The sequence below is a fragment of the Nicotiana tabacum genome, chromosome 6, assembly GCF_000715075.1.
Source record: "Nicotiana tabacum cultivar K326 chromosome 6, ASM71507v2, whole genome shotgun sequence".
Classification (NCBI taxonomy): domain Eukaryota; kingdom Viridiplantae; phylum Streptophyta; class Magnoliopsida; order Solanales; family Solanaceae; genus Nicotiana; species Nicotiana tabacum.
Window position 1 is genome coordinate 182,824,096 of NC_134085.1, and position 72,089 is coordinate 182,896,184.

Here is a 72,089-nt window from a genome sequence, read left to right on the forward strand (position 1 = left end):
TGAGTTTCCTGAGGTATTTCCTTTAGACCTGCCGGGTATGCCACTCGATAAGGATATTGACTTCTGCATTGATTTGGCTCCAGGCACCCAGCCCATCAATAATAAGTATCCATTGCCGAGGATTGATGATTTGTTTGATCAGCTTCAGGGTGCCAAGGTATTTTCGAAGATTGACTTGAGATTTGGCTACCATCAGTTGAGCATTAGGGCATCCAATGTCCCTAAGATAGCTTTCCGCACTCGGTACGGGCATTATGAGTTCTTGGTGATGTCATTTGGGTTGACAAATGCCCCATCAGCTTTTATGGATTTGATGAACCGAGTGTTTAGGCCTTACTTGGATTCGTTCGTGATAGTTTTCATTGATGATATTTTGATCTATTCCCACAGCCGGGAGGAGCATGAGCAGTATCTGAGAGTGGTCCTCCAGACTTTGAGAGGTAGTCAGTTGTATGCGAAGTTTTTGAAGTGTTAGTTCTGGTTGAGTTTAGTTGCATTCTTAGGTCATGTTGTATCAGCAAAGGGTATTCAGGTAGATCCAAAGAAGATAGAGGCAGTCAAGAACTGGCCTAGACCAGCATCAGCTACAAAGATCGGAGTTTCTGGGATTGGCAGGCTATTATTGTCGGTTTGTGGAGAGGTTTTCATCTTTTAGCTAATCTCTAGGATTTACTTTGTGAACATATGCAAAAGTATGTCAATCTGTCCCTCTAGGGAATCATTGGCTTTACTATATCTATGTAGGCCATACTATACCATAATTCTTACTTCGATTTATCATTATTGAGTTCTGCTACCAACTCCAGGTTACTCTTGTTGCTTATCCTTAAGACTGATGGTCTAATCTCATCTTATACTTTGTAACTTTTATCCATCCCTTGTTAATTCTGAAAGTACAGGGGGGTGAATTGTATATTTTTAAACTTAATCTCTGTTAGTTGACTAGTTTTTCAATTAGGAGACTAGATGCAATAAACTAACAGTTGTAATAACAGAATACAAGATGCTGAAAGTAAATGCAAGACTTAAGGACACCAGAATTTTTATATTGGTTCGGATTCAATGTGAATCCTAGTACAATCCCCTTGGGTTGCAAGGGAGCTCTCTTTAGTGAATGTGTTTCTTCGAGTACAGTGGAAATGACGTGATAGCTTAGTTCCTATATCACTCGTCTCTTTTGATATAATGCCTCACCAGTGTTATTCTCTCTTTCTTATCTAACTTGTTACATAGAAGGTCTTAGAGAGCTACAATGTTTGTTTGCAGTAGAACAAAGAGAGGGTGTTTGGTTCGATCAAAGTATATTTGTCTAAGGTTTGATGCTGAGTATAAATACTTTGGTGAAGGCCGTTTGCTGAAGAAATTTGACAACCTAAGATATTTGATCCTTGGAAAGAGATTGATTCTTTCCAAGAATAAGGTTACTTGTCGTTGCTCTTCCTTGATGAGAGGGTATTGATAGCTTTCCTTCTGCAGATCTTGATGATACGGGTTTACTCCTTGATTGTTGGTCCTTCCGAAAATAACAGCTCGATCAATCATCTTACAAGATCTTCGATGCTTCTTGTCCGCTTCAATCTTCCGGATTGACTGTGCTGGGGTTGACTGATGCCTTAAGTTTAGGCTTGATTGATTCTTTCCATCGTAGGTGTCCATTGATTTTGTGATCTTTGCTAATTGATTTCTTTCCTTAAGCTTCCTGATTGATTTCTTCAATCTTGTAGTAACTCCTTGATCTTCTCTAATTGATTCCTTCAATCTTTGAATGGTCATCCATGACTTCCTACACAGATATATTATTTGCATCATTAAAATCAGATCTAATAATGTCCCCCTTTTTTATGATGACAAAATAATATATATGTATAAACAACAATTGGCTTCCCTGTGTTTTAATCCCCTTCAATGTATATGGTTGTCTGGTTCATGGTAATCCCCCTTAGTGCATGAAGTTGACTAGTCCATGGTTATAGATGTTGTAGTCGACTCTTGCCGTAGAGGAGGTTAGCGTATATTTACCCTTCAGTCGACTATACTTGCATACAAATACTTATACTCCCCCCTTTTTGGCATCAACAAAGAGGGAATAGACAGAACAAACCACGAACTAAAACAGAACATATAGCATTATGCGGCAGAGTTTATAGTCCAAAAACAACCAAAACAAAACAAAAACAGAAATTGTCCAATGGCTGAGTTAATAGCCCAAAAACAGCATAGTAAAAAAAATTATCTTAAGCAACCACATTAACGACGCAGAAAATAGGTAAGAGTGTTGCAGATGGCCTCCTTCAGTTGTTCAAAGCTAGCATTTGCATAGATGCTCACTCCATCCAACCTGTCATGAATCTCCCTGAAAGCCTTGACAACGTTCTCCCTTACTCTGAGAACAATAACTCTTATCTTGGACACATCAAACCTTGTTTCTTTAGAGATGGCATGAATTTCACCAACAGTTGACTGAGTGGCTGTGAGGAGATGTCAATGGCATGAAGCTTCTCATCAAGATCAGGATCACCAGGGCTGGGATAAGAGCCAGAGGGTTTAGGTTTGGGATCTATAGGAGCATGCTTTACATCACCTTCATTCTTCTTAACGTAGGAGCCCTTCACACTCACATATCTCATACTTCCAAAAGCTTTAGAATTTTAAGATTTTGAAACAATGATAAAGGGATAAACAGACAAGGAAATTTGGTGAGCTTCCAGAATGTGAGTGATGGCCATGCCATAGGATAGACTGGTGGGATCTTCTGCACTTTCAATCATGAAATTAATGACCCAGGAGGATAACTTGACTTTGAGTTTGGTCACAAGGCAGTATATTAAGAAGGTGTCTCTTTGAGAGAATGTGGAAAAGGAACCGATGCGGGGAAGCAGAGTAGTTGCTACAATGTAAGCCAGGACTCGAGTTTTGAAACTAACATCACTAGGGCCTAATTGGTTGGGAAGGGATTTAGAGGGACATTCAGCAATACACCGTTTAGCTTGATCAAAGGAAATTTCAAAATCATCGGGCCAGGTATTTTTGAAAAGCATAGGAAAACCAGAACATTTACACTGAAAGAGTGAATCAAACATGGCACAATCAAGAACAATACACTTACCTAACACTAAGGATTCCAACTTATCAGGTTTACTAGAGCGAAGATTAGCATAAAACATCTTTACCAGAGGTTCATAGACCTTAGGCGGAGGAATAAAGAGGAACTTATACCACCCTTCATGAACAAAAAGATTTTTTACCTTACAATTTAGGGCTTCCATGTCGTCAAGGTCGACTACCCTTCCATGAGCAATGATCTTGTCTTTCAAGGCAATGAAGAGATCCCTGTTTGGAGAATTCCAGAAATTCAGGTCAGATTCTAGAGAGCCAGAAAGATCTATTTTGGATTTCTTTGGAGTAGAGGAAACAAGGGGGGGGTCTTCCATAGGTCATTTTCCTAGGGCTTTTTCTCCTAAGATTTGAGAATGATTAGACAAATCTCCCTACGAAGAAGCGAAACTCTCAGAGTGGTCAGACCCTAGGTCTACTTGTTCTGGGGGCCTAGAAGGGGTTTTTGCTTTGGAGCGGGTACTTTTTGTGGTGGAGGCGGATGTGTTCTTGGGTTGTATGGCCATTGAAGGATAGGGGTTTGAGCAGAGCTTTGGAGAAGGGTTTTCTAGATGATAGGAATGAAAGTGATTGAAAAGAGATCTATGCCTTAAGAAGAGACCCTTCTGACGGTTGAGTACAGAAAAGGAAAAGGCGTCAGTTGAATAGACGTGATGATTGGCTTTCCAACTTTGAGCGATAAAACTGATGTGAAAGAAGAGGAAAAGAGAGGGAAAATGGAGGCGTAATTAATGCAAGAGTAAAAGACAATTGTTAAACCTACAAAAGTAAGCACGTTACACAAAGGTCCTACAGGTTATTGTTCAAGCAAGTAATGCCAAGTAGTTTTCTTAAAGCACAAAATTTATCCTCTAATAACGGCTTAGTAAAAATATCTGCCAATTGATCAGTTGTTCCAACAAAAGATATTTCTATGTCTCCTTTAAGAACATAATCTCTAATAAAATGATGCTTGATATCTATATGCTTTGCTCTAGAATGATGCACAGGATTTTTTGAAAGACAAATAGCACTTGAATTATCACAAAAAATTTGTATAGGTTTAAAGGAAAGTTCATAGTCACCCAGTTGATGGGACATCCACAGTAATTGTGCACAACATTATCCAATAGCAATATATTCAGCTTCAGTGGTAGATAATGCAACTGATGCTTGTTTTTTTCTGTTCCAGGATATCAATGCCTTTCCAAGTAATTGACATGTACCACTTGTGCTCTTTCTATCTTTCTTGTCACCTGCAAGGTCAACATCTGAAAAACCTTCTAATTCAAAAGAGTTAGAACGAGGATACCATAGTCCATGGGAGACATTCCCAATGAGATATCGAATGATTCTCTTTACTACAGTCAGATGAGATTCCTTAGGAGATGACTGAAACCTGGCACATTTACACACACTAAACATAATATCTGGTTGACTTGCAGTCAGATACAATAATGAGCCAATCATTCCACGATACTTAGTTTCATCAACAGGGATTCCCTGTTCATCTTTGTCTAGACTTATTGAAGGACTCATTGGTGTGCCAATGGATTTTGCATTGCTCATGCCAAATTTTTGAATCAGTTCCTTCATGTATTTGGTCTGACATATAAAGGTTCCTTCTTCAGATTATTGAATTTGAAATCCAAGGAAGAATGTTAGCTCTCCCATCATGCTCATTTCGAATTCACTTTGCATAAGATTTGAAATTTCTTACACATAAGAGGGTTAGCACTACCAAATATAATATAATCAACATAAATCTGAATAATGAGATTACCTTTTGATGATCTTTTAATATATAAGGTAATGTCTACTTTACCTCTTGTGAAGCCATGATCAATAAGAAAGAACTAAGTCTATCATACCATGCACGTGGATCTTGCTTTAGTCCATATAGTGCCTTAGTAAGCTTATATACATGGTAGGGAAACTTTGAATCTACAAACGCAGGTGGCTGTTTCACGTATACTTCTTCCTCAATAAATCCGTTCAAGAAGGAACTTTGGATGTCCATCTGAAACAACCTAAATCCCTTAAACGATGCATATGCCAGAAGGATTCGTATAGACTCCAAGCGAGTTACTGGAGCGAAAGTTTCGTCATAGTCGACTCCTTCCTGTTGTGAATATCCCTGAGCAACTAATCTAGCTTTATTCCTTACGACCTTTCCATCCTCATTCAATTTATTTCTGAAGACCCACTCTGTTCCGATTACAGAAACATTTTTAGGTTTGGGTATCAGTTCCCACACTTGATTTTTACCAAACTGATCTAACTCTTCCTGCATTGCTCGTACCCAAGTTGAATCTTTTAGAGCTTCCTCTATCTTGTTTAGTTCAACTTCAGAGATTAAATTTAAATTTGATTTCCTTTTTAGAGCTCCCTTGGTTTTCATTCCTTCATTTGGATCCCCTATGATGAATTTTTGAGGATATTTAGGTTCGCTCCTCCATTCATTTGGACGTACTACATTAGTAGTCGACTCGATCGGATGATCTGGTACACTGCTACTAATTTCATTAGTTGACTCTATCGTAGCAGATTTATCAGTTGACTCTTGAGATTTGCTTGTCTCCTGAGTTTCTTGAGCTTGATCTTCATCACTTGCAGTAATTCCTTTCTCAACCAAGGGGTTATTTTCGTCGAATATAACATGTATAGATTTTTCCACACATAATGTGCATTTATTATAGACTCTAAAAGATCTATTATTTAATGAGTAGCCCAGAAAAATACCTTCATCACTTCTTGGATCGAATTTTCCAAGGTTGTCCTTATTGTTATTGTGAATAAACACTTACTTCCGAAGGGATGAAAATAGTTGTTATTAGGACATTTACCTTTCCATAGTTCATAAGGAGTCTTCTTTAGAATGGGCCTTATGAGACATCGGTTGAGAATGTGACATGTTGTACTTAGCCTTCTGCCCAAAGTGATTTGTCAGTGAATGATCTAGTAACATAGTTCTTGCCATGTCTTGGAGGGTTCCTCTCAACAACCCCATTTTGCTGTGGTGATCGTGGTGCAGAGAAATTATGAGTGTATCGGTCACGCCTCGAACCTGGGCCTGGATGTAACACGACACTTGGTGCCTGACTACATGTGACCGAGCAAACCAACTGGCTGGATGAATCAACATGTGATATCATAACATACTAAATGCGGAAGATAAACTAACATATGCTGATATACTGAAAGTCTGGATGATATAAATCAAAGTGCGGAAATACTAATACAATTCTGAAACATATTTGTAGCCAACATAGCTTAATATGAAAAGTCTAAGACTCTGTCTAACTGTTACTCTAGTCTATGAAGCCTCTATTGAAGTACTGAAAGACTGCCTATAAATATTGAAAGACCGTAAAGTAATGATAATGCCCCGAAAGAACGGGGGATCACCAAATAGCTGGCACGAGAATCCTTGCGCTCTGCGTCGTCGACCTATAAATCATTACCTGTATTGTGAGATGCATGCCCCAGGAAAAAAGGGATGTCAGTATATTTGATTGTACTGGTATGTAAGGCAACTGAAAGAAAGAATTATAAATGCTGAAACTGAAACTAAGCTGATAACTAAGAATTGATAATTGATAACTGAAATGATAACTATTGAAACTAAAACCGAAATGATAACTGATAGCTGATAACTGAAATGATAACTAATAAATGATAACTGGACTGATAACTGAACTGATAACTGATAACTAAACTGATAACTGGTAACTAATATGATAACTGATAACTGAACGGTAACTAATAATTGAACTGAAAGGAAGTAAAGATATGAATACTCCCTCTTCTGAATGATGAACAACCCGTTTATCTGAATATTAAACTGCAGCCTCAGACCCAATATATATATGTGCACAAACTGCAGCCTCGGGCCCAAGTATACGTATATATAACTGCGACCTCAGGTCCAAAATGCATAAAGCATAAACTGCGGCCTCAGGCCCAAATACAAGTGTTCAACATTTAGGGATTTAAAATCAGGAACTGAGAATCATACTGCAATATATGATAGTAAAATACTGAATCACATTGAGTTACATAATACTGGAATATTGGATCACACTGAGTTACATAATACTGGAATACTGAATAGGACTAGACTGGGACATGTATTCTTGAACTGATTATGAACACTGAAACTTCAACTGTTTATGGCATACTGAGTAATCTATACTAAGACTCGGGGGCATCAAACCCAAGTCTATATTGAATACGCACTGAGCTCACAACGTTTAGAATGAAAGTCATGAACGAGTTATGAAGCTAGAGAATAGAAGCTCTACAACTATTCAAGGAACTAGGCTTAACTATATTTTTGAGGCAATTGATACGTAGTAAAAGAGATGTAGTTTAAGGAGAATCATTAATATTCCCAAACATAGAGAGTTAGTCTCACATACCTTAACTTCCTGCTCTTGAGCGTAATACAACATTCGCTAACCCTTTCAACTTTAATCTATATCAATACAAGTCAAAGGAATTCCATATTAGCAATAATACTCATGTTTTGGTTACTTAGGCATTTTCTCAAACACTTGGTGAGAATAAAGCTTCATAGTCCTTATTAATGGTGTCTCTACACCCAATAAGCCATTCTCTTGTTCCTAGATAAATTCTAAAGTCTCAAATGATTATAATCAACATTATTCTTCATCGTCCATAAGGTAAACAACACCTTTAACCAATAATCAACAATCAACAAGCCAAACCTATAATTGTTTATGCTTTTCTATCAAACCCATCAACTCATATCTCATGAACTTGAGTCAATAATCATTAATCCAATGCTAGAATCAATTAGAGGGTGAAGACATTACCTTTTTGACATTCATTCTTCTTGAATTCGAGTTCTAGGGTTTCTTCTCTCAACAATGATGCCCCAAACGAATATCTAATGATATTGAGGGTTTACCCATGTTAATAAGATATTGGGATATTGAAATTAACTTAGAATCACCATTAGAACTTACCTTGGGTGGTGGAAGCACCCTTAGGGAGTTAGGTTTTTGAGAGTTCTCCTTTCTAGAGCAAGTTTTTATGTTTTGGGGCTGTGGGGGACAAAATATAGCTTTAAAACGACCCCCCACTAGCGTTCCCGTGCATTTGGAGGACTGCCCGCGCTACTGACCGTGCTAAATGGTAGTAACACTGCCTCAAAATTAGCGCGACCGCGCTACCGGCACTCATATCATATACTGTTCTATAAAATGCGCATAACTTTTTGCACAGAGATCCGTTCGGGCTTCATAATATATCTTTAGAAGGATATTTCAAAGGCCTGCAACTTTTATGCTTTGATTTTTCCCAAATTCCTTACTCATTTTCACTAAAACCTGATGGAATACGAACCTTCTGCAAACTTAGTCGATTTTGTCAAATCTTATGCACCTCACATTCCATCTTGATTTTGAAATAACTATTTTTACCCATAATCATCCCGATGGAACTTTACATGCCCATAATATAACCTTACTACTCCTTTAACTCATTTATACCTGAGCCGAATTTACGGGGTGTTACAGTATCCCTGATCATTACAGAAGTCTTCAAATGCTCGACTTTCAAATTCTCCTCCATGATCACTCTGAATTGTTGAGATTAGATATCCCTTTTCTCTTTCAACCTTTTTTGCAGAAAATCTTGAAATTTTTTAATGCTTCATCTTTATGAGATAAGAAAATTACCCAAGTGAAACGTGAATATTTATCAGCAATAACAAAAGCATATCTTTTTCCTCCTATTCTAGCAGTTCTAGTAGGTCCAAATAAGTCCATATGAAGCAATTGCAAAGGTTTAGAAGTAGATACAATATCTTTATTTTTGAAAAAATTTCTGGTTTGCTTACCTATTTGACATGCATCACAGATATGAGTTCTAGAAAAATTCAGTTTGGGTAGACCAATAACTAACTCATGTTTGGACAATTTTTCTATCAAATGCATGCTTGCATGACCAAGTTTCCTATGCCATAACCATGGATCATCAGACATGGATTTTAAGCAAATATGACCATCTATCTTTTCAAAACCATCAAGGATATAAACATTTCCATACCTTTTTTCTGGGAGGACTGTTTTACCTGTCTCGTCTTCAATAGCACAACCTGTTTTCTTAAAATTTACCTCATATACTAAGTTACATAGTTGGCTTATGCTCAGGAGATTGTAGTTGAGTCCATCGACGAGATAAACTTCAGTGATGTCACAGTTGTTATTGAAGGGAATTATTCCAGTACCAATTATCTTTCTCTTTGAGTCATCCCCAAATTTAACGCTTCCTCCATCAATTTTTAACTACTTTGAACAGGTTTTTATCACCTGTCATGTTACTAGAACACGCACTGTCTAAGTACCATTTTCCTTTGTGGCTTATTTTGTGGTGTTTCTGCAAAGCATAGTGATTACTTTCTTTTAGGTACCCAAGCTTGCTTGGGTCCTGAAGGATTAGTATTACTAGATTCAGAATTGTTTTTCAGTTTCCAAACCCATCCTGAAACATTTGCTTTGCAAAAGAGACAAAAAGAATATTTATGTCCACTTTTGTTACAGTAGTGACACGTAACTCCTGACCCACCTTTAGGTTTTTCATTAGTGTTAGTACTAGTGGACTTTGTTCTAGCTGGTCCTTTTCTAGTTGACTTGTAAGTTGCCTGGTTTGACCTGATAGAACTGTGACTAGTGGATTTGTGCATGCCATTGAGTTGCATTTGCAATTCCTCAAATTCTTCTTGAAGTACTTCTTTTTAAATTTCACATACTTCATGTTTGAGTTTCCAGTCCTTAACTTCTACATTGAGTCTCTTAAGCTCATTCATCATTTTTTGAGACTCTTTCAAAGTTAAATCAAGAATATCCTGCAATTCATTGCATCTTTCACAGTTATAAGATCTTACCTCACTTGTTTCACCTCGTGCCATGAAACAGTTCTCATTTTCATCTTTGCATTCGTCATCTGAGGTGTCCTCATCCGTCCAACATCCTGAGGATTTGTTCATCTCATTTTTCAGAATCGTCATGAAGCAAAGATTTGCTATCTCTTCGTGTTCTGAACTGTCTTCATCGCTCCAACTTCCAAAAGATTTGTTCTTGTTAAATCCTCTGGAAATTTTTCTTTTTAGATCTGGGCACTTAGCTTGAATGTGTCCAAATCTTCCACACTCATAGCATTTTCCATCATTTTTGTCCTGTTCGTTGTATTGTCTGGATCGCCTAGGTGGAATTCTACCTTTCCTCGTATTCCTGAATCTTCTCATTAAGCCATCCATGTTTCTTGATAGCATAGCAATCTCTTCTTGTAGAGCTTCAGGATCATCATCGATTTCATTTTCATCTATTTCAGTTGAGGCCTTGAATGCGACTGTTTTCCATTTTTCTTCTTGACTAGTCTTCTTGAAATATGTCTTTTCAAAGGCTATGAGTTCTCCTCGTAGTTCATCATAGGATAACTTATTTAGATCCTGAGATTCAAGTGTGACTACTTTGGTCTTCCAAGTGGTTGGTAGGCTTCTGAGAATTTTTCTGACTTGATCACCACTTATATATGGTTTGCCAAATACTTTTAGATTGATAATTATTTTGCTAAATCTGACAAACATCTCTTCAATAGAATCTCCTTCTTTCATTGAAAAGAGTTCGTAATCATGAACCAACATGTTGATATGTGTTTCCTTTACTTTGCTGGTTCCTTCGTATGTAACCTCAAGCTTGTCCCACATTTCTTTGGCTGTGTCACAGCTAGAGATTTTCTCATACTCTTCACCACTTATGGCATTATAAAGCAAGTTTCTCGTTTTATTGTTAACTTGTACCACTTCCATTTTCTCTTTTGTATACGAGTTATATCTTCAGGATCAGCAAGTGGTGGAGTGACAGCTGGCAAAGGATAGTTCTCCTTTTTGATGACTCTCCAAACTTTAACATCATATGCCTTGGCATATATCTCCATACGCACTTTCCAGTGAGAGAAATGTTGTCCATTGAAGTATGGTGGTATAACTTGTGAAGTTCCTTCCTGGAAGAGAGCTCCTATGATAACTTGATTTGCCATGATCTTTTCTCACAAGCTGTTAAGTAAAAGAAAATTGTGAGCCGAGGGTGAATTGTATATTTTTAAACTTAATCTCTGTTAGTTGACTGATTTTTCAATTAGTCGATTAGATGCAATAAACTAATAGTTGTAATAACAAAATATAAGATGCTAAAATTAAATACAGGAATTAAAGATACCGAAATTTTTATACTGGTTCGGATTCAATGTGAATCCTAGTCCAGTCCCCTTGGGTTGTAAGGGAGCTCTCTTTAGTGAATTCGTTTCTTTGAGTACAATGGAAATGGCATAATAGCTTAGTTCGTATATCACTCGTCTTTATTGATGCAATGCCTCACCAGTGTTGTTCTTTCTTTCTTCTCTAACTTGTTACACAACAGGTCTTGGAGAGCTACAATGTTTGTTTGTAGTAGAACAAAGAGAGGGTGTTTGGTTCGATCAAAGTATATCTGTCTAAGGTTTGATGCTGAGTATAAATACTTTGGTGAAGGCCGTTTGCTGAAGAGATTTGACAACCCAGGAGATTTGATCCTTGGAAAGAGATTGATTCTTTCCAAGAATAAGGTTACTTGCCGTTGCTCTTCCTTGATGAGAGGGCATTGATAGCTTTCCTTCTACAAATTTTGATGACGCGGGTTTACTCCTTGATTGTTGGTCCTTCCGAAAATAACAGCTCGATCAATCATCTTACAAGATCTTCGATGCTTCTTGTCCGCTTCAATCTTCCGGATTGAACGTGCTGGGCTTGATTGATGCCTTAAGTTTAGGCTTGATTGATTCTTTCCATCGTAGCTATCCATTAATTTCATGATCTTTACTGATTGATTTCTTTCCTTAATCTTCCTGATTGATTTCTTCAATATCGTAGTAACTCCTTGATTCCTTGATCTTCTCTAATTGATTCCTTCAATCTTTTAATGGTCATCCATGATTTCCTGCACAGATATATTATTTGTATCATTAAAATCGGATCTAATAGATTCACCTCAATATTGATCTACGAGCCACCATTGATAACTTGAACTCTTATATAACACGGCCGCTGGGGCTCACGTCTTATCGAGGAACATTTGAAATGATTAGACTGATCCACCTGGGGGCGATACCATGTTTCCATAACCGTATTTCATAGTATCCCAATGTGATTCACCTTATGTGGCTATTTTAATCTTGTCCAATTCATGAGATCCCTTTCTTTTCTTCGTCAGATCATTACTCAATCGAAGGTCTAAACGTCATCCTTTATCTAACACAATTACACCCTCATTCTATTACCAGAGCAACATTCTATCTCTTCTAAATACTACTAGTCTTAGACTCCTTTGAGTTCATTTAGGCTGTAGTGAGCTTTGTATAACTTAGAAAAGCCATCTGCTCATTTTGTTTTTATGGGCTTAATCCTGATGACTTATCCATTTTCGTTAACTTCTCACTCGCCCTTTCTTATCCTTACTCCTATCTTCTAGAACTTTGTCGCTTCACTATACAATAGCTTGCGACCTACGCATATCTATTTATATTACTTGCAACTTTTCAACTTGCTTGCATCATAGATTTTCTTATATTATTTGGAACATCAAATGAGACATCACATCGTCTCTAACTCTTATTTACTCTCTTATTCAGGTTTTTCGATACCTAGACCATCAACTGGAAGATATTCTACTGACGATGCCACTATTATTCATAGATCTTGAATCCCCATGCTTCTAGCCTTTTATCCGAAGAATGGACTATTCACGATCTTTTGCCTTTGAGTATCTCGTACGTTGTTCACCTTTACCTTGCTTACCATAAAATTTCGCATTATATCTTCTATCTCTTTCATGAGCTCCCTTCCACCTAGGTATAATTCATGTCCATACCTTGAAGCTCTATTATAATACTTGCACCTCTGGTGCATACACAATCCGGTGGTAGCTTTATATTGACTTCTTATGAGGTTGGTACTCTTCTCACAAGCTTTATCATAGAGCCATTATAAACTATGGCTGTTGTACTATCCCTTTTATACCTTTGATATTAAGAGTAATTCCACAATGTTCTCAATCATGATGTCTATAATTTTTCTAGGTCCAATAATCAAACTCCTAATTTTCTTAGTTGATGTAACTCTTTAATTTCCTCTTCCTTCTGATCAACTTTTATGTAGGCTTAAGCTATCTTTCGATCTATGGCTCATGGCATTAGTTATTACTTTAGCCTTTCATGGACGCTATGGAATATCCATGATACCATCTTCTAACAATTCAATCCTTTGTCTATGACCTGGACTCAATTCTTTCTTTAACTTATATCGGAGTATTCTACAGATGTATGATTGTCAACATATATGCTGCATGGATTATATCCCAAAATCTTGAGTGCATTCATAACGTAACTAACTCTGGACCATCGATCGAATAATTCCTTTCGTTTCTTCTCAACTTTCTTTGAACGTAAGCTTTTACTTTTCCCGGTATTTCTTCCCTCTTTCTTGTGCATATTTAGCTTATCTTAGTGCCCACACATATTGGAATTCCATACAACTCATATGATCTTGGATCTCACTTTTGATTTTACTTCCCCTTCATTAGCCACGGTAGGTGCCATTTTCTTATGTAGTGGATACCATATTATTGTGAGACTGTTGTTATAAGACCATTCCCTTCTTAGGTCACTGAGCTTAGGTTGAAGCCTTTTTCCTTCAGCTAGTTTTTCATTGTAGTATTTAGGGAGGACCCTCTGACTCTTGTAAAGCTGTGAGCTTATTACAGACCCATTTGATGTCCTTCCTTGCCTATAATTATTCGTAGTTACTTATCTCCACGCCCTTGTGCTTGTAGGGTTGCCTCTGAACTAATATTTTGACTGTCTTCCCAGTGACACTCTCTTTTATTCCCATAACATTCGTATGGTACCTTTAACTACCCCGACCCCTATCTAAATATATCTTAAGTATTACAATGACATTACTGCGGGGCTGAATTCACTATATTGGTTTTACTATGCTTATCTTGCACGATCTGTTGATTCATCTGTAACCCCCGTCTAGCCATAACTAGGCTCTTACTATATTAACTGCTAACTAGTCGTTGGCCCATTCTCATATCAATATTCCACGTAATCTTTCTTGAGTTATTTCCTTTGTCTTAACTTACCTCTTGCACTGGCTCCTTATCTATCGGAACCCTTACTTTCTCTCCTTGACATCATGTTTGCATAATGTTCTGGAATCATAGCATATATGTAGGATTTGGATAAGTGCAATCTCATTTTTATCGCATTCTTCATTTACCATTCCATAATTACTAGAATCACTTAATTCTGACTTAACGCCACATCACTCCATATTCCCCCCTTTAGGGGAGTACTAAGAGTTAGAGCTACGATGACCTACCTATAGATGTTTTACCTCTTCATATTCGTCGTCCTTTCATATCATCAATGACCCTTACTTGCCTTGCGGTAATCCTTCTGTACCAAGGATAACAAAATTCCTCACTCGCAATGGTGGAACTTAGTGTAACTGGCATATATAGTCCCTTAAGCTTAAACTTTTCTTACATTGCTCGCTTTGGGGAAGTGTCTTCCTGAATGACTATTCTCTGAATTTCTCATGAATCTTCTTTTGTTGTCTATTCTATTATTGCCTGTATGAAATCTGAAATTCATGATACCGACTATTATCAATCACTCAGTCCCTAATTCATGTTTAATTTTTCTTGTTCACCAATCCATACTGGTTCTATTACTCTGGGGTCTAACTTTTCCTTTTTGGTAATCGTGTTAGAGTTGCGAACTTATTTCTTGAAATAAGGACATGACTGTATGGCCTATACACTTTTGTTGTCCTAAGGCCTGTCACCTCTCGTCTCTTCCTTCACTTGACTTATAGATTATGTAATACTGTCATCTTTTGATCTACTGTTGTCATCCATGTATCACATCTTACTCATAATGCTTTATAAACTCTCTTACTATGGGGTTAACAGTTATGTCTATCGCTTTATTCTGAAAACTCCAACCAAACATTCTTTTGCTTTTAGTTCCTCTTGATCCATCCAGTGGCTCTTCGAGTTGCTTAACGTTATCGCTCTACTAGGGACGCGAGCCACACTAAGGTAATATTTATCCCTTCAAGGTTTTCAGTTCCTATCTTTGTAGCACTCATGTCTAGCTGTACTATTTTCGAGTGCACCATCTGGGTGTCTCACAAGGAGATCTATTAGCACATTTGCAATATCCTTCGGCAATGACAACCAATGCAAACAATCAATTCACCATTTTGGGTTACTCTACCCCCAGCCGGATCCTGATATCCCATCCTTTACTTAATCTACACCTGTTAGCCCCCAATAGGGTATAACTGAGATTGTCAATTATACATACCTCTATTACTGTTGAGGGTAACTCACAAGGCTTATATTCCTCTGCTTGAGTTGTAAATACTGTTAACATTCATTAACTGAGCGTCTCGTACCCTTCTTCATCTTGCTTCTTTTGCATCTTGAAACTTGTATTTATCTTCTGAATCTCTCATTGTCTTTCACCATAAAGGTGGATAGATATTCTTGCCTTAAGTCTCTTTATCAAGAGGCTTATACGTCTTAGTACACCCATGATCCACTGAACACCTTATATTTACTCATCATAAACAAGATGCAAAATTGAGTTCCTCTAACTCAAAACTTCCACAATTTACATCTCTTATCGACCGTCTTTCTGAATGTAGGCATTGTCTTATTACGAATAAAATAGAGTTCGGAATTTGAATTCTTATAAGTGAACTCTACCACACGATCTAGAGTAAGAAGAAAGAATGACAGTCCCAAATGCCCTATAGCCTCTTGCTTATAAGTGTGGTGCATGACACACCCATGAACAAGACTCTACTAGACACAACTTGTAGACTCCCTAGGACAGAACTGCTCTGATACCACTTTTGTCACGATCCAAACCGATGGACCGTGACGGGCACCCAGTACCTTACTCAATCGAGTACTAACACAACATATTTTTCATATCATTCTATCATAGGTAAATGAACCGGAGTAAAACATGAGGGAATAAGAACTTATACTTATGAAGTACGGGCCTATAAGACCGACATGATTCTTTATATACTCGAAACATAGGCCGACAAGGCCATACAAGTATCCGTATATATGGCATATGTTTACAAGCCTCTAAGAGTACATACTTATCGTAAAGGTCGGGACAGGGCCTCGCCATACCAAACAATACGCGTCTAAATCATACTGACCAATAAGCAACTCCGGAGCAAATGGAGCGCACCAACATCTTCCGCTGAGCTGATAGCCTACTCGGAGGACTCTCGACCTGTCTATTAGGACATGCGGGCATGAAACACAGCGTCTCCAAGCAAAAGGGACGTCATTACAAATAATGTACCGAGTATGTAAGGAACAAAAATCAGTAAATAATAGACATTAGAGAAACATGGAGTAAAAGACTCGACATGTACGTTTGCATAGCTCTGTGAATAATTTAATTTTTTATAATGTTATGCATATGCGTATAAATGTCATACCATGCATAGGTATATGTGTTCATAACATCAGCAAGCCTCTGAGGGCATCCCATCATATCATTTTAGCCACTGTGGGCAAATCATCAACGTATACCAGCTGATCAGGTGGTGGTGTATATATAACGCCGTAACCGTTTCTCATATCCCATATACATATATTTATATATATACACATATATAACGCCATCTGGTAATGGGTCAGTGTAAATAAATGCAATGCATGATAAGTATGTCAATAAAATCTTTCGGAGTGTCATAAGACCATTTTGCTTCTGATTAATATCATGAAATAGACTTTATCCACTTACGTATTTTTGATACCCATGAATAGATGATAGAGTAATATGACACATGGAGAATCAAGAACACAAGTATCTCTAGTATTTCTATGAATAGAGTCATTTATGAAAATTGTGCATTTGCTCGTTGCGTTTATATTGTATAGATCATGCCAAAAGAAAAAAGGGATATCCTTAACATACCTGAGTCGATTCTCTTGAAAATCCCTCTAATACACGTTAATTGCGATAAAACATGGAACAAGTCGTATGAAGAGCTCAAAGCAATCACGTTGCTCAAAGAAAATTTGGCCGAAACATTTCCATCCCCAAAATGCCGTTTCTAATGTGATTTGGATAAAAACTCTTGCATAACTTTTCTATTCCTATGGATGAAAATTCTTATAAATCTCACGTTATTATTAGTAAAGAGGCCAAAAATGGCTTAGCCTAGTTTCTAGTCCAAGAATTTGTACTTGTTAGAGATGAAAACGTTAGGTGGTCTTTCTAAACATGAAGTGTTGTCTTTTAATTATAAATGTTGCCACCTAAATCATATGAATCATGAGTCATTTTATTGGTTTTCTATTGGCTGCCACGTTATGGATTTTTATCATTATCCAAAGGTTATTAATCAATCAATCACTAATTAATAATTAACTTGCTAATTCTCCCATTATCCAAACAATTAGGAATTATCTCAAATTACTTAAAATACTATTCACTTTTAACACACCTTATACACCTTACTATTATGGCCATGTGGTACCTTGTATGGTACTAGTTCATAAATATAGGGTATTATAGCTCAGACCGTATTTATCCCAATATGTCAACTTGGCCGAAAATTCATTTTCTGTGACTTTCTTCCCCTTTCACCTTCACGAATTTACTCATCACTTGATTGAAATAGCATAATACTTAAAATTCCAAAATAATTTCATTCCCGAGCTTACATCGATTAACTTACGACGAAACATCAACGTACAAAAAATGCGGGACGTAACATCTTATTTTTGATTTCATATCAATTTACTTATGATGTACTTCCATGTATGAAAATATGGGGTGTAACAATCGATCACTTGTCACCTGCAACATAAAGTAGAGTAAACTTCAACAGAGGATGGAAATGAGTCATTCTCTTAAAAATCATTTATGCATATGTATATGTATATTTTAAAGCGTAGCTGGGTTTTGTTCATTGGATGATATATTGTAGCTGGAATATTTGGCGGTAAAACAAACAAAATTAGACCAAGGGACGAACTAAAAAAAAAATTTATCTGGCCAGGTTCTAATCTGTCGTGTTCAGCAATATCAAGTCCAGTTCCTTCTCTCCAACCATACTTTTTCAACAACTTAAAACCAAGGTATGGAGGAATGAATAGGAATTGAGGTCACATGTTACGGCATTACTCGCAGACATTCCCAAACTGGGCGGACTCATATTCTACTCATATCTTTGGATTCACTTTCCTATTTCTCCCTCCTACGAGCAGAAACCAGAATCGAATAAAATATAGAAGCAAAAAATTCCTTCTAAACAATAACAGATGGAAGAAATCTACGGTAAACCGCCTCTTTTAACCACAAAAATTGCCTCTGCAAATAGTATCAATGAATTTGAAGGATTGAAATACCGCGAAAAATAATTTAGGCATAAGCAAAAAAACTCAACTAAGGCTATATAGACGAAATTTATCCAACTAGAGATAATGTGATAGGAGGCTTTTTCAGAACTCAAAAACTCTTGAATTTTTCTACAAGAAAATAAGTACTAGCATCCATATTTATAATACTACAAATTAAATTTGACTAGACTAATAAAATCTATTCCAATATGAACTTGGTAAACAAATCTAACTAGACATGAACTAAATAAACTATGAAATACCAAATCCTAGACACAACTTTAAAATGCTAATTAATTTTGATTTAATTTTCGACATACATTAAAAATATTAAATGCCCAACTCAAGTAATCAGATTTCTAAAGTCAAATTGCATTGATTAAGATATTGTCATCGTATCCTTAAGTCAAATCTCCATCTTTATTTGATTTGGTATTGGTTAATCCAATTTCAACAAATCGCATAAAATTTGGTGGGTGTATAATATTTTCCATCAATCAATCATATAACCTTCTGTTTAAATTTTGAAACACCAACAGCTTTATGATTGATAGATGCATAATCCTACTTATATTCCATCTCTATTTTTCTGCCTTATGTACTAATTAATCGTAAGGAAACTTCTGAATTAGGCTTATTGGAAATTTAGAAAATGACAACAAAAAATGATGAAGCAAAGATATTAATTTAAATGGAGAATCCATGCTACATTAAACGTCATCCATGTGCGTCACCTTTTTTTTTTCCCACTCGGTGTTTGCTAGTGTTGGCGTCCGATTAAATTCGATTAAGCACATTAAGAGGCCGTTTGGCATGAGGTATAAGAATAGTGTTGAATAGGGCGTATTAGCAATGCTGATATTAATAATATTGGGATTTGTTATGTTATTCGTTATACTGAGGTTATTTCTTATCACTATTTAGTTTGATGTATTAAAGCGTGACATAATTTCTAAAGAAATTAGTTGTTTTACAAAAAATACCCTCCACATTCTTTAACGTTATATACTCTAAGGAATTTGAGGGGCTTTATGTCTTTAACCATGCTTATGCAAGTATTAAAAATCCTTGAGTTGCTAATACCATGGTTTGCTATGTATTAGTTATGCATAAAATGATACCAAATAAGATATATAAACTAATACAAATATATATTAGTTATACATAGTTTGAAAAAATTGACCAAATAAGGGATTAATAATGCATTTTTTTAATGCCTCCTACCAAACGAGCCGTGAGGGATAAAATATTCCCGGACAAAGATGATCACATACTTAAAACTCGAACTCAAAATCATTGATTAATAATAAATAAATACTTACCAATCCACTAACAAATTAAAGGCGCCGTCAACTTGGGTTATAAACAAAATGCATACTCCACAAATTAACCTCCAAAAAATATCATTTCCCTACTTGGTGCTATAAAGCTTTACACCAGTAAAGGAAGACACATCGAATAAGGATAAAAGAGAGAAAAAAAAAAAAAAAAAAAAAAAGAAGAAAAGAAGCATTCACGTTATTCGCCAATGTAAACAATAGAATCCAAAAATAAGAAACCATTTATCTTTCCAGCGAGACTTACATCAAATGTGGCGAAATAAATATTGAAGAAGTTATCCATGTGTTTAACCAACAAAAAAATAATGCGGTGCACTAAGCTCCCGTTGTGTATGAAATTCGGGAAAAGAACGAAATCGCCGGACCACAAGAGTTTATTGAACAATGAAAAAAAAGAAGAAGCTAAACCAGCATTTGTGATTGTACCTTCTTTTCCTGGGCAAAGGGGGTTGGGTATAAGCTAATTGATGTTACTATGAAAGTGACAAATTAAAGTGCAAATACACAGAGACAAATAATTTGAATTCATTTGCTTAGTGTAAATATTAAGCAAATAAATTTTGTCCATTCACATATGACGTGTGAGCGGGTTCAGACCGACTTTAATTAAGAAATTATTTATAGTAGTTGAATATATATTTTAAGAATATAAAGCTTTACCCATTTCAACCCAATTATTTACTACTTAAGTACAATGACATTTGATGTGCTCTGGCTTATATTTTGAATTCATTTAGATAAGTAAATTATGTACTTTAGTAGGTACATAAATCAATAATGTTGGTTGAGACAAAATCAGTTTGTTAGAATATCTATATTATATTAAAAACACGAAGGCCTTTAGTGAAATATTATTTGCCTTTTTTTACCCTTTAAAAATAGGGTTCACACTAGATAAAATAGTCAATTAAGCATTTCCTAATATTTAGGACATGAAAATTAAATTGGTTATTAAATCTTTCCTTGTTTAAATTAGATACTTAAAATTTAGGACTTTAAAATTTATTAAAATTTTACCTTAACTAAATGTTTAAAAAGTATTTGGTATGTTAGTACAAAAGTTGTAGAAATTCATAGTTTCCGTAATTACGTGACATCCTAATGGCATTCTAATTGTATTCCTGACGAACAAAACAATTTTTAACATCAAATAAGAAATTTCTTTTAAGAACTATTTTACTTCATTTAGTATTTACAACAACTTAATTCTAATTATATGGTAAATAATGAGAGACTAAAATTAAAAATTATTTAATATATAAAAAAATAGCATTTCACTTTTTTTTTTTTTTTTTGTCTTCTCCAATTACTTTAAACTATTATAAAAGCATGAAACTTCAATGCAAAATTGATCGACCTTTGTATTATTTGTTAATAAATTTTACATTGGACAAAATTATTATTTAATTGTTAGTAATTACTTTCTAATATTTAGGACGTTGAAATTAACTAAAGTTTTGACTACTAAATCTTTTCTATTTAAACTATATAGGAAATACTAATATGTAGGAATAATCACAGTAAGATAAATTATATAAGTTGAGTAAGTTAATTTTCACAAGAATATATAATTTTAAAAATTATTATTTCACCTGAAATAATAATAATCCAAGTGACATTAGAAGTCTTCCACTTCAAAATACCAAGAGACGGAACCTTAAAGCAAATTGTAAAGAAGTCATACTTAAGAGCTCAAGATTATTTTCATATTGTTAAAATTTTAAGATTTAGGGTTGGTAATATTGAAAATGCTAGCTATTTAAGCTTTTCTTTAAAAGAAAATGTTAATAAAATATCTCCAAAAGTATTGTCATAGAGTTTCTTAGTTTCTTATAGTGTCGATAAATCTATCTAGCGGACAGATATTGCATGTAATCATGAACAAATATCAAATTAGGAATGTGTGGCTAACTGATATACCAATTACTATCGAGTTAAAGGGATTGATAACATATATTAGCAAGTATCATATCTTATCATGATAATTGTAACGACCGGACCAGTCATTTTACTTTCTAGAATTTCGTTCCCCTAAATTAGACTTTTCGTACTTGCTTTAACTAATTTATGACTTGCAGGGATGGTTGATGTTGCTCCCAAATGCACACGCAAGTATACGCGGTCGTCAAGTAATAAAGTGACTCGAAAGTAGGATGTCGAACCCACAAGAACTTGTGATTAACTATTAAATAAATTAGACTATCCTAACTATCTAAACGAGAATTAAAACTAGAAGTATTTGATTCTAAGCTAATTAAAATAAAGAAAAACAAATAATGAACTTTGAATAGAGGAAGAGTAGATTTTTATATTATCAATATGATGAAAACAATCTAGGGTTATGGGCTATCTAACATTCATATTGTATTCTTCAATTGAATTGACTAACTAATTTATTTGGTTTATTGGTTGGCAGGGTTAATATTGCTCATAAGAATCTGTCGAGTTCTTACTTGCTTATTCAAGCTAACCTAACGCCTATATGTCTATGGAATTAGAACTAGCAAGAACGCATTTGTAATTCCTGTAAATCAACCAAGCAAGGCAATTAGGTATATGTCTATCCTAACCGCGAATCCGTACCCCGATACCTAGGTTCAACAACTTGCTCTACTCAATCCTATATGCAATCTAGAATTCCCACTTTCGAGTTCAACTCTAGATTCGTAGATCAAACAATAAAATAATTAAGTGCAGGATTGAATAAATAAACCAATATGATAAACTAAGAAATCAAAAACAATATCCAAATAACAATAGTCATGAAAGAACCACAACCCTAGAACGTGAAGTTTAGCTCCACATAGGCATGGTAGCCAAACAACAAATCATACAAAGAAACATAAAAATTACCAAGTTTGGAGGAAGAAAGATGGAACTTGATGAATTTCGGCCTCCACGGCGGCTCTGTGCTTGTGTTTTACTCTCAAAAAACGTCCTCCCCCCTCTAAAAATATGTTTAGTCTTGATTTTATACATGTTGGGTAGGTCTAGGGCCGAAATAACCTTGTCCCGGGCGAAATTGGAGAAATTTCACGTCATTGGCGCCCTAGATAGCGCCAGGCGCCCTCCACGGCGCTCCAATATTTTAGCTTTTGTTTTTGGCACCACAGGTAGGGCTGGGCGCCACATGTGGCGCTGAAATATGCCCTTTCCCTGTTTTCGTCCGTTTTGGCTCTAATTTCGCATATTTCGCCCCCGATTTCTCCCGGATCATTCCTACACATAAAAACATATCAACTTAACATAAATTAATATATTTCACAACCTAAATCCATGAAACAAAAGTAAAATATGAGGTGATATACATACAAATATATATACTTTAAGCTAAACATCAGTTGGTTCGGGATTTGGAAGAGTTTGGATTGAAATCGGAACACTTGGTTCCTTAAGGTTGGCCTAAAAGGCCAAGTTTGACTTCGGTTAACATTTTGAGTAAACGACCTCGGAATCGGGATTTAATGATTCCAATAGGTTTGTATGATAATTTCGGATTTGGGTGTACATCCGAATCGGGTTTTGGATAACCCGGACGTATTTCGGCACCTAATAGTGAATGTTAGTTCTTGAAGAACTTTGAAGTTCTTTAAACTAGTTTTGGAGCGAGTTTTGGTGATATCGAGGCCCGAATTGAATTTTGAGATAGGGAATAGTTTCATAATGTCATTTAAGACTTGCACGCAAAATTTGGTGCCATTCTGAATAGTCTAAGTATGATTCGACGCATTTGGCGAATTTGAAAAACTTGAAGTTCAAAATTTGATTCAAATTAGTTTTGGGTATGATTCTTGGTTTCGATATTGTTTTTCGTGTTTTGAGAATTCGAGTAAGTCCGTATTATGATTATAGACATGTTAGTTCCTTTGGACGGGGTTCCGAGTGGCTCGGGTGAGTTTCGGACCCCTCAGAGCTAAATACATGATACCAGATCTGCCAGTTCTGGTTTCCTCCTTCGCAAACGCGAAGGAAGAATCGCGTTCGCGTAGAAGGGGTTGGGCTGGGGTAGGAATGCTCTTTGCATTCGTGATAGCTGCTTTGTGTTTGCGAAGGTCTGGGCCAGTGATCTTCGCGCTTGTGTGAGGCCTCCCACATTCGCGTATAGTAGACTAGCTGGGATGTGCCAGCTTTGTTCTATGCGTTCGCGTATTCCCCATCGCATTCATGTAGGTCTAGCCAAGCTAGCCTTCACGTTCGCATGTCAATTGTCGCATTCGCAATGAAGGGTCTTTAGAGGGCCTGAGCCGATGTCCTTCGCGAACGCGAGGCCCCTGTCGCGTTCGTGATTAAAGGGGCAGCTGGGTAGTAAGTGTAAAAATTGGGACTTAGGATTATTTTGGGTCATTTATTGTATCATTGGGCGATTTGGGAGCTTCCAAAGAGGGGATTTCAACCTAGAATTTGTGAGGTAAGTTACTTCCACTTAATATGAGTTTAATACTTGTTTTTTTGGTAGATTAACACACAAAGATTAGTGAAAATTATGGGATTAGAGTAAAACCTAGGGTTTTGATAAAAACAAGATTTAACCACGAAATTTATTATGGAGTGGAGTAAAAATCATATATTCTTGATCCTTAGTTTGTGAGGTAAGTTACTTCCACTTAATGTGAGTTTAATACTTGGTTTTTGGGTAGATTAACACACAAAGATTAGTGAAAATTATGGGATTAGAGTAAAACCTAGGGTTTTGATAAAAACAAGATTTAACCACGAAATTCGTTATGGAGTGGAGTAAAAATCATATATTCTTAATCCTTAGGCTGTGTGTAAGAAAATTTCTGGAATCCGGGTACGTGGGCCCGGGGGTAAATTTTAGGAATTTTGCAATATGAGTTGGGTAATCACTCTAATAGTGGGAATATGAACTTTTGAGCCTATATTAATTAGTTTTTACGTTATTTGGATAGTTTCGGATTGTTCGACACCAAATTGAGGGTTTGGGCTTAAGCTTGCACTGGAAAGTAGACCTTGAAGCGAGGTAAGTCTCTTTTCTAATCTTGTAAGAGGGAAATTTCCCCATAGGTGAACTTAGTTAATATGTGATTTAATTGTGGGGCGGGCTACGTACGCACGAAGTGACGAGAGTCCGTACGTAGCTGCTATTCCTGTTATGTCCGGGTAGTTCTAGTCTTACACCATGCTTTATGGGTATCGTTATATGATTATAATTGTTGAATTGTATTGATTGAAATTTTGTTGAGAATGTCATGATTTCAAGGATTTCAAGGAAATAATTATTTTTGAAAAGAATTAAGGAAACATTTAAGTTGTATTTATACTTAACCGCGTCGCAAGTATATTCCGCGAGCGGGGTGATTATTTCCACTACTCTCATAGGAGCGGGTTGTTCGCCTCGACAGGTTGGTAATTGCATATATATGGTTCGGGCCGTTCGACCCTTGGCAGTGCACAGTTTACTTTTATGTTGGATCGGGCCGAACATCCTCGGTGGTATTTGTGTGATAATGGAATCGGAACATCTTATAATCCGTATGATTTACTGCTTGAAAGACCACTCGTTTTAAATGAAGGAAATGCCTAGATTTATTGATTGATGAGAGAATTTTCAGTATTATTTCTTGTTTGAACTTGTTGCTTTCTATGTATATTGTGAAATATAATATTGAACTTCATATTATTATATTTATTGATCCTCGTAAGTGTCAAGTAGACCCCTCGTCACTACTTCTTTGAGGTTAGACTGGATACTTACTGGGTACATATTGTTTATGCACTTATACTACACTTCTATACTTAATTGTACAGGATCTGAGGCATGTGCATCTGACTACCCGTCTGGCGCGCACTCTTGATATTTGGCCGAGATTCCACGGTGAGCTGCACCTTTTCGATGCCGTTCAGCAGCATGATGGAGTCTCTATTTTCCTTTTGACTGTCTATTCTATTTCAGGCAGTAGGATAAATATATTCTTTTGTATATTCTACTAGATGCCCACATACTTGTGACACTAGTTCCTGGCACACACATTAGTAAACTATTCTTTTGGGATGTAATCACTTAATTAAGACTTCACTTGGCCATTTTTGCTTTAAATTTCCTAAACTATTTGTTATTATCGAATGTTTTGAATTTAAACTAAGTAAATATTGGAAATGTTTTGGTAACATAAATGAAATCCATTAGTTGACTAATGTTGGCTTGCCTAACCTTGGTGTTGGGCGCCATCGCGACCTAAATTGGAAATTGGGTCGGGACAATATGATATCAGAGCAATAGGTTCACGTAGGTCTCACAAGTTATGGGCAAACCTGGTAGAGGCTTGCGGATCGGTACAGAGACATATGTACTTATCTTCGAGAGGCTATAGGGTGCTAGGAAACTACTCTTTATTCATCTTCTATCGTGCAGTTGATGGTATACTAAATTTCCTTCTTCTATTCTCTCACAGATGGTGAGGACGCACACGGCGGACATTCCAGACCAGGTAGGAGCCCCCCCCCCGTTGCTAGAGGCCGAGGCAGAGGCTGAGGGAGGGCACCAACTCGAGGTACGGGACGAGGGCATCCCAGAGCTGCTCTAGTTGCACCACCGGCGAATCCAGCAGGGGATCCCATTATTGAGGAGCAAGGCGAGGTGCCCGTAGCAGCGCCTGCCCCGACAGACTTCATGATGGCACCAGGCTTCCAGGAGGTCATGGGCCGTGTGCTGCGGTTCATGGACTCTATGACCCAGGCTAGTTTATTTCCAGCAGACCCAGCCACATCTCAGGCAGGAGGGGGAGCACATACCCCTACTGCTTAGGATCTTGGGCACGCAATTTCCGTATATCAGACTCTGGGTACTCTACCTGCGGGCGGTGCTCAACCAGTTGCAACAGTAGTACCTAAGCCTACACCAGCTACGGACGGCGATCCGCAGAAGTTATTGGATAGATGGAACATGCTACACACTCCTATTTTTGAAGGTGAACGTCATGAGGATGTCCAGGATTTCGTTGATAGGTGCAGGGACAAACTGCACAACATGAGGATATTCGAGTCCGTGGAGTAGATTTCACCGCCTTCCAGTTAGATGGCAGGGCCTATAGATGGTGGCAGTCTTACCTTCTCGGCAGACCAGCAGGTTCTCCTCCCATGATTTGCGATCAGTTTACACATCTTCTATTGGACAAGTATATTCCACCCTCTTAGAGGGAAGAGTTACGGTGTCAATTTGAGCAGCTCGAGCAGGGTCAGATGTCTGTGACCGACTATGAGGCGAGATTCTCTGAGTTGTCTCGCCATATACTCATGATACTTCCTACGGACACAAAGAGAGTGCAGAGATTTGTTGCGGGGTTACACCCCGGTATTTGATCTAGTATGGGCCGAAAGGTTGAGATGTAGACTAAGTATCATCTAGTGGTGGAGATTGCCTGGAGGATTGAGGGTTACCGGCAGAGGGGTAGAGAGTAGTTGCAGCAGGATAAGAGGACCCGATTCTCTGGAGAGTTTAGAGGTACCCCAGCTAGGGGTAGAGGTCACTTTGGGAGGGGTCAACCCAGCAGGCCCCCATATTCGGCACCACCACTACCTCCTCGAGGTGCTCCAGTGAGGCCTTATTTCAGTGCGATGCCGGAGAGTTCTTACCGCCCGCCAGCTATTCGGGGTTCCTCCGGAAAGTATTCTGGTCAGTAAGTTTCTTTCAGTGCCATGCCAAAGAGTTCATACCGCCCACCAGCCATTCAGGGTTCTTATAGTGGGTATTCAGGCCAGCAAGGTCAGGCTTCAGGACATCAGTCTATGGAACCGCGGGGTTGTTATAAGTGTGGGAATTCGGGTCACAAGAAGAGATTTTCCCTAGACTTCAGGTCAAGGTAGTACAGCAGGATCATCAGCCGATGATTACAACACCAGTCGTCTGGCCACCTAGAGGTGGAGGACAGGTTGACAGGGGCCGTCCTAGAGGTGGAGGCCAAACAAGGGGAGGTCAGTCACCCATTGCTCAGCCAGGAGGAGGCCAGCCAGCCGGCGCTCTTGTCAGATTCTATGCTTTTCTAGCCAGACCAGATGTAGTGGCCTCAGATGCTGTGATCGCATGTACTAATTCTGTCTGCGGTAAGGATGCTTCGGTATTGTTTGATCCAGGGTCTACATATTTATATATGTCATCTCTGTTTGCTCATTTCCTGGATATTCCTCGTGAGTCTTTAGGTACTTTTGTCTATGTGTCCACTCCTGTGGATGATTCTCTAGTTGTGGATCAGATCTACCGGTCCTATGTGGTTACCTTCTATGGTTACGAGACTAGAGCGGACCTTCTGTTACTTGACATAATCGACTTTGAGGTCATCTTGGGCATGGATTGGCTATCTCCATATCACACCATTCTTGATTGTCATGCTAATACTGTTACTTTAGCGGTGCCAGAGTTGCCGATATTGGAGTGGAAGTGTTCCTCCTTTAGTTCATCTAGTCGGGTTATCTCTTTTATGAAGGCTCGACATCTAGTCGATGAGGGTTGTTTGGTGTATATAGCATATGTTCGGGACACCACCGTAGAGTCTCCGATGATTGATTCAGTGCCAGTAGTTCGGGAGTTTGCCGATGTGTTTCCTTCTAACCTTCCAGGCACGCCACCAGATCGCAACATTGATTTCTGTATTGATTTGGCTCCAAGTACCCAGCCTATATCTATTCCACCGTACCGTATGGCTCCGAAAGAGCTGAAGGAGTTGAAGGAGAAGCTTGAGGAGTTGTTAGCGAAGGGGTTTGTGAGACCTAGTGTATGACCTTAGGGTGCACCAGTGTTATTCACTACTAGAAAAACATTAATTTGCGATAAAATTTTCTGACTAATATTGAAGTAGTCGCTAGTGTGACTACTTTTGCAACCTCAGTAGTGGGAAAAAGATTGCATTTTTATTACTTTTATAAAAAGAAGAAATTTAACAAGTATTCTGACAAAAATAGTGGACAAATAGCGCGCCAAATCTCCCGCCTTCACTTTTGCGACCAAGTCGGTCGGAAGATAAAATGTCAATAATAATAGTTGACCAACTAAGCGACTATTCCAGTCACAAAATAAAAATTAAAATGGTCAAAGAATATTTTATTTGTTTTGTGACCGCGGTAGTCACAAAGATAAATATAATATTTAGTGGGTTTGTGACCAGGGTAGTCACAAAGTTAAATATAATATTTCAGCAAACCCTATTTCCCCAATTTCGGCCATATTTTTCCAATTTTCTCTATCTCTATCTCTCTATCGATATCTCCCCAATCTTCAACGATTTCTGCGATTTCTCTTCCATTCCGCCATTATTCTTCGATTTCTCTTCAACTCCGCCTGTGGTTGACGGCTGCAAACGGCGGAATGTCAATTTTCAGCTAACGATAGAAATTTCAAGCCTATTCTTCGATTCTTAAAGATTAAATCTGCTCCAATTTCTCTTCCACTCCTCTTTTCGGTTAGTTTCTTTCTATGTCTTTCTTTTTATGACCTAGATTTTTTGTGGATTTTGCATTATCCTAAGATGAAAAAGACATCTTATAGAACAAATTTCTTCGGCTAATGAGTTTAAGAATTAGGTCTCACTGTAATGTAAGTTCCCATTTTTGAAAAACCTTCTAAGCTAGTCGAACTCTCTCATTCACTTAGAAAGTTACCCAATAAAAAAGATCTTTGGTTGATGTGTGCTAATAGGGTTGATCAATATTGGAAAAACTTTAGTGGTAGCTTTCTGGAACTTTCTCTATACTTTAGTTATTGAACTATCCTACTTTTAGCTTGGGTTCTTGCTTGATGAGAGGTGTTGGATTTGATGATTTTTGTTATTTGAATTTAGTGAGAAAATGCCAAACTGCTTAAACTGTGCTTGCCATAACTTCTAAATATGTCCTCAAGCTTCTGGTGTGATAGCATAAGCACCTCCTTAATTATCTTGTTGCATTACTCATGAATGATAGTGTTGCTAAAATGGAAATGAAGGAGTTACATAAACAAATTATATATACTATACACCTTTCCAGAGCTTTGATGGTTCAGTAGCTCACAATCTATGTTTAGATTGTTTTAGCAGTAAAGAGCTCACAATCGAAAACAATTTACTAATTATAATTTCTTTTACTAAAAAAATTATTCATCATCTTTATGTGTTGTGTGCTTTCAACTTAGAGTTAAAGGCTGTTGATTAATGTTTGATGTGTTATAAAACATATAAAAAGAAATGATTAATCATGCATGTGAAATTGTGAAACTTAGGAAGATGATTAATCTGTGTTGGCTTGTTTTGGGATGAGTCATGGTCTTTGTCAATGCTCGAGTCTATTATATTCCCATCTTGAGGGCCTATTAACTACTTGAATGCAATTGAAAAAGCTTGTAATTGCTATCATGGACGGCTCTTTCCTAGAAGAAAAGAAAGAAATGTATTAAGTATTAAGCTTCCAGATTTCAAAAGGACTATGAGAAATTGAGAATGCAATAAAAAATGACCAACAAGACTAGGAAAAATTGGAAAAAAGAAGGATAAAAATAGAAAACTCCATGGACAGTGTTAAATAACAAGACACCCCATATTCACGAAATCCTCTTCTGTTAGATGTGTATATCTTTGCTGAACCTATTGGTGTAGAGACTGTACTTTTGACTTGCATCATTTACCATACATTGTTGATTTGCTCCAAGTGAAATGGAAAATGAAGGGTAATTGAGTTGTACAAAATATATTTTTGCCGTTGAAAGAATCAATTATTTTAAATAGTAAATTGTTTGGCATAGTACTAAGTAATATATATTATTTTAAAAATTTTGGATTTATTTCTTGTAGATGGAGCTTGCACATCGTAGATGGATGTATAGTCGGACTTATCCTCATCGTAGTGGGTTGAGGGAGGAATTTATAGAAGGGTTACTAAATTTATGGGTAAAGCGAAAAAACTTCATGAATTTCTCAATGAAGGGGTGATTAGGTGCCCTTGTGTGAAATGCAAGTGTGGAAAGTTATTGCAACCCGATGTTGTTAAAATTCATCTTTATAAAAAAGGGTTTATGAAAAATTATCACATGTGGACTATTCACGGAGAGGATGTTGCTAGTGTTGGTGATGACGATTTTCAAAATTTCTTTGGTAGTGAGGGTAGTCCTTTAACAGAGAATAATGTTGAAAATTCTTGATTCAATGAAATAGATAGGGATGCTTTTGTGATGCACCCGGGGGATCAGTCTGAACCAAATGATGATGCTAAGCGCTTCTATGAGCAATTACATAAAGCTAGTCGTCCATTGTATGAAGGCTCAATGCATTCTAAGTTGTCTGTTGCGGTTAGATTATTAATTATTAAATCCGATTCGAGTATTTCTCAAGCGGGCATGGACTCTATCATTGGCCTTATGAATGAACTTAATCCGAATAAAATTGACCTACCTAAAAATTTCTACACAACAAAGAAACTGGTTTCTAAGTTAGGAGTTTCATCAGAGAGAATTGACTGTTATGAGAAAGGTTGTATGTTATTCTATAAGGATGATGCAACTTAGAAAATTGTAAATTTTGTAACCAACCTCGTTACAAGGAAGTCACAAATTCCAAAAAGAAGAATAAGGTTCCAGTAAAGGCAATGCATTACTTACCCCTTATACCTAGGTTAAAGAGGTTGTATGCATCAATGAGCTCCGCTCCTCATATGAGATGACACTATAAAAATAGACGTCCATCCGATATTTTATGTCATCCGTCAGATGAAGAAGCATGGAAGCATTTTGATAGGGTGTTTCCGGATTTTGCTAATGAATCAAGAAATATTAGGTTGGGTTTATGTGCAGATGGATTCACTCCATTTTCTGTCTCGGCTGCACCATATTCATGTTGGCCGGTGTTTGTTATGCCGTATAATCTTCCTCTTGAGTTGTGTATGACAAGTCCATATTTGTTCCTAACCTGTATTGTTCTAGGTCCACGCAATCCGAAAAGTTTGATTGATGTATACATGCAACCTTTAATTGGTGAGTTAAAGTTATTGTGGCATGAAGGTGTGGAAACATATGATATATCAACTAAACAAAATTTTAGATTGTGTGCTACTTTGATGTGGACTATAAATGATTTTCCTGCATATGGAATATTATCCGGGTGGTTGACTGCGGGAAAGTTAGCTTGCCCAACTTGTATGGAAAACACAAAAGCATTCACGTTGAAACATGGAGGAAAGAACACATGGTTTGATTGCCACCATCGATTCCTACCTATGGATCACGAGTTTAGGAAAAATACTAGTGCATTCATGAAGAACCAAACTGATTTTGAGGAGCCACCGTCACCATTGTCACCGGAAGAAATTTAGAACAAAGTTACGTCTCTACCTAAGGTAACAAAGTCTCCAATGTCTAATAAGATACCTGGTTATGGTGTTACCCATAATTGGACTAAACAGAGCATATTTTGGAAGTTACCTTATTGGAAGCATAACCTACTTTGGCATAATCTGGATGTCATACATATCGAGAAAAATATTTTTGGAAATATATTTAATACTGTAATGGATGTCAATAACAAGACAAAAGATAACATGAAGGCTAGGATGGACTTAAAGGAATTGTAACGACCCGACTGGTCGTTTTAAGCATTAGCACTTTACTCGCCAGCTCTTGGGCATGACTAGTCCCATTTGATGTATTATGACTTACATGAGTCGTCGGTCTTGGTTTTCAGATTAATCGGAATAGATGTGGAAGGATGATTCTCAGCTTGAAGCTTTAAATTTGAAAGGTTTGACCAAGTTTTGACTATTTAGTATTCGATCTCGGATTTGAATTTTTATGATTAGGATAGGCCCGTTAGGTAATTTTGGACTTAGGAGCATGTTCGGAATATAATTTGGAAGTCCATGGTAGAATTAGGCTTGATTTGGCGAAGTTGAAAATTTGGAGTTTCCGGTCAGCAGTGGAAATCTTGATATCGCGGTCGGAATAGAATTTCGGAAATTGGAGTAGGTCCGTAATGTCATATGTAACGTTTGTGTAAAATCTCAGGTCATTCGGAGGTGATTTTATAGGTTTCGATGTTGGTGGAATTTTAGAATTTCTAAGTCCTTAGGCTTGAATCCTAGGATAATTTGATGTTTTGATATTGTTTTGAGTGTTCCGAAGTTGGAATAAGTTTGAATGGTGATATGTGACTTTTTGGTATGTTTGGTTGAGGTCTCGAGGGCCTCAGGATAGTTTTGAGTGGTTGACAGGAAGTTTGGAACTTGAGTTGTGTTGCAGATTTTGCTGTTCCTGTCATTTCCGCACCAGCGGATTGGGGACCGCACCAAGTCCAATGCCAATGTCTTGATTTCTAGTGGCAATACATCGCGGACCCATGTATATATCATCTGCTAATACACAACCAATTAATGCGTTTGTTTTAGCAACTTATCCTAAGGTCTCCTCGCCAAGAGCTCCCCGGCGACGACAGAGGAAGCAACCCGTCTGCTGTGGCGGGATCGCCGCCTCCTTGTCCTGGAGGCTCTCCGTCCGGGGAGGGGCTTGCTATCGTAACTGATAGAATCACTATGTAGGGGGGCGGTCAACTTGATGCGGGAGAGGCATGAGTGTAGTTCAATCTTGTGGTGTATTCGTTTGCTGAGTGGGGTCGCGCCCCTTCCTTCTTCTAATAAGAGAGAGCGAAAGACGCTAGGCACACTCTTATTTAAACATTTCCAATCTCTCTTTTTGATAGGTGCCTCTATTTGTATAGGGAATTCGCTGCTGATAGATCTCGCCCAGTGTTTTCGCGTCGTTTCAGTCGTCATGGTCGACGGGGAAGAAAGAAATGAATGAATGTTCTTTTGGGAAAATGCAGAAAAGTCCCCGAAAAAAGGAAGCGAATTTTCCCGGAAGAGAAGAGGGGACAGTCTTAAGGATTGTCATCCTATAGCCGAGTGTTTTTAATTTGGTTTAGAGTCGAGTGATGAAGCTCATGATTCTGCCGTTAGTGAGAAGCAAGTAAACTCTATAGCCCTAAACTAAAGGAGCAGGTCAAGTTCGTTCAACTTGAGATAGAGCTTAGCCATGAATAGGCCGAAATGGTCTCGCGAAGCCGGTCCCCAGAATCCCAGCGACAAAGTCAAACTTAAACTGGCCTGCTTAAAGCTAGCTTTCTAACTCTTTGATTGATAAATAGAACTAGATCTCGACCTGGCTTTCTCACACTAAGAGGAAATGCAGACTTTCTAGCTTGAAGACTAACTTGGAAACCAGGCTTTCGCCCTCTAACCCAGCTTTCAAAGAAAACTGTCTGGAACAACTGCTTTCAAGCATCAAGAATTGATGATGCCCCCCTTAGGACAACAACTGGGCCCCCGTCTGAAGTGGATTATCTCTTTTGTAGTAGATGCCGAACCTGCTGTGCCCCATTGACTAAGAAGGGAGCGGGGCTTGGTCTTGCTCCCTTCCCGCACTATTCCTCCCCACTAAAAAGAGCGATTGAGAATCTCGAGAACCTTTCCGAACATCTGTCTTCGCGGGGCGATTGGAAAAGAAAGGACCCGTCCGTCCTGATAGTGAGCTCCTCTCCTTACAGTCAAGTGGCTTTCACTCCTTGACTAACATTTTCTATTCCCCTTCACCTTGGCATTTCGAATCCCGTTGAATGGCTATGGTTCCGGGACTCAAGTATGGAGTCGCCAGGTGAGACATTCGGTTCACGAACCGGAAACCTATCTCCACAGCAAGATCCTCAATTTGACCCGGTCCGTCACGCTTTGGACATTTCCACCGTGATCGTTGAGGCCCCATGAAGTTGGCTCCATGTTAGCACGAGAGTGGATCGGGGAATCGAAAATGATTCTTTGATTGTTGAGTAAGGAAGTGTAGTAGGGGAAGGGGATAGCATCGGTCTTGACTGGTCGATCGGTTGATTTCTTCTCTTGGAACTGCCTAATCTGATCCCTTTCCTTCCCTTACCCATGGTTTGCTGAATCGGGGCTCTCAACATTGGAGGAATTCATAGCCGAAAAAGGAATAGTCGTCTCAGTCTAGTCGTCGAAAGGCAAGTTTCTTGCTTGAAGCTCTGTCAAAGAAGCATTCTATTCCGAAAAGGCTTAGGGCTAGGCTAAACCTCCCTCAAAGCCATGAAGTCCCAGAGCTCTTATTCCAAGTCCTCGCAAACCTTTCATCCCCGCTGTCTAGCTCTCTCATAGTCCAAAGCTAATTCAATCGTATCCGTCTTTGAGGAAAAGACCGAATCAGTCTTTGACCCATCCTAATAAAATGATTTCACAACTCTTTATAGTTGGTATAAGCAAGGGATCATCTTTGAATGAATCTATTTTCCTCTCCTCCCCACTTCCACCTTCTTTGTATTGGTTTTCGTGGAAGATCAGGTCGAAAGGAGCGAAGGGAAAATGCCCGTCTTGACCGAAGGATCAAGTCGAGTGTTGTTCGGTGTGAGGACTAGTGGGGCCCTATCTGGAGACATACTGAAAACCATGCCTTTCGAACCGAACGCAATGCCCGTCTTCCAAATAAAAAAAAGGGCTCGTTGGGAAGAAAGATTACGTGCGGCCTGTAGAGCACATGTAAGGCACAGTCGGGTTGCTCACGCAGCGGATCTCTCTCTATCTATAGATAGAGAGGTGTGAAAGTAATAGCCTTATGTTATGGCCGCCCCCCGACTTACGGCCTTTACGCTACTACTATTGTGATGTGAGCGGTTCAAATTGGTTGAATCTTTCTCAATCATCCTGGCCGGAACTTGTATGCAGCACTTGTACGGAGGTGCATGCATAAAGGTTTGGAACTCTTTTCTTATCTGAATCTTAAGGACAGGACCCTACCCTATTCTCGAACCCTCTGCCGAGCTCTACCCTGCCCGCATTTCCTTGTGTTTTGAAGAGGAAAAAAAAATCTCTCTACCTGCTGCCAACAGTCTTTCTTCGGAATTATCTGAACGGGTCGATCCTCCCATCCCGTTTGTTTTAGCAACTTATCCTAAGGTCTCCTCGCCAAGAGCTCCCCGGCGACGACAGAGGAAGCAACCCGTCTGCTGTGGCGGGGCGGCTTTTTTCTTTCATAGGAGAGGGGACAATACTTAAGGAGTTTGGGTCTCATTGAACGAAAGGTACGAAATAAATCAGATTGATAAAAGTACCATGTGAAATCTTCGATTTTTCCCCTTCCTCGATCCCTATCCCATAGGTTAGGTACAATGTTTGAATCAATAGAGAACCTTTTCTTCTGTATGAATCGATATTATTCCATTCCAAATCCTTCCCGATACCTTACCTCCAAGAAATTTTACCCAACTCCATATCTGGAATGTATGAAATACGTATGAATGGAGGAAGAAAGAGAATTTTCTACTTAAATTGAACTGGAATTTATTGGAATTTTCAACAGATACAAAAGCCGAATAGAATACGGACTTGCTTGCTCTATTTGATTCAGGACCTCTTGTTGCTGCGTCTCTTTCGGATTCGGTTCCTAATAAAAGAAAAATATTATTGGCCTGGCTATTCCGATTGAGAATACGGAAGAGGCTATGAAATAGAAGAAAGTGAAAAAGGGCTGAAGAAACCAGTGCATGACTTGACATCGGTAGAATGCTACCTCCAATTCCCTGTATGTTTGATAGAGCCAAAGATTCCCCCCACGCCGAGAGATACTGGGAATTCTATGAAGAAGTGCACCGGACTATAGAGCTCCTTACCCACTAAAAAGAGAAGAGGTCGGGGAGGATCGATACACTTCGTTGTCCATCCCTTCTCGAAACAAACGAAAAGGAAAGGAAAGATGAAACATAAATCATGGATCAACTAAGCCCTCTCGGGGACTTTCTTAAAGAGGAACCTTATGTAAATACCATGGAATAAGGTTTGATCCTATTCATGGAGATTCCGTAACTATTCCAAAAATGGAAAGTTCGACACAATTAGGATTTATTTTTTGGAAATTGGTCCTATATTGACAAGGACGAGCTTTTTCACGAAGAAAGCTTCGCGCCCAACTACTTGTATATCGATCGGAAAGAAGCAGCTGCAAATGATATCAGTGGTTCTTCCTTCCTATACCATCTATCTATAAGAGTTGCTTGATTCGCTACCCCGAGCACACACAATGGAACCGTAGACAGTCAAGTGAAAACCAATCCACGAAATAATTTGATCTATGGACAACATCATTGTAGTAAAGGTCGTAATTACAGAGGAATTATTACCGCAAGGCATAGAGGGGGAGGTCATAAGTGTCTATACTGTAAAATCGATTTTCGACATTTTTACATAACATTCTCGGCTGCCTCCGGTCCGGTAGGTCGGTCGCCCTCTAGCCAGTGACTAGCCCAACTATGGTGCTCACTGAACCTCCGAAATATCTAACAAGTCGAGTCTTATGTCGGTCATATAGAACACTGGGGGTTAGGTTAGACCGTTTGGTTTTTTTTCTAGTATCGAAGACAGTCAACGTGTCAGCCATGCTCCTCTCCTTAGAGTCAAGTGGCTTTCAGATACTCTGGCGCACCCTAGCCGAGCGGTCCTCGCCTACACAAGCAAGCAGATTAGCTCGTTAAGTTGAGGAGGTAATTGGTCGACATGTAGTGCTTCTAAGAGACGGATTCGAGCATAGAGGTCTATCTCCAGATCCTCAAGCTCTGGGAACAGTCTACCGTTTCTAACAACAATTCATCAAAGAAAAAAGACAAGGAAAGCAAAAGAGACAGAGTCCAAACGCTTTCCATAATAGGTACACGACAAATGGGCTAACAGGCGACAGAAGGATGACGGATTTTTATTGGGAACATAGCGTAGAAAGGGGTTCTTTCGCAGTGAAGCAAATGATCTAGCCATCGGAAGTAAAGGAAGCATTTCCAGTGAATAAGAACTCGAATTTCCATTGGGTCGGGAGCTAAGAGAGATTGGAAAGGTTTAAATAAGAGTGTGCCTAGCATCTTTCGCTCTCTCTTATTAGAGGAAGGAAGGGGTGTGTGAGGTTGCAGAAGCGATGAGGAGATCACAAATGCGAGTTTGGCCTTCAAGAGAAGAACCGCAGATGTGGTTATTTGGACGCATCTGCGGGACCGCAGATGCAGTGCTTGGGCACAGATGCAGTCCTTGTGACTTAAGTGGAAACTGCAGATGCGATAATCTTGACTGCAAAAGAGACCCACAGGTGCGTGAAATGGGCCTCAAGTGCGAAAGTGCTGGGCAGAATGTATAAAAAGGCCCCTTCGCGATTTTTAGTCATTTCTTCATCATTTTTTGTGATTTTGGAGCTCCAAGCAGTGATTTCAAGAGGGAATCAAGGGGTTTTAATGAGGTAAGCTACTTGGGTCTTATTTATTGTGTTTGTGATGATTTTTCCACTACCTAATCATGAAATTAGTGGGAAGTTTGGCGTGAAGTTAAAGGATTAAGGCTTAAGTTTTGGAGAGTTTTGACTAAGGATTTGAGGGACCATTTGAGGTCGGATTTTGATGATTTTGGTATGTACGGACTCGGGAGTGAAAGGAGTTTCTATTGTTGTGATTTTTGTTGAATACCGAGACATGGGCCCGGGGGGCAGGTTTGAGCAAATTTGGGATTTTGATCTAATTTGATAATTTTCGTATGGTTTTCATTCCTTTAGCGTATATTAATGATAATATACTGATTTTGGTTAAATTCAGAGCATTTGAAGGCCGAATTGAGAGGCAAGGGCATCGCGGGTTAGAGTTTTGGCTTGGTTTGAGGTAAGTACACTTCCAAACTTGATTCTGATGGTTTGAAACCCCGAACTATGTGTTCTATGATTACTATTGAGGCGACGTAAATGCCAAATGACGGGCGTATGGGCATGCACCGTGAGAGTTGCAGCCTGGATCACTCCATGGCACCGCTTAGTGGCTCTTTCTTACCGATATCTATGTTGTAATTATATGACTAAGTTAATGAGCTGTAAATCATGCTAATTATCATGTTAAGGCATCACGCCGATACTGTTGAGACCCGAGAGGTCATTTCTTGCTGTCATATCATTAGCTTCATTGATATTCCATACTCAGTCCTGTTCATGCATATTATATCATGTCTTAGTCTCGATTATTGTTATTTGGCATATCATATCATTATTTTGGGCTAGTATCATGGCATTTTTGAGCCTGTGTGTGTGAGACTGGAGAGTGATGACTGAGTGAGGCCGAAAGCCTGAAATTGAGTGATAGTATATGATCGGGTTGCACACCGCAGCGGGATATTGATTATGCCTTCGTTAGCTTGTTATAGCGCTTGGGTTGAAAGGAGCCCCTCCGGAGTCTATACACCCCAGTGAGCGCAGATGGTATTATTGAGGGATGGATCTTCCCTGGACATGGATCTTGTCTGAAGTACTTATACCTGGAGATGGATCTTCTCTATAGGGCTGGAATGGCCTTCCTTGGTACTGGATGACTGTTGTGAGTGATGTGTATATATTCCAGGATGGATCTTCCCTAGGCCTTGTGAGCCATATATAGTACTGAGTGGTTGTGAGGTTGTTATTGTCATTATCTAGAGATGGATCTTTTCCATAGGCTGGGATGGCCTTCCTCAGTACTGAGTGACTGCTGTCAGAGATGTATATATTTCAGGATGGATCTTCCCTGGGCCGTACGAGCCATATACAGTACTGAGTGGATGAGCATTTGAGATTGTGGGCACATGAGGCACTCAGCATGGTGAATTTCATACAGCATGTGCATTGGCATGTAGATGTTGTAGAGTTACACTTCTTTACCTTGTTCATACTTGCCATGTTTTACTGTTCGAGCTGTTTATTTAACTAGAAGCATGCCTACATTTCTATACATTATTTCTGTTATCTTTGATGAGGCTGAGTTCGTCACTACCTATCAGTCCATAGGTTGGACTTGTTACTTACTAAGTTGGTGTACTCATGTTACCCCTTGCACCTTGTGTGCAGATTCAGGCACTTTTGGATCTAGTGGCAGTGGTTGAGCGATGCTTCTGACTTAGGAGATTATTGAAGTATCTGCACGGTGTTCACAGTCCTTGGCTCTCTATCTTGTTCCACTAGTTGTATTTTAGTTGCTCCCTTAGATATTATAATAGACTATGTATTTTTCTTAGACGCTCATGCACTCAATGACATCCCGGTTTTGGGCTGCATTGTATCTATTCTTGGGATTTCTTATGTTTCAAATAGTTCTTTAACTATTAAAAGCTTCCGTAAATGTTTTCAGACTTATTATTATCGGTTGGTTGTTGAGTTGAGGCTGACATAGTTTCACAATCGGTGCCATCACGATAGGTCAAGTTTTGGGTCGTGACAAGTTGGGATCAGAGCCTAGGTTACACAGTTCTCACGAGTCATGAGCAGGGTTAGTAGAGTCTCGCAGATCGGTATGGAGACGTCTGTACTTATCTTCAAGAAGCTACAGAACCTTTAGGAAATCCCACATTCTTGAATTCTTATCGTGCGATATTGATTTACCTTGAAATGGAACTCTTGAAATTCCTTCCATGCGTTCGTATGCGCGCATGAGCGCTCGGTACCAGCTGTGCATCGACAACTTGTGATTCCTTGATCAAGGGGCGAGATGTGATTTTTGTGTGTTGATGTTGGGCCATTCTGGAGGACTTGAGGCCGAGCTTTGCTTGTAGCTTGAGCACTGAGGTGTTGGTTGTGTGAGCACGTGCTTTTGGATTTATATGTCCGATAATGTCCCTATTAGTGGTAGTGGTGACTGGTAGCTACGTGGTGAGTATGATGTGACTATGAGATGTGTTCATATGATTTGAATGTGACGAGAAGGGTCCGCTCGAGGGTAGAAAGAACTATTTGGTTCTTGTTTTCCATCGTGATTTGATGCATAGCCCCGAGTTGTGGGTGTGTTGAAGGACCTTTTCATGTTGTCTAGTTGGGAAGTGAAGTAGACTTCAATTGTGATGTGAGTTCAGACTCGGGAAGATTAAGTGATAGCGTGATGTTTATGACGGTGGAAGGGTATAAAGAGATATTAGTTTGAGGCAAAGCAAGTAGGTTATCTCCTGCGGAATGTTCTGAAGTTGTGTGATCCTTATATTGTTTGTTGGAAGACCTCTTTTACCAGTAAAATATATGTGTTGCAATCTGAATTTGGATCGCTTAAAAGAGTGGGCTTGACTGTTATGAGGGTGAATGCGAGATTTGCAGATGATTTGAAGAACTAGATGGTTTGTGTCTCACGAGCTTATGAAGGATTTAGTTAAATCTCACTATGGTATTATGGCAGTAATAAAGTATGGGCATTGTGAGTTTTTGTATGTTTTGACCTATGGCTTTGAGCTAAGTGGGGGAATTTGCTATTGATAAGTTGATTGCGCGGCTAAATATCGTATCAGTTTCAGTTTTAGATATGCTGGCGAATCAGATGTGACTTGTAGAGGCTGAGATCGAGGATGACTCGAGTAAAGGAAATTTTGAATAATGGTGTGTTATGCTTTATGGGTATATGAGAAATCGTTGAATGAATTAGTTGTTGTCGTAAGGGATGTAACGAGTATGGAGTAGGGTATCACTCGGCTACTTAGAAGGACGGGTTACTTCCTTAGGTGTTGCTTGTACTAATGAGGCACATATCGTTCGGTTCATTTGATCAGTCTAATTGAGGTTTGAGTAGAGTGGATAACTCTCGAGAATGGTTCTAATGGATTCAAGATTTATATGTAAATATTAGGGATCTTCAAGATGTGTAATTGGCTAGAAATCGAGGTTTTCATTGGATGGTGTCAAGACTTGTGGAATTCTTCATCATTATGAATTCTACATATCAGTATTAGGAAGGTGAAGTTAATGGCTTTAGATTCACAGGAAGTCTCTTCAGGGTAAGCATTTTGAATATGGTGCTTTTGGGGATATTTAAGAGAGTATTCGGCGATAGATGGTGTGTTTTATGCTTGGGCCTCATATGATGAGTTTGTGTTGAGGATTTCGGTAGTATGGCGAGGGTAAAATATCAATTTGAAGGTAATTCAGAAGGAACTTGGATAAATAGGCAGCTTGGTAGTAGGTCGGATTGACATAGTAGGGGATATGATTAGTTCTTTGGGTGCTTATGAGGTAATGAGTTTCTATAGATGTCTCGTGGCAATGCTTTCGGGTTTTTGGTGACCTTCATATCTTGGATGAGCTAGAAGGATTCAGTACTGACGGGTTGGTTTTGTGCAAATGGGATTTGGAGAGTTCATGATAGTTTTCTACCACAGTTAGAGATGTATATTTCCTACTAGCTTGAGGAGCATGTGATGTATATCAATTTTCTTCTAGATTGGATCAATGGAAAGTTCTTAGCTAGTTGGGTACATAGTTGCTTGTCGATCGGAAGGGATTACAAAGTTCTCATATTTGTCATAGGATGACATGGTATATGCGGTATGTTGTGTAGGGTTGGGAGTTGCATGTGTAAGGTCACGGTTCAGTTATAAAAGGAAGGTCATAAATTCTTAGGCAACAGGGGCAATTTCAGATGACTAGGTAAATGATATTATGAATTGGTGCGGCTTGATAAGGTTAAACATTTCAGAAAGGGCAATGTATTTGAGTTAAGGGTACTTCCTTGGTATTGCGACACTCTCTTGTTGGATCGACTGTTGATATTTGAGTTTGCATGGTGGCACAGAAGAATTTTAGGAGTATCACTCGTGGAATGATCGAGTGTTAGAGGTGCGTTAGATGTACGGGCAGTGGAGTTAGGATCGATATGGTGATTTGTGTGCTTTATGGATTTGTAGACTGGGAGTTCTTATAAACATGTTATGTCGTGGTTGTGGACCGCATGTATCGGCCTTGTGTGGTGACTATCAGGGGTTTGGGGACCCGAGTGGATCCTTTGCTGCTTAGTATGGTGGATTTTGATATGATATCGCGTATGGAGTGGTTGTCTCCGTGTCGTGTTATTCTAGACTGTTGCGCTAAGACGACGACGTTGGCTATGCCAGGGATGCCACGAATTGAGTGGCGAGGTTTGATGGATTATGTTCTCAATAGGGTAATTTCATTTTTGAAGACCTAGCGGATGGTTGGGAAGGGTTGTCTTTCTTATTTGGCCTTTGTGAGGGATGTCAGTGCAAAGACTCCTACATTGATTCAATTCCGGTGGTGAGGGATTTTCCGAATGTGTTTTTTGCTGTCAGGCATGCCGTTGGACAGGGTTGTTGATTTCAGTATTGATTTGGTGCCGGACACCGTATCGTATGGCACCGGCGAAGTTAAAAGAGTTGAGGGAGAAGCTTTAGGGACTCTCTGATAAGAGGTTCATGAGTAGGCCAATATGGATGTGTGTTCTATATCGAGCCGGATTGTTAACTCCGAATTGCTATTGTTTAGGGAGGTGTCGTTCGAGCTTATTCGTGTTCAGCAATGATCCATAAATTACTCTTTTGTGCTACAAGGATTCTATTTGGGGATTTATATAGGAATTTGAGTGAGACAAATATTTGGGTGTTGCGTGACTGATTGCGCATTGGATATGTTCTCTCGGGATGGTATGTCATTGTGTTATTTACTTCTCTATGGTTATGGTGATTCACTTTTGGTACTAGACATCAAATTGCGCGTGGTAGTTGATTTTAGGCATGGTGAATTGAGCTTCTTCATGCGGACCAATGTTTGGATAGGGTCGCGCATTGCAGCGAAGTTATGTAGAGGTATGGTCCTTCGGGTTAGATTCGCGTGTTCTAGTTCTACAGTGTGTGATGAGTTCTTAGCGTCGTGTTGTGGTGGTACTGGTAAGCTGGCGGTACAGCTTTCTCATTTGAGTCACTTTCCATGATTTGAGGACATGTGGACTATTGCTTATTAGTGCATGGGTTGCACGGGTCGTGGCTTGAGATTATATCGATGTGTCATGTCACTAGAGTAGACGTATTGGATGAGATGAGGTCATTGGGATCTTGAATGAATACTATCGGATTCGATTTCAGCATGTGGGAAGGATAATATCGAGATTTGGCTTAGAAAATTTACTATGGTCCTTGCCAGAGGAGAGGGAACTCCATGACGGGTTGATTTGAAGAATGGTTATGATTTCTGCATGTTTCTTTCATCATGGGCAGTATACAAAAGTGATGGAATGTGGCTTTGGTTGATTAGAGGTTTATTACCGGTATTGGGTTGTTTGAGCACCTGCTGTGATCAGAAGTTATCGCTACGAGTGGTTGAGTTATGTGGTATATCATGTGATTACATCTTGGGTTACAGATATGGTTTGATACAACTTGTTTAGACTTATACAACGTCTATATGAGAGATTTTGATCTCATAGATAAGTTCGGAAATGAAAATTTGGTTCTAAGGTTCATGGGCTTGGTTGGATTGCGAAATTTCAGTCATGTTGTGTTATCAGACCTATATGGGATAGGGTGACGTGGGATCACCCCCGGGTATATGCATGGTAAGGTTATACAATGATTTGTTGGCTTTTGGAACAACTCTGGGTTCGAGGACGAACGTATGTTTAAGTGGGGGATGAAGTAATGACCCGACCGGTCGTTTTGAGCATTTGCAGCTCGCAAGCTCTTGGGCATGACTAGTCCTGTATGATGTATTATGACTTATGTGAGTCGTTGGTCTTGGTTTTCAGGTTAATCGGAATAGATATGGAAGGATGATTCTCAGCTTGAAGCTTTATATTTGAAAGGTTTGACCAAGTTTTGACTTTTTAGTATTCGATCTCGGATTTGGATAGCTCCATTAGGTTATTTTAGACTTATGAACGTGTTCGAAATGTAATTTGGAGGTCCGTGGTAGAATTAGGCTTGATTTGGCGAAGTTGAAAATTTGGAGTTTCCGGTCGGCAGTGGAAATCTTGATATCGAGATCGGAATGAAATTTTGGAAATTGTAGTAGGTCTGTAATGTCATATGTAACATGTATGCAAAATCTTAGGTCATTCGGAGGTGATTTGATAGGTTTCGGCGTTGTTGATGGAATTTGAGAATTTTTAAGTCCTTAGGCTTGAATCCGAGGGTAATTTGATGTTTTGATATTGTTTTGAGTGTTCCGAAAGTTGGAATAAGTTTGAATGGTGATATGTGAGTTGTTGGTATGTTTGGTTGAGGTCCCGAGGGCCTCGGGATGGTTTTGAGTGGTTAGCGGGAAGTTTGGAACTTGAGTTGTGCGACAAATTTTGTTGTTCCTGTCATTTCCGCACCTGCGGATTGGGGACCGCAGGTGCGAGGCCACAGAAGCGATGAGGAGATCGAAGAGGCAAGTTTGGCCTTCAGGAGAAGAACCGCAAATGCAGTTATTTGGACGCATCTGCGGGACCGCAGGTGCGGTGCCTGGGCGCGGATGCGGTCCTTGCGACTTGAGTGGACACCACAAATGCGGTAATTTTGACCGCAGAAGCGTCCCGCAGGTGCATGAAATGGGCCGCAGGTGCGAAAGTGCTGGGCAGAATGTATAAAAAGGACCCTTCGCGATTTTCAGTCATTTCTTCATCATTTTGTGCGATTTTGGAGCTCCAAGCAGTGATTTCAAGAGGGAATCAATGGGTTTCAGTGAGGTAAGCTACTTGGGTCTTATTTATTGTGTTTGTGATGATTTTTCCACTACCTAATCATGAAATTAGTGGGGAATTTGGGGTGAAGTTAAAGGATTATTACGGCTTGAGTTTTGGAGAATTTTGATTGAGGATTTGAGGGATCATTTAAGGTCGAATTTTGATGATTTTTGTATGTATGGACTCGGGAGTGAAAGGAGTTTCTAGTGTTGTGATTTTTGTTGGATTTCGAGACGTGGGCCTAGGGGCCGGGTTTGAGTAAATTCGGGATTTTGATCTAATTTGATAATTTTTGTATGGGTTTCATTCCTTTAGCGTATATTGATGATAATATATTGATTTTGGTTAGATTCAGAGCATTTGAAGGCCGAATCGAGAGGCAAGGGCATTGCGGGTTAGAGTTTTTGCTTGGTTTAAGGTAAGTAACACTTCCAAATTTGGGTCTGAGGGTTCGAAACCCCAAACTATATGTTCTATGATTACTATTGAGGTGACGCAAATGCCATGTGACGGGTGTGTGGGCGTGCACCGTGATAATTATGGCCTGGATCACTCCATGGCACCGCTTAGTGGCTCTTTCTTGCTGATATCTATATTGTAATTATGTGACTAAGTTGATGAGCTATAAATCATGCTAATTATCATGTTAAGGCTTCACATTGATACTGTTGAGACTCGAGAGGTCGTTTCTCACTGTCATATCATTAGCTTCATTAATATTCCGTACTCAGCCCTGTTCATGCATATTATATCATGCCTCAGTCTCGATTATTGTTATTTGGCATATCATATCATTGGTTTGGGCTAGTATCATGGCATTTTTGAGCTCGTGTGTGTGAGACTGGAGAGTGATGACTGAGTGAGGCCGAAAGCCTGATATTGAGTGATAGTATGGGATCAGCCTGCACGTTGCAGCAGGATATTGATTATGCCTTTGTTGGCTTGTTATAGCGCTTGGGCTAAAAGGAGCCCCTCCGGAGTCTATACACCCCAGTGAGCGCAGATGATATTATTGAGGAATGGATCTTCCCTGGATATGGATTTTGTCCGAAGTACTTGTACCTGGAGATGGATCTTCTCCATAGGGCTGGAATGGCCTTCCTCGGTACTGGATGACTGCTGTGAGTGATGAATATATATTCCAGGATGGATCTTCCCTGGGCTTTGTGAGCCATATACAGTACCGAGTGGTTGTGAGGTTGTTATTGTCATTATCTGGAGATGGATCTTCTCTATAGGCTGGGATAGCCTTCCTTAGTACTGAGTGACTGCTGTCAGAGATGTATATATTCTGGGATGGATCTTCCCTGGGCCGTACGAGCCAGTACTGAGTAGATGAGCATTTGAGATTGTGGGCACATGAGTCACTCATCATGGCCAAAGGTTTTGTTCCAAGGATTTCTCTGTATGGGTTATCTGGCCAAGTTAAACTCTTAAAATAAATTTTAATTTACTGAATCGTGTATTTATGCTCTTAACTTTTGATTACAGTGAATGAAACATAGACAAAATAACTTTTGTACTTGCTTAGCTTTAGATGTTAACTACACTAATATGGCTCTTATTTCTAAATTTTACAGAATAGCTTCTGTAAACTTTATAAAAAGCTTTTAGGAGAACTTCCAAGGTGTTGATTATGAACTTTATCTAACTTTACTTTTTTTTTGCAGGAAAAGGAAAAAGGGAGACTTATGACTTATGCTGAGGTTTTTGAGGACAAACATATGAAAAAGAAAAAGAATGGTACAAGAGAATGGGTCGAGCCGCGTGCTTCTACGACATATGTAAGATCCTAACAACAAGATTCTCTAGTTTCTTCTTTTGGTTTTGCATTGGGATCACACTTAGTCTGATTCTTACAAGATTAGCACAAGAAACTCTTGCGAGTTAAACTTTTAGTAATCAATGAATTTAATATCTTTCAGTTGGTATTTGCTTAAGTATTTCCTTAAAAGTTGTGTGAGATAGCAACTATATCATTGCATGAGCAAATAAGGAATTATAGACATACACATAAATAATTTGTCAAATAGAGATCTCAAAATAGTACTAGAGAAATAGGTAATGGTGGAAGAAAGTATTACCGAAAAGAAATCTAGAGTTATCAGATCGATTTATCAACCAAGTTAATTTTTTTTGTTAGTTCATATGAATACTCATAAAATTGTATATTCGTAGTAAGCAAAGATTAGAAATCACATTTAATACTTATGAGTTGAAAATGTTCCTATGTTTTTCTTCTACGATCTGTTCTAGGGAATTGCGTATAATCCTATATATGTCATGCTTTAATCTTATTTTATATAAGACATCATGCTTCAAGTTCATTTTTTGTTGGAGATCATGTATGTATTGAGTTCTTTTATAATTTGATTACATGACATATATGTTTAATTACTGTCTAATTATTGAAGGTTCACGCTTTATTTGTACTTTGAGCTTAAAGCCCCAACAGACCTTAGAGATTTTTTATGCTTTTCGCTTTTGATAACACGGGTTGTCATGCTAATGTATTTCTTACCCCTCAGTCCCATCCTAGGCTGTCTACTTTTTAGTTCATTCTACCCTAAAAAGTTGTCCCAATTGCATAAATTGCAATTATTTTCCGTCTAATGAGTAATGACTGAAGTTAGTACAAGCTAGAAATATTTATTAGTTCAACTTTGACGCGACATCTGGCAACCAACTTTTTGAATTTTACAGAATTCAAACTATTATTTTAAACATGTATCTATGAGACTCCATATAGTTCACTCAAACATAAGGACGGAGGGAGTCTCTTTTTATGTTTTTCCTCTTGTTTATAGAGTTAATTTTTTGGCTTCTTAGTCTGCATCAATCTCCTTGGGTAGATTATTATCGAATGGGGTTCTTTAAAGCTAAAAGATTTGATTAGACTTTGGAATCCATTGAAGAAAATCATCACTTGTATTGTAAAAAACATTGTTTCCCGCAACCAAGATGTCAAACAATAAAAATGACATATTTGATATAGTTAATGAGTAACAGTCTATCATTTATTTTTTTAGATAAATAATGTCTTCATATGTTCTTTCCATGGGATACAAAATGCAGTATCCCGTCTTCGCAACCATTTTTTCATCCTCAGCCAACATAGCTGGCAAAGAGTTGCTTCTCTATTAGGTTAATAGTTTAATTTTAGAATTTGGAACCTCATCTGAAGTTGATTTAGAAAATATACCCTAATAATTATCATAACAAAATTTCGGGACAAAAATGGAAGCATGTGTAATTAAATTTCGTTACATATCAGATTATGGTGATGATAAGTCTCTGTAGTCTAATTCTCTAAAGCTGCAGCTACCACCGTACTGACTTTTAGAATTGAACCTTCTGTATGGTTAGTGTATTATCTGATTATTCGCGTAAGCTGATTCTCAGAAGCTGCAGTTACCACCACTAGCATAAAACGTGCAGAAAGAGTATTAGAAATGAATTGTTGTTCTTCATTTCCATGGTGCAGAAATGTTATCACCTTGCTTGCAATTAGTAGTAAACAACTACTAATTTCTTCCTAGTCTGCTTCTTCTTTCTGTTAGTATAACATTGGTGCTTCACACTGTTTGTATAACATAATTTAATACTTAACATTTTAATTTCAGGAAGCCTATCAAAACCGTTTGGAGGAATGGCGTCAAAGACAACTCGATTCTGAGGATGGTAGCTCAGCCCAAGTGTCACTCAATGATGTAACTTCAATATGGACACAAGTGGTTGGTGGCGCAAAGAAAGGTAGAATCTACGGTCTTGGATCACAACATTCCATAGGTCATTCTACGACATTATTGTCTGGTGAAGCAAGTTATTCGTAGAATCACGAAGAGGTGGATGCATTACGAAAAGAAGTTGAAGAGTTAAAGGAGGAACTTAAAGAAGATCGCGCAAATTTTAACAAATTGCAGAGTCTAGTGAAAATATTTATGAGTGGACGTCCATTTGATCTTTCGAATGGCGAGGATGACAGGGATAATGAGTTTTAGTTTGTTGTGGTAGTGATGTTTGAAAAATTATTTTATTGTGGTTGGATGTTTAGACTTGGTAATATTTACACTTAACTATGATTGTAATATTTAAGGCTAGATTGAATGGTGCTTGAATGTTTTAACTCTTTTTGGATGTTTTAGTTATAAATATTTATGTTTTCTATAGTTGTTTGCATTTTATGGATTTGATTGGTTGAAAAGGTGGATTAATTATTTCATTAGTTGTTGTATATTTGAATTGGCAGGTGGTGCTGCTTTAAAAGAGCTGATATCTGCCAAAACATTTCCAGTTTTTGGACTGATTTCCGACCACAGTAGCCGCAAAGCTCTTAAAATTTTTCCAGATCCAGGAACATTTGCAACTGCAATTGTGGGAAAATTAAATAGAAAAGTATTATTAAATTAGATCTGTGACCGTAGTAGTGGCAAATTTAAATAAATAAATAGTTTTTAATTAGTTTGCGACTACAGTAGTGGAAAAACTCAAATAAAATAAAAATACTTTATATTATTTGTGACTACTCCGGTGGGAAAGATTGAATAAAATTATAATTATAAACACCGTTTATATATCATTTGCGACCGAAATAGTGGAAAAGTTAATGTAGAATTAAAATTTTATTTAAATTGTTTGCGACCGCGTCAGTCGGAGAGTTGACAATATTTAATATTCGTCTTTCTATTTTAACTTTGCTACCGCAATAGTCGCAAATTACGGACGAATTCGATCGCAAACTATTTCAGACCAACTATTTTGCGACTATGATTTTTCGGTCTGAATATAGTCGGAAATTAGCATTTTCTGACCGTTTTGCGACCGTTTTGGCAGTCAGAAAATTGCTATTTTCTATTAGTGATTTGTGAAGAAGGATGGGAGTATGCGGATATGCATTGATTACCGCTAGTTGAACAAAGTCACCATTAAGAACAAGTACTCGTTGCCTCTTATTGATGATTTATTTGACCAATTGCAGGGTGCTAAGGTATTTCTAAGATCTACTTGAGACCAGGGTATCATCAGCTGAAGATTTGGGACTCAGATGTCCCAAAGACTGCCTTCCGTACAAGATATGGCCATTATGAGTTCCTGGTGATGTACTTCGGCTTGACTAATGCCCCAACGACGTTTATGGACTTGATGAACATGGTGTTCATGCCTTATATTGATTCCTTTGTTATTGTCTTCATTGACGACATCTTGATATACTCACGTAGCCTGGGGAAGCACGAGCAACATTTGAGGGTAGTATTTCAGACACTACGAGAGCAGAAGTTATATGCCAAGTTCTCCAAGTGTGAGTTTTGGCTTAAGTCAGTAGCATTCTTGGTACATGTTGTATCAGGAGAGGGTATTAAGGTGGGTCCCAAGAAGATTGAGGCAGTTCAGAGTTGGTCACGTCCTACTTCAGTGACTGAGATTAGGAGTGGGGTTAGCAGGTTATTATCGTCTATTTGTGCAGGTTTTTTGTCCATTGCAGCACCTTTGACTAGATTGACCCAGAAGGGTGCCCCTTTCCGTTGGTCCGACGAGTGTGAGGTGAGCTTTCAGAAGCTCAAGATGGTTTTGACCACAACACCAGTTCTAGTGCTGCCTTCCGATTCGGGAATGTATACAATTTATTGCGACGCTTCACGTGTTGGATTGGGATATGTATTTATGCAGGAGGAGCGAGTTATTGCATATGCTTCACGTCAGCAGAAGATTCATGAGAAAAACTACTTAGTGCACGATTTGGAGTTGGTAGTGATTGTTCATGCTCTTAACATTTGGAGGCATTACTTGTATAGGGTGTCCTGTGAGGTTTATATAGACCACCGCAGTTTGCAGCACTTGTTCAAGCAGAGGGATCCTAAATTGAGGCAGGGTAGATGGCTTGAGTTACTGAAAGACTATGACATCACCATTATTTATCATCCGAGCAAGGAAAATGTTATCGCGGTTGCCTTAAGTAGATAAGCAGAGAGTATGGGTAGCTTGACATTCATTTCAGCAGGGGAGAGACCACTAGCTTTGGACATTCAGTCCTTGGCTAACAGACTTGTGAGGCTGGACATTTCAGAGCCCAGCCGGGTCCTTGCGTGTATTGTTGCTCAGTCTTCACTATTGGGGCAAATAAAGGCTCGGCAGTTCGATGATCTACATTTGGCAGTTCTCAGAGAGACGGTACTACAGAGTAGTGCCAAGGAGGTTTTTATTGGCGAGGATGGTGTTCTGCGACTCTAGGGTAACCTATGTGTTCCTAATGTCAATGGCTAGAGGGAGAGGATTATAGAGGAGGCACACAATTCACGGTATTCCATTCACCTCGGTGCTACAAAGATATATCGAGACCCGAAGCAATATTATTGGTGGAGGCGGATGAAGAAAGACATAGTTGAGTATGAGCCTAGGTGCTTGAATTTCCAGTAGGTTAAGTATGAACACCAGAGACCAGGTGGCCTACTTTAGTAGATGCCTATACCTGAGTGGAAATGGGAGCACATTACTATGGACTTCGTAGTTGGGTTGCCGCGGACCTTGCGAAAGTTTGATGCAGTATGGGTCATGGTCGACAGATTGACCAAGTCAGCATACTTTATTCCGGTTGTGACTACTTATACTTCGGAGAAGTTGGCTCAGATCTACATTCGGGAGATAGTTAGATTGCACGGTGTGCCTTTTTTCATCATATCAGATAAAGGTCCTCAATTCACTTCACATTTCTGGAGAGCTGTTTAGAGTGAGTTGGGGACCCGTGTGGAGCTCAGCACAACATTCCATCCTCAGACCGACGGACAGTTGGATCGGACAGTTCAGATTTTGGAGGACATGCTTAGAGCATGTGTGGTTGACTTTGGAGGGCAGTAGGATTAGTTCTTGCCTTTGGCCGAGTTTGCTTATTATAATAGCTATCAGTCTAGCATCGAGATGGCTCCATTTGAGGCTTTATATGGTCGGCCATGTCGTTCTCCTATCGGGTGGTTTGAGCCTGGTGAGGCTAAGTTGTACGATACAGACTTGGTGAAAGATGCCTTGAAAAAGGTAAAGTTGATTCAGGAAAGACTTCGTACAACACAGTCTAGATAGAAGAGTTACACGGATCAGAAGGCACGTGATGTATCATTCATGGTCGGCGAGAAGGTTCTCTTGAAAGTCTTGCCGATGAAGGGTATTATGAGATTCGGGAAGAAGGGCAAGTTGAGCCCAAGGTTTATAGGCTCATTTGAGGTGTTGAGGCGAGTTGGGGAGGTTTCTTAAGACTTGCTCACAAAATTTGGTGCCATTCCGAGTATTGTAAGTATGATTCGACGTATTCGGCGAATTTGGAAAACTTGAAGTTCAAAATTTGATTCAATTTAGTTTTGGGGTATGATTCTTGGTTTCGTTGTTGTTTTTCGCATTTTGAGAATTCGAGAAAGTCCGTATTATGATTACAGACCTATTAATGCCTTTGGACGGGGTCTCGAGTGGCTCGGGTGAGTTTCGGACCCCTCGAAGCTAAATACATGATACGAGATCTGCCCAATTTTGGTTTCCTTCTTCGCGAACATGAAGGAAGCATCGCGTTCTCATAGAAGGGGTTGGGATGTGGGAGGAATGCTCTTCGCGTTCGCAATAGATGCTCCATATTCGCGAAGGTGTGGGCCAGTGACCTCCGCGTTCGCGTGAGGCCTCCCGCGTTCACGTAGAGTAGACTAGCTGGGTCTTGCCAACTTTGTTCTTCGCGTTCGCGTAGGTCAAGCCAAGCTAGACTTCGTGTTCATGTGTTATTTGTCGCGTTCGCGATGAAGGGCCTTCAGAGGGCCTGAGCTAATGGCCTTCATGAACGCGAGGCCTCTGCCGCATTCGCGATTAAGGGGGCAGCTGGACAGTAAGTTTAAAAGTCGGGACTTAAGATTATTTGGGGTCATTTATTGTATCCTTGGGAGATTTGGGAACTTCTAAAGAGGGGATTTCAACCTAGCATTTGTGAGGTAAGTAACTTCTATTTAATGTGAGTTTAATACTTGGTTTTTGGGTAGATTAACACACAAAGATTAGTGAAAATCATAGGATTAGAGTATAACTTAGGGTTTTGATAAAAACAAGATTTAACCACGAAATTTATTATGGAAGGGAGTAAAAATCAAATATTCTTGATCATTAGGTTATGGGTAATAACTTTCTTCGAAAATTTCCGGAATTCGGGCATGTGAGCCCGGGGGGTGAATTTTAGGAATCTTGCAATATGGATTGAGTAATCACTCTAATAGTGGGAATATGAACTTTTGAGCCTATATTGATTAGTTTTTATGTTATTTGGATATTTTCGGATTGTTCGACACCAAATTGAGGGTTTAGGCTTAAGCTTGGACCAGAAAGTAGACCTTGAAGCGAGGTAAATCTCTTTTCTAACCTTGTAAGAGGGAAATTTCTCATAGATGAACTTAATTAATATGGGATTTAATTGTGGGGGGCCTACGTACGCACAAAGTGACAAGAGTCCGTTACGTAGCTACTATTCCTGTTATGTCCGGGTCGTTCTAGGTTTACACCATGTTTTGTAGGTATCGTTATATGATTATAATTGTTAAATTGTATTGATTGAAACTTTGTTGAGAATGTCATGATTTCAAGGATTTTAAGTAAATAATTATTTTTGAAAAGAATTAAGAAAACATTTAAGTTGTATTTATACTTAACCGCATCGCAAGTATATTCCGCGAGCAGCGTGATTATTTCCACTACTCTCATAGGAGCGGGCCGTTCGCCTCGGCATGTTGGTGATTGCATATATATGGTTCGGGTCGTTCGACTCACAGCAACACACAATTTACTTTTATATATGTTGGATCGGGCCGAACATCCTCGGTGGTATTTGTGTGATAATAGAATCAGAACCTCTTATAATTCGTATAATTTACTGCTTGAAAGACCACTAGCTTTAAATGAAGAAAATGCCTAGATTTATTGATTGATGAGAGGATTTTCAGTATTATTTCTTGTTTGAACTTGTTGCTTTCTATGTATATTACGAAATAGAATATTGAACTTCATATTATTATATTTATTGACCCTAGTAAGTGTCAAGTCGACCCCTCGTCACTACTTCTTCGAGATTAGACTGGATACTTACGGGGTACATGTTGTATATGTACTCATACTATGCTTCTGTACTTAATTGTACAAGATCTGAGGCAGGTGCATCTAGCTACCCATCTGGCGCGCACTCTTGATATTTGGCCGAGATTCCACGGTGAGCTGCTCCTTTCCGATGTCGTTCAGCAACATAATGGAGTCTCTCTTTTGATTTTGACTGTCTATTCTATTTCAGGTAGTAGGATATATATATATTCTTTTGTATATTCTACTAGATGCCCACATACTTGTGACGCTAGTTCCTGGTACACACATAATTAAGACTTCATTTGGCCATTTCAGCTTTATATTGCCTAAACTATTCGTTATTATCGAATGTTTTAAATTTAATCTAAGTAAATGTTGGAAATATTTTGGTAACATAAATGAAACTCATTAGTTGACTAATGTTGGCTTGCCTAACCTCGGTGTTGAGTGCCATCGCGACATAAATTGGAAATTGGGTCGTGACAATAATAATCGAATCTACCTAGAAAGTGGCGTGAGAACCTAAATATGTTCCTAACGAAAGTCCAAATAATAAGGCATTTGTGGAGAAGAGATCTTCTTTTATTGATTTAGATAAATGCGATTAACGTTCATGATTTTTTCCCAGTAATTTAGATTTTTTAATTTTTGTTGATAATTCGAACACTTCTATGCATACTATCTATGTAATTTTTAAAAATTTATATTCATTGATATGAAATACACGTGAAACACGCGTACTCTAAGACTAGTTAACGGAAATGGCGGACAACAACTGTATGAATTCTGAATAATACAAAATCATTGGACACGCAACTACTTGTCATGTTAATAGTGACGCGATCAGAATTTGAAATTTATTGGTTCTGAACTTGCCATCAAATTTATAGTGGCGCGAATAATATACTTTTTAATCATATGAAAGTGTCTACAGTGTTTAAGCAGTTTTTATTTTTCAAAATAACTCATAAATTATGAAAGACAACGACATAATATATAACACACCTTTTCCATGAAACTTTTTTTAAATATTGATCCGAACATTCAGGGGCGGAGCCACCATTCTGGCTACGAGTCGGCGAACCTAATAGCTTTGGTTCAAATCCTATATTTGTCTTGAAAAATTCATTAATTAGTTATAAATCAATAATTTAGAACCCAGTAACTTAAAAAGTTTAGAAAACTGAACTCATAAGCTTGAAATTCTAGCTCCACCTCCGCGAACATTTCCTTTACACATACAATTTTGTAGAAAATATTTTGAAAACCAATTCTTCTAAGACCAAAAAGCAGGCTACCTTAGAGCCCAAAGGCTAACGTAAAAGATTGTACGTTTTGATTGATAACGGTGGGTAATCTTGTGATAATTTTTTTTATCATTAATTATTAGTCCCCCTTTTTATTTTGCGTGACTAAGAAATGCATTCTCTGTTTCTTCCGTTTTGGCATTTGTATTTGTCATCAAACCGCAGAACAAGAATAACCTTGGAGTAAATAAGAATTAGTGAGGACAGGACAATCTATTCCTAGAAGTAAAAACCTTATAGGTAATATATAACCAAAAGAAAAAGATAAAAGGAAAACTAGTCTTGAACGTATGATAAGAAAATATATTGAAATTAATACGAAGATGCAAAAACTTAACCAATATAAGTCGTACGTTATAGTGAAACAATAGGATAAATTTTTAATCTAATATTCTATCAATAAAATATATATAATTTTTAAAAATGTGATAGCTGTTGGTGGTGATGGCCAGCAGGTGAATGTCGACTAGAGGTGGTGGTTGGTGGTAATTTTGGTTGATGATGGTGGTTTAGGGTAGTAGCTAGTGGTGATTGATAGTGGTGACGATTATGATTGAGGATGGTGGTGGTGGGTGGTAATAGTTAATAATGGGGGTGGTGGTATAGTAGTTGTGATTGAGGAAGGTGGTGGTGGGTGGTGGTAGGTTATAATGATGGGCAGTGCCGACTGTGCTTGTTGATGGTGATGTGCTAGTTAGTTGTAGTAGTTGAGGTGCAGGGGCGGATCTAGAGTATAATATATGGGTTCCCGGGAACTCAGTAACTTTTGCATAGACCCTGTATTTTTGTTAAAAAATTTATTAAATATCTATAAATATCTGTTTGTGAACTCAGTTATTATTGTATATTAATTTGATTGCGATAGGAATCCATAAACTTAAAATCTTGGATCCGCCTCTATTGAGGTGGATGAGTGTTGATTGTGGTTGAGAATAATGATAGTGGTGGTCATGTACATTTAGCCTTAATAAGTAGCTCTTATCAAAAATGCTTTTAATCTTGTATTTGAAGTTCTTGAAGTTCGTTACCTTTTGTGGCTCTGTGATCATGTACACTACTTCATGATGGGAATTGAAGGTAAAATGCTGTTTTGTTTCTGTTATTGGGGCGGAAAGAATAAGGCGCTTCCAGATGGATCCACCTCGTATGTGGGAGGTATTACTGATTAGATTATTGTGAAGACAATGATTTTGTGAATGCAGTTTTTGACCGATTAGGCAATGATCCTTCTGATAAGGTCTTGCAGTTTACAGTGAAGTTTGATAGGGCCCAATTGATACGGCTAAGAGACCAAGAAGGTGTCGATATTCTGTTACAATTTAATGATGGTTTTGCCCACGTTTATGCGTCAAGTTCAGAGAAAGAGTCTAATTATGCAGTTGCTCCTAATATGGATACCACTAGGTAATGGCTGTTTTATACTGGTCCACATGATGTTTATTATGGTAAATTTTTTGACTACCTAGAGTTTGATTGTAACTAATGTTGTATATTTTGTCACAGGGTTTCAACCACTGAGGTTGAAGCAGTCTCTCTCGGAAGTGTCGAGGAAGAACAAGTTAGTGCTGATACTCCTACTCCAACTCCTGCACCTTCCCACCAATGAATCACCGATGGAACTCCAGGCATTACTGCCAACTGGAGTGAATTACTTGTTGGGGAAGGTCAAGCTTTTGAGAATGCAGATGTTTTTAGGCTTGCATTTTTCATCGCGAATAAATTTCACTACAGAATTTCCCCAACAGCTTTTAGGCTTGTTGGGGAAGTGTGAAGCGGAGGATAAGGGAGGCAATTGATGAGAAGTCAGGTGAATCCTATAAACTGATTCCCAATCACTCAATTGAGGCAATGTCCGGAACTATTGCTACATGGCCATGCACTGAGGAAAACAGTTTCAAGCGGCTTTTCGTGTCATATGACTGCTCTATACGTGGCTTTCATGTTGGATGTAGACCTTTGATCTTTATTGACGTCTACATCTTGAATGGGCTGCACAAATGCTCCTTTGTAGTTGCTTCTGCTTTAGATACAGACGATGACATGTATCCTCCATCTTATGGCGTTCTCATGTCGAGAAATAAGGAAGATATTATATTGCTTATGGAATAGCTAAAGCTTGGTGTGCAGAATCGCGAGGTCGTCATAGTTTATAGCACAAGTCTCCCTTTTCTCTTGAGGCAAGATCTGTTCTTTCCGCAGAGAATTGTATGATTGGGTAATAGCTAGCCAGCCGGAGCGTTGGTCTAATGCCTTGTTCAGGAAACCTCGGTGCGATCAACTGAATTTTGAGATTTACCAGATTTAATTGATGAATGACAGATAATCTACTGCAACAATCTATCTTCTTCACGAGTAATTGCTATTTCCTAGAAATTGGAATTTTTTTTCTTCAGGTGTGTGTATATACATATTATACATCCGCCAAATATTTTTTTGTTTAAGAGATTAAGTGAGCGGCTATTTGTACTAATTTTTTAAATCCAATTAGCTACGGTATTCGGACCTTTGGTACTAATTCTTGGCCCATTAAACACATCTTGAGCCATTAGGCAACTTCTATTTTGATAAAAAAAAAAAAAAAAGTTGAACATTTCTAGAAATTTCAACAAGTTTGCAAAGGCATCCTAAGGGATTTTGGGTTAAATGCTCATATTCCGAAGTTATATGCTTGAACTTTAGAGGAATTTTTATCGATTGAGTTAATACCATAAGGATATTTAAGCCAATTAATCATAGTGATCTCACATATCAAAGATAGTCTTAACAGGTTAACATTTAGCTTTCCATTGAAATTACTTTATGTAATTAATAAAAAGATAAAAATAACTTCATAAATTTGTGAACTGGCTTTGTAGTCGAATTCAATTAGTCAACTAATAATTAGGATGATTATAAAAAGCAAGGATATAATTTGAGACCATGAACTCGACTAATAATCTCTGTGCAACAAACTATCAACAAATGAATATAAATCTATAGTTTGAGTCTTAAACGAACACTCATGTCTTTATTCATAGGGTAATGAGCACTTTAAGAAACATCATAATATATTATGAAAGAAAAGGCGTATATTTCCATCTCCAGCAACTTATTAGGCTTGAAACCTGCAATGTTAAAAAATAATTAAGAATTAAAGTTAAAATGGTTAGATTATAAAACATCCATAATCAAAAGAATCTGCATAGAGATCAAGTTGAATACTTGTACACACTAATATCTTTTTTTGTGCCTTTTCTTTATCGTAATAATTCTGTATACCAATTCTTCAATCATCCTGGCTGGATTTTGAGTTGATAGCATGATGTATATTATGGACAGTCCAATAATTAGTCCACACCCGTAACCCATGAGAACCGCGTGCCAACTTATTATTGCTGAATCTTCTCCTTCTCCTTGATCTTGGACAACTGGCGTTGTCGCTTGTGCTACCCCATCATCATCACGACAATCTTTTGAGACTGGAAATCCACGTAATCCATCATTTTGTTGATATGAACTGTAGTCAAATGTATCAAATTGTTGTCCTTTAGGAATGCATCCAACAAGATGATTGTGAGAGAGATTTAAGACTGCAAGTGATGTGAGAGATGCCAGTTGTTGTGGAATTCCTCCGTCGATTTTGTTAAATGAGAGATCTAATGACTCAAGTACAGATAAATGTTGCAGTGTCGTTGGTATAAGACCTTCCAAGCAATTATGAGATAAGTTCAATACACGAAGTGCGATGAGATCTCCAATGCTACTTGGAATATAACCTTCAAATCTATTCTCTGAGAGGTTGATAATCATGTTTTCAATCAAAACTCGATGAAATTTAAGATCTAATCCCTTTACTATAATTGACAGAGATACATCATAATTATAATTAAGAAGATATTCATCTCCTATGTACCTTCCGGTTCTCATGTTCTCATCAATTATTTTCATGGCTTCGAAATTCTCAAAAAGACTTGCTGGTAAATTCCCACTAAATCCATTGGATGAGAGATCCATAATTTGAAGTTCTTTAAATAAGCTTATATTCCTTGAATCTTTGATGGGACCATGCAACTTATTTGATCTCAAGCTTAAAATCTTCAAATTTGGTAGAGTTCCCAACCACTGTGGATATGTGTCGTTCAACTCATTGTTACCTAAATCAAGAACTTCCAAATGCTTGCAATTGATTAAGGATTGTGGGATTTTTCCCTCCAACTTATTCCTATGCAATCTAAAGCTTTTGAGTTGGCTACCAATAGTAAAATTTGTTGGAATTGTCCCACTGAGGTTATTGTTGCTTATATCCAAAACCCTAACAAATTCACTCATCTCACCTAGACATTGTGGAATCGTTCCCTTCAAATTATTACTTCTCAAATCTAGATTTCTCAGTGATGTTAGATTGCAAATACTTGAAGCAATCTGTCCATTGAGATTATTATGCGGAAGGAGAAGAAATTCCAGGCTCTTCTGGTTTAGAAGTAACTTTGGAATAGGACCGTGCAGCTGATTGTGTCCTAGTGAAATCTGGAACAGATTCTTCGACTTTAACTCCTCAATTTGGCCACTGAAGTTGTTATGGCTCAAGTCTAAGTTAGATAACAATGGAAGGCAAAATATCCAGGACGGTATCCTCCCATTCAAGTGGTTTGATGACAATAGGAGTAACTCCAAATTTTGTAGTCCGCTTACATTGGAGGGAATTGGACCAGTTAGGAAATTCGACAAAAAATGTAGGACTTCAAGTTGCGTCCAGCTTCTATTAAAGGATAAGAACTCAAGTTGGTCATTGAAGTTGTTATTCTGAAGCCATAACTCCTTGATATTTCCAAATCTGAAGAAGTTGGAAATTGGTCCTTCAAGATAGTTATGTGAAAGGTCCAAATGCTCTATGTGGGTGAGATTCCATAAAGGTTTAAGAATAGGCCCCGAGAGATTAGAAGAAGTCATCTGCAGTTCGCGGAGTGAAGTTAAATAATTAAATGATTCAGGTATATCACCGGTAAAATTCAAACTATTGAGATGTAACTTCGTGAGAGATGTACTGCTATTCCATTTGGCCGTGGGAAATCCAACTGTGAGCTGGGAATTATAAGATAACTCAAGAGATTTCAAGTTGGGAAGGTGAAAAACTCTTTCAGGCAATGTCCCATATAATTGCGTGTATGGAAGTCGTAGAGTTGTTAAATAAGAAGAGAAATTTAGAGGAAAGGTTGAAGAGATGTTGATAGAGGCTAGCTCAAGCTCTCTTAATTGGGTCAAGTTCTTAAGGAGCAATTCAAAATTGTGAGTTCCAAGTCTAAGCTCATATTCGTTATTGATACGAAGAACATATAACTTAGAAAGATAAGAGATTTCAGAAGGAATTTGACCTGAAAAACTTGAACTTGATAGATCAAGATGCGTCAAGCTAGAAAATTCACCAAATCTAGGTGAAATGAGGGAGCCGGAGAAATCATTACCAGATAAATCAAGCCTTTTGAGATTAGATAGTCGGAAAAGGCTACTATTGGAATAAAGCTTGCCTTGAAGTTGGCTACAACTGAGGTCAAGCTCAATCACTTTTCCTGTCATTTCATCACAATGAACTCCACCCCATGAGCAGCAATCTGTGCTCCTATTCCATGATATTGTGTTTGGATAAGAATAACTACAAGCAGCAAAAGCATTTGTAGTAAACATCTGCTTGCATTGTAGAAGAGCAAGGGCCTGATCTTTGGGGCACAAATGAGATGAGGATAAGGAGAAAGCAAGTTGACAGAGAAAGGCATATAGCATAAACAATGATAGTTTTCTAATGGCCATTTCTGCACTAAAAAAATCTAAACTAAGTATTTGGTAGAGAAGAAATCAAGAAACCTTAGCTCTGTTCCTCTATTCAATATATAACACAAATTAAGCCAGGAAATCAAGAAATCTTTGCTACTGTTGCTTTGCAGTAATCAATTCCAGGAAGCTCACCTAGTTATTTTCAGTCAATTTAGACAAAGAGTTAGGCTTTAAGAGTATTAACTGGTGTAGGGACCATGACAAAAACATTTCAAGTCAAAATTTCAAATAACTTGAGTTACTAGGATTTTAAAGGATTTACTAATACATATATGAGCTTTAATTGAGTAAAGAATTATTGAATTCGTCCGATCCCATAGCTAATATTGTAGCTCTGCCAGGCCATGTGAATTAATGGTCGTCAAGACAAGAAAACAAAACAAATGGACGCCGATATTGGTTCTTCTGAATTTCGAATTAATACACCACAATGACACAGCTGCCACTAGCAATAATCCATTAACACAGCTAGCTAAGTCCATGGCCCCCTAAGTCAACATTACTTCGACGACTCGGACTAGCTGCAGCCTTAATTTCTTATCTACCATTTTGAAGTTTCAAATCCTGTTGACAATTAATGATTCATTACAGGCTTGTTACATCAATCTTTCTTCTGTTTATTTTTCTTCGCTACAGTTAGAATTGATAACTTAATTTGTTTTCTACCTAGTACATTTTTGTTTGGAAATGCACAGAGAAAGAAGATTTAGGACGGTATTACTGCAAAATTGATACTAGTTCATATAACTTCCCGCCGCGGTGCCACCTGGTTGAAGTTTTGAGTTTGAGTTTCATCCTCATCGTTATTCAATTATTGAAAACAAGTTTCACGTGCTTAATTAATAAAAAAAATCAGACAAACACAACGTGGAGAGAATATAATTAAGTAAATACTAAAAAATGTGATCTTTCTAACCATTTATGTTTCAAATGAGATAATAACACAGTTCAATCCAAACTGATAAAAAACGACTACTCAGCTGCGAGCTTATTTATTGGTCAGTGGGAACTAATCAGGGAAATTAAAAGTTAGCTTCTTATTTCTGGAAATAAATTTAGAATGGACCTGTGATTGTCCTATTTTCTTGTGGGGTTGAATGTAAATTCTAGATATGTTGGATTTCTCTGATATTTTGGGGAAAATTGAGAGGGCACTAACAGTGAAAGAATGAAAAAGGAGCTGATGTAGATTATATTTTTTTCACTGTGTCTTTTCATTCACTACCATTGCTTGTATATACATCTACTTCCTATACATATATAAAGTGTATGTATAATATTCCTAGACAAGGTATATTGTTTACTATGTGATCCCATACTTACTTTAGTGTATTTGCACTAATACAAATGTGAGCATGTGCTCACTCATGTGCTTGGCACTTAATAAATGAATGGCCCAGATGAGTTAGAGACTCTTTTAATCTAACGGTCAAGGTTAGACAGGCAATTGTGTTTGGTCTGTTTGGATGCTTCTTTTTCTTCTGGGACAACAGAGCTGCTTCGATGCTTCTTCTTCTTCTGTCATCTGCTTCGATGCTTCTTCTTCTTCTGTCATCTGCTTCGATGCTTCTTCTTCTTCTGTTTCAACATCCCCCCTCAAGGTGGAGGGGAGAGAATGGACCCCCAGCTTGGATAAAATGTTCCGATGAGAACCCCCAGATAAGGGTTTGGTAAATAGATCGGCGAGCTGAGATTCGGACGGAACAAAAGAGAGGGATATCAAACCGGACAGAAATTGTTGACGAACGAATTGACAATCCAACTCCACATATTTGGTTCGTTCATGAAAAACTGGGTTACGAGCTATGTGAATGGCGGCTTGGCTATCCGAGTGAACATGCACTGGTAAAGTGGGTGAAGCTGATAGATCTGCAAGCAATCGGACTAACCAAGTGATTTCTGCGGTCACCCTTCGCATAGATCTGTATTCCGCCTCTGCGGAGGACATAGAGACGGAGATTTTTTTCTTCGATTTCCAAGAGATTGGAGCTCCACCAAGGGTGATGAAGAAAGCCACTAACAGATCGGCGAGAATCTCTACAAGCCGCCCAGTCTGCATCACAAAAAGCGAGTAGATCAAAAGATGGATGTGCATTAAGAAAGATCCCTTGAGAAGGGTCAGTGCGCAAATAGCGGAGAACACGCAAAGCTGCAGAATAATGGGACATGCAGGGACGTTGCATATACTGGCTCAAACAAACGACAGCGAAAGAGAGGTCCGGCCTAGTATTTGTTAAGTAGTTGAGCTTTCCAACAAGATGGCGATAGATGGTAGGATCAGGCATAGGCTCTCCCATATCAGCTTGCAATTTAGAGTAAGGGTCGAGAGGTGAAGATACAGCAGGACCTGTGCAGTCAAATTCAGCCAAAAGTTCCAAGGTAAATTGCCTTTGCCCTACTATAAAACCATGCTTTTCTCTGAGAATTTCCATACCCAAGAAATGATGAATGTGCCCAAGATGTTTTACTTTGAATTCTGAGTGTAGAAAAGCTGCAAGTTGTGCGATTTCTATGGTGTCATTACCTGTGAGGAGTATATCCTCCACATATACAACTAATATGGAAATTAAATCACCTGATCGCTTAAAGAACAGTGAATAGTCATTTAAAGAGCTGGAGTAACCTTTGTAATTCAGAGCCCCAGCTAACCTAGCATACCATTGCCTCGATGCTTGCTTTAAACCATAGAGTGATTTCCTTAGTCGACAAACAAGATTAGGTTGAGAAGGAGTCAAGCCTGCTGGGAATTTCATATAGACCTCTTCTTGCAAATCCCCATGCAAGAAAGCATTATTAACATCGAGTTGTGACACATTCCACCCCTTCTTGATAGCCACAGCCAAAAGACACCTGATAGTAGTCATCTTTACCACAGGTGAAAAGGTTTCTGAATAATCTATCCCTTCCCTCTGAATGTCCCCCCTCACCACCAACCTAGCCTTTAGCCTTTCAATTGTACCATCTGAGTTATGCTTAACCTTGTACACCCATTTACAAGGTAAAGCTTTCTTCCCTGGTGGTAAGGATACAACATCCCAAGTGTTATTTATCTCAAGTGCTGAAATTTCAGCATCCATAGCCTTTTTCCAACCTGGATGGATAGAGGCTTGTAAATAACTGCTAGGTTCTGATGTGGTAGAAATAGATTTAAGGAGATGCTGGTTGTCTATAGAAAGAGCATGGAAGGAAAAGACATTTGGCTTGAGAGGTTTGGATAGACAGGAACTAAGGTCGGATAGATAAATGTTATTGCAAATATAATCATTTAAGTAGGCTGGTTTCTGAGTTACCCTGTCAGACTTTCTGACTGATGGAGGTGGAATTGGAATGGGTGTGCTGATTGATGAAGGAGAAAATGATCTGGACAGGATGGGTGAGTGAGAAGAACATGGAGTAGAAGCAGAATCTGAAGGGGTTAGGTTGATGTTGGTTGAAGTAGATGGACCAGGACATGTAGCAGAACTGCTAGGTGAGGAGTGAGTAGCGGAGTGGTTAGATGTCCTAGAAGAGTATTCTGTTGAGTTATGGGGTAAGGTATCTGGTGGGATTGTGTCTTGAGGAAAGAAAGGGAAATCAGATGTGAGAGGTGAGTGTGAAAAAGGGAATTGATCTTCATGAAACCTAACATCTCTAGATACAAACACCCTCTTAGTGACAAGGTCCAGAACCTTATAACCTTTCTGATGTTGTGCATATCCCAGGAACACACAACCTTTTGCCCTAGGCTCAAACTTCCCTCTGTTGTTAGACAAAGTTGAGACATAGCACAAACAACCAAAGCTCTTGAGTGATTCATAGCTAGGTTGTGTACCAAGCAATACCTCATAGGGTGTTAATCCATTTAGAACCTTAGAGGGGATTCTATTGATCAGATATGTAGCTGTCAACACACATTCTCCCCAGTATTGGAGAGGCACCTTAGAGTGAAATAAAAGTGCCCTTGCTACTTCCAAAAGATGTCTATGCTTCCTCTCAACTACTCCATTCTGTTGAGGGGTATAAACACAAGAGGTTTCATGTATAATCCCTTCTGATTCAAGAAAACTTGCCTCTAGTGACCCTTTTCCTAGTTCCATGGCATTATCAGATCTGATCTTCTTAATTTTCAAGTTAAACTGTCTCTCTGTCATGCACATAAACGATTTCAAGACTGAAAAAGCATTCCCCTTAGAACTTAAGAGAAAAGTCCAAGTGGCCCTACTATAGTCATCCACAATAGTCAAGAAATACCTATAACCATTATAAGTCACAGTCTTGAATGGCCCCCATGTGTCAATATGAATCAAATCAAAAATAGCAGAACTCTTAATATGACTCAAGGGGAAAGGCAGTCTGGTTTGCCTAGCTTGAGGGCAGATGTGACACACACAATCAAACTTAGAGGGAAACTTAATAAAATGCAGATTTCTCATTACTGAAAAGGGCAAATGCCCTAGCCTAACATGCCATTGCCTTACAGTAGCAGTAGCAATAGCAGGTAAAGGTACTGAAAAGGAAACAGGGGTAGAAATGACACTAGAATTTCTTCCTTTTGGAATGGAAACTACATTTTTTCTAAGAAGAGAAACAGACTCTTTACTAGCTGGCTGAAACAGGTACAATCCATCTCTAACTTCACCAAAAACTTGTCTCTTCCCCACTAAAGGGACCTGCAACATACACCCATTAGAAGTTAGATTCAAAGAACAACTGAATTGAAGACATAACTTATGAACAGATAATAAGTTATACTTGAAAGAAGGTACATGAAGCACTCTATGAAGAACCATATCAAGCTGAATAGACACACTTCCTATATGTGTAACACATAACCGGAATGAATTAGGTAAGCTAATTTGCAAAGGTGCAGGAAGAGGAGTAAGAGATAGGAAAGAGCTAGCATCAAAACACATATGTTTAGAGACCCCTGAGTCAATTATCCATGTTTTAGTGTTGAAAACAGCAAGACAAGTTCCTGTGTATTGGAGTATGGTACCAGCTACAACATTAGCATTGATTTCTGATGTTGTTGCTGCTGCACTTTCAATCTGGACTTGCTTGATTATTTTTACTAATTCTGACACTTGCTCCTTACTGAAAAACTGGTTCTGACTGCTGATGTTTCCTTCACTACTTGTTTCCTGTGTTGTCACCACTGCATTTCCCTTTATAGCAGGCTGATAATTTGTTGATTTTGTGAATTGAAAGTCATCTGGGAATCCTATTAGTCTGTAGCAATCTTCCCTTACATGCCCTGTTCTCATACAATGACCACAACTCACATTAGGATTGTATTTTGCCTTCCTTTTGAACTTTTGTTGCATGTTCTGAAAGTTCCCCTGTTTCTGAGGAGTTCCCCATGATTTCTGAATATTGTTCCTTTGATTAAACTTTCCTTGAGCTCCTACCATAAAAGATGCACCATCTGTTGGATATTGTGGGCTAACAAACATTTCCCTCTGACTTTCATCTTGCAGGAGGATGGAATAGGCATGATCCATACTTGGAAGAGGGCTTATCATGAGAATATTGCCTCTTGCAGGTGCATACACATCATTCAGTCCCATTAGAAATTGGATTACTCTCTGATCCTCCAGGAACATGGCTACTTTCTTCTTCCCTTCACATACACAGGTACAAGTGCACCTTAAATGTGAGTTCAGGGAATCTAACTCATCCCATAATTTTTTCAGAGTTGTGAAGTATGCTGCAATATTGCTATTTCCCTGAACTATCTTAGCAACTTCCTTTTGTAGGTGATAGAGTTTGGCTCCATTGGATTGTCCAAACCTATGCTCAAGACTACTCCAAAGTTCTTTTGCAGATTTGGAATAGATTACACTGTCTCCTATCTCCTTAGTTAGAGAATTTAAAAGCCATGAGGTTACCATGTCATTGCACCTACTCCATTGTGCATGATCCTTTGAATCCAAGGCAGGTTCATCACAAATCCCATTGATGAATGCCAACTTGTTTTTGGCTGACAATGCAATCAGTATTGACCTTCTCCATCCTGGGAATCCTCTTCCATCAAAAGGTGAGGTCACAAGAGTCATCCCGGGAGCATCTGAAGAGTGAAGAAAATAGGGATGGTTGGTGTCATGACTGACTGCTTGACTTGTTGATTCAGAAAGGGTTGGTGTTACTGAAGAATCTGTTCCAGTCATGGTGATAGAACAAGTTGAGTTCAAGGAGGAAAATTAGAAGATGAAGTTGAAGGATAGAGCAGAGGTGTGCAGGGCACTAACAGTGAAAGAATGAAAAAGGAGCTGATGTAGATTATATTTTTTTCACTGTGTCTTTTCATTCACTACCATTGCTTGTATATACATCTACTTCCTATACATATATAAAGTGTATGTATAATATTCCTAGACAAGGTATATTGTTTACTATGTGATCCCATACTTACTTTAGTGTATTTGCACTAATACAAATGTGAGCATGTGCTCACTCATGTGCTTGGCACTTAACAAATGAATGGCCCAGATGAGTTAGAGACTCTTTTAATCTAACGGTCAAAGTTAGACAGGCAATTGTGTTTGGTCTGTTTGGATGCTTCTTTTTCTTCTGGGACAACAGAGCTGCTTCGATGCTTCTTCTTCTTCTGTCATCTGCTTCGATGCTTCTTCTTCTTCTGTCATCTGCTTCGATGCTTCTTCTTCTTCTGTCATCTGCTTCGATGCTTCTTCTTCTTCTTCTGTTTCAACAAACAGAGTGGATAACGAACGGAACTTATATATCGTTTTCGTATAATACTAGCATGTCCACAGAGTAGCATATTCGCGCCTTTATTTATCACACATGGGGCATACTTCATTACTTTGCTGGGTATAACAAAGTGACAGAGCCAAAATTTTCATTAAAAGAGTTAAAAAAGAAAAAAAGTTGAAACATTAGAATGAACGGTAGATATTACGAATTGAACCAATGACCTCACAAAGGTCTTGAACCCCCGGATTACTAAGCTATGTTTTTGGGCTGTGTCAAATGAGTTCAAAACATAATATATAAAGGTAAAAAATAAATTTTACCTTATATATACCGTATAGTTTTATAACCAAGTGCCCCTGGGTATAGCTGGCTGGCTGGCTTTTGAAGCTAATAAAGCAAAAGTGGCTGCTTCACTGTTTTATCACTCAAAAGCAGCATTTGCCAATACAGTCGAGGGATTTAGTTAGCTACAATAAAGTCATGCAAACGTGATACTCTGTCCAGTTAATTTCATAGCACATTGGATCCTTTTACTGTAGGGTATTCTAATTTATCTAGTAAAAAAAAGACGTGTAAAATCTAAAATTGGTCCCTTTTCTCTCGCAAGTGGTACAGAAAATGTGGATTACAATAGCTAAAGCGTCAGTCTGTCTTATTGTTGGCATTGCATTTTTGGAGTCTGGATTGGCGGCTTTTCACCCTTGAGGCATCACTCCTTGAGTTGTGCAGAATGTTCAAAATTTTCATTTAAGCGGCGAACCTCCGTTTTAAGTTTATGGGTTTTGAATTCCAAGAAGCTCACTGGATTTTGGATAAATTATTTTATATAGGAAATTTTACCTCTTATAGTAAAGGTATACACCCTATTTATTATAAATCAAAATCATTTTAAAATATTATTTTCTATAGCTACCATTTATATTTTATAGCAAAATAAGTATTTATGGTATATACTACCATTGAGGCATGAAATACGCTATTTAAGTTTTTCCTCTCTCTTAAACCGCTGGACATACCTATTTTTAAGGTGATTGTCGTTACTGTATTCATGAATACATTACGCGAATACATGTGAATACATACACGTACAGCTAGACTGCCCTGATTTTAGGCACTTTTTGCTGTTGTATTCATGAATACATGGCGCGAATACATGTGAATACATACGCGTACATCTAGACTGCCTTGATTTTCGGTGCTTTTTACTAGTGTATTCATGAATATAGCAGAATACATGTGAACAAATGGCGTACAGCTAAATTGCCCTGATTTTAGGCGTTTTTTGCTGCTGTATTCATGAATACAGCAGAGCGAATACAACGAACACATTATCGTAACAACTGAATAGTAGCTATATGAAGTAATTATACATATGATAGCTATAGGAAATTAATAGTCACCGAAACAATAATGATTTTGAAAACTCCTCTTTTATATATTAAATGTATTTCTAACAATTATAGGGTCTTGACCAAAGATACTAGTATGTTTTATTGAACCCGTAAGCAGAATTGTTGCTCCGATCCTGGTTTTCAATTCGCGAACACACAAGAGTAGCTGCCTACTGCATGTTACTCTTCCGGTTTCATTTTTATATCATGGTATTAGGCTGAATACAAAGTTTAATAAAGAAGTTTTTAAAAACATTGCCGGCTTAATATATACTATGACATTAGTGTAACAATAAAATATATGTCATTAAAGGTTATATAATACTTTTAAAATTACCAATCATTAAAAAATTACATTTTATTTTTCGAGATAAATTGATTAAAAAAGAAAATTAACGCCAGTATTCCACGATTCTTGTTCTAGGGCACTCCAAATTAGTAATAAAATATAGTTAGTTTAACAAAGCACCTGGGGAAACAGCAAGCCCGTGAATGAAGATGGGCCAACAAATTGTTAAGGTTTTAAGTATATTAAATGCTTAAAAGAGGGTGAATAGGAAATAGAAATTTTTGTAAAGCACAATCTTTTAGCAGTAATTAGCCATCTATAGATACCATTTACTATATTACAGATTATAGATACCTTTTCTGTGGTTATAAGATGTATTTGATGTATTTAAGCTATTGTATTCATCAAAAATAGGCATGAATCAGGGAAGTCCAGCTAATCAGTTGTTGTCATCGAGTGTATTTGACTGTATTCATGGAGTGAAACATGAGATTACAGCTGGACGGATTATTGTATTCGACTGTATTCACGGCGTGAAATAGGGGATTGCACTATTTTTAAAACGGAAAGTGAATCAATTAACATAAAAGACTCCTAATATAACTCAACAAACTCAATTAAAACACACAAATTTTGCATTTTCAGTTATAAAAAAGATTCTCAATCGAAAAATACCCCCAAACATAGCAATCTTCAGAGAAATTACATAATACATCTGAATACATAAATTATATTAATTAAAAAAACATATAAATACATTCATGGCATATAGCGAGACAATGAATACAATGAAATACATAGAATACAGCGGGATACATTAAAATACAATGAAAAAAAGACGGTGAATACAATGAAATACATGAAGTACAACGAGATACATTGAATTACAATGGAAAAAAAGACAATAAACACAATGAAATACATGAAAATACATTGAAATATATTAACAGAAAATCAAGTTGCTCAGCCCCAAACTCCGCCGTCTTTGTTCAAGAACAAACCCTAATTTTCGGTGAATCCGCCGTTCACCGGAAGCCAGTAGTCCATTGAGTATGTATATAATGAGCAAGAAAAGAAGTTGTTGATGCGAGGCCTGAAACTAGTGAATCAACTTTAAAGTCAGCTACACCAGCAGTTCTAATCCAAAGTGCTGCCGAGTGTGATGAGGAGGAAAAAATTGCTGGTCTAAATTCAAAAGGTGATAATGGATCTAAAAGTCCTGCTAAATCTGATAAAAAAACAAGGATGTCGTCGTCTTTTTTAGAATCTAGTTTTTCTTCAAGAAATGCCAAGTCCAAAAGAGGCAAGGATGCCATTCTTGACCTACTAAGTGATGATGATTTGCTTAATTCCACGCCGGTGAAGCAGAGTTTGTGTGAGTCCGGTTCATTATTGAATAGCGTATCAAAATAGAGAGAAAAAAAATAGTGTAACTGAATAACGTATTTAGTGGCTTAGGGTTAAGAGGTAGCCAAAATTAAATATTTGCTATAAACATTAAAAGATATCTATAGAATATATTTTTTTTAAATGGTATTTATTTAAAATAAATAAGGTGTTAACCTTTGTTATAGGAAGTATTTTGCTACAAATACAGCTTTCTAACACAAATGTCATGTTAAGGAAACAAATACGCAGAAAATAGATTAAGTAAAATAGACATTTACTTTGATTCGCCAACTTGTTATTCTTAATTTTTAATTAATCTTGTCATTATGCCAACATCACTGATTAAGTAGGCAAAGAAGAATCCGAAGCACATGAGATCCATGGCAGTTGCACATTATATCGACAGGATTGACAACAATTGCCTGACATAGAAAAGTAAAAGAGCCAATGAGCAATCAAGTTAAGAACATGGATCACGTATACCCAAGAAATTATCATCCACCTTTTATTCTGATCCACTATGACATTTCCCAACCTTAAATCTTATAGCAGATTTCAAAAAGGAGTTTCACGTAGAACCATAAGAACAGAAAAGGATTATGCAAGCAAATAGCATGTTGTAACGCAAAGTAGGCAATAGGAAAACACTTAACCATTAAAAACAATGGCGATGACACTATTTCATACCTTACAAATTTTAGTCAAAGCCTGTTCAACCAGATTGCTAATAAGATA

General features: G+C 38.2%; 2 protein-coding genes and 1 pseudogene across 25 annotated transcripts; 1 reads left to right on the plus strand and 2 right to left on the minus strand.

Moving 5' to 3' along the window:
• Positions 1-1,239: 1,239 nt before the first annotated feature.
• LOC142182218 (uncharacterized) lies at positions 1,240-11,160 on the minus strand (annotated as a pseudogene).
• A 17,915-nt stretch (positions 11,161-29,075) lies between these two features.
• LOC107782814 (uncharacterized) lies at positions 29,076-49,554 on the plus strand. 24 transcript variants are annotated; one of them, XR_012711028.1, is made up of 6 exons: positions 29,076-29,358; positions 30,721-30,816; positions 38,536-38,598; positions 45,737-45,805; positions 47,058-47,171; positions 49,011-49,554. XR_012711028.1 is itself a non-coding variant. In XM_075256088.1 (4 exons), exons 2-4 carry the CDS (start codon positions 30,721-30,723, stop codon positions 49,218-49,220), a joined length of 420 nt encoding a protein of 139 aa, XP_075112189.1. In that variant the 5' UTR covers positions 29,076-29,358; the 3' UTR covers positions 49,221-49,554. The 24 variants fall into 24 exon arrangements, 3 of the variants coding, with proteins under 3 accessions (XP_075112189.1, XP_075112190.1, XP_075112191.1); XR_012711034.1 differs by lacking the exons at positions 30,721-30,816; positions 45,737-45,805 and adding exons at positions 32,602-32,658; positions 39,807-39,882; XR_012711019.1 differs by lacking the exon at positions 45,737-45,805.
• A 9,217-nt stretch (positions 49,555-58,771) lies between these two features.
• Positions 58,772-61,708, minus strand: LOC107782813 (receptor-like protein Cf-9 homolog). The gene is made up of 2 exons (XM_016603747.2): positions 58,986-61,708; positions 58,772-58,888 (listed from the first exon to the last, which is right to left on the minus strand). The coding sequence occupies exon 1, from the start codon at positions 61,566-61,568 to the stop codon at positions 58,995-58,997; it is 2,574 nt and encodes an 857-aa protein (XP_016459233.1). The 5' UTR covers positions 61,569-61,708; the 3' UTR covers positions 58,772-58,888; positions 58,986-58,994.
• Between the last annotated feature and the right edge of the window lie 10,381 nt (positions 61,709-72,089).

Coding starts and splice junctions, on each gene's coding strand:
- LOC107782814 (XM_075256088.1), top strand. CDS start 30,721: ATGGAGCTTGCACATCGTAGATGGATGTATAGTCGGACTTATCCTCAT. Junction 30,817..47,057: donor AAGGGTTACTAAATTTATGG/GTAAAGCGAAAA, acceptor TTTTTTTTGCAG/GAAAAGGAAAAAGGGAGACT. Junction 47,172..49,010: donor CGCGTGCTTCTACGACATAT/GTAAGATCCTAA, acceptor TTTTAATTTCAG/GAAGCCTATCAAAACCGTTT.
- LOC107782813 (XM_016603747.2), bottom strand. CDS start 61,568: ATGGCCATTAGAAAACTATCATTGTTTATGCTATATGCCTTTCTCTGT.